This window comes from Euwallacea similis, chromosome 17 (genome assembly GCF_039881205.1).
Source record: "Euwallacea similis isolate ESF13 chromosome 17, ESF131.1, whole genome shotgun sequence".
NCBI classification, from domain to species: Eukaryota; Metazoa; Arthropoda; class Insecta; order Coleoptera; family Curculionidae; genus Euwallacea; species Euwallacea similis.
The window spans coordinates 1,262,178-1,334,266 of NC_089625.1; the positions used below are offsets into that span (position 1 = coordinate 1,262,178).

General features: G+C 33.9%; 2 protein-coding genes across 2 annotated transcripts; both read right to left on the bottom strand.

Moving 5' to 3' along the window:
• Positions 1–21,451: 21,451 nt before the first annotated feature.
• LOC136414313 (uncharacterized) lies at positions 21,452–22,732 on the bottom strand. The gene is made up of 2 exons (XM_066398233.1): positions 22,043–22,732; positions 21,452–21,986 (listed from the first exon to the last, which is right to left on the bottom strand). The coding sequence occupies exons 1-2, from the start codon at positions 22,631–22,633 to the stop codon at positions 21,909–21,911; spliced, it is 669 nt and encodes a 222-aa protein (XP_066254330.1). The 5' UTR covers positions 22,634–22,732; the 3' UTR covers positions 21,452–21,908.
• A 13,298-nt stretch (positions 22,733–36,030) lies between these two features.
• Positions 36,031–49,167, bottom strand: LOC136414281 (equilibrative nucleoside transporter 1-like). The gene is made up of 10 exons (XM_066398203.1): positions 48,979–49,167; positions 48,827–48,916; positions 48,299–48,444; positions 47,992–48,238; positions 47,883–47,933; positions 41,640–41,883; positions 39,069–39,259; positions 38,922–39,007; positions 38,662–38,861; positions 36,031–36,583 (listed from the first exon to the last, which is right to left on the bottom strand). The coding sequence occupies exons 1-10, from the start codon at positions 48,998–49,000 to the stop codon at positions 36,472–36,474; spliced, it is 1,389 nt and encodes a 462-aa protein (XP_066254300.1). The 5' UTR covers positions 49,001–49,167; the 3' UTR covers positions 36,031–36,471.
• Between the last annotated feature and the right edge of the window lie 22,922 nt (positions 49,168–72,089).

A 72,089-nucleotide genomic window follows, 5' to 3' on the forward strand; every position in this document is an offset into this window, starting at 1 on the left:
GAGTATTTCCAAAGACAGACTGACGTCATACTGGAACATATCCATCCAATGATTCAAGGTATTAATCATCTACACTGAACAGCTACGCGGATCTAAACGGAAGATTTTAGAAGATTGGAAAGCAGAGAAATTCAACATCCTCACCCGAGCTAGTGCCAAATAAAAGTAATGAGTTACTTTATGAGAAAATGATTATTCACTTAATGTTGTTGCGACATGGGCGAAGGCCGTTGTGATTTTCTTGAGCCTAAAGGTTCAAATTATACAGCATTATGCATGCCCTATGCATTTATACTACGAGACCCCCCTCCCGGGACGCCCAACGTGGTGAGTGTCTAAAGTTTACAATTTTCTCTAATCTGGTTATCTAAGCTGCAGGTCTCAGTGACAAAAATCTTGATGAGCAATGTTCAACCCTATGGTAAATGACATGCGTGCAGTAACCCTTTTTGTCACACGACTGCCTGTAAAGATTTTAACGCACGCTAGTATTTAATTGAACTTATAGAAGACAATAAAGTAAAAAAAATTGTACCCAACACATATGAAATTCTTTTTAGCACATTCAGTTGCTGACCAAACTTCGGCAATTAATTTTTTCCTGTATTTCTGTTTTAATTTTTAATTTGAAATCGCTCAAACGATAACACGCGTGAGGCGCCCGTAACGTTGGTTCTACAAACCACATTATAATGAAAGTAAAACTATATTTCGAACTTTCTATTTACAGTAGACCAAGTAGCTCCTCTTGTATCCAATGCAAATTTTGGATTTCAAATCAACTCGGCTGTTTTCAATTTGTTAGAATATTACGTATTACGCATGCCCGCCGCGCCTGTCGCTAGCGTATGCAACATCTCCTCTGAACTCAAAATGTCGAAAGAAAATTTATTTTGACGTTGAAATTTTATCAATAAACTTACCTTGTTTAATTGGCTTTTTGCCTCATTACATTCAATGATTTACCGCCGTATTGCGTGGTTATCTATTAAATTAATTTATGGATCAGCTTTGGAAATAGTCTTATTTTTAGTTATTAATTAATTATTTGCAATTCACCTTCTGGGTTAATTAATTAAGTTTCATCTCACATTTGTAATTACTGAAATTGGGTTTATTTACATTTTCGCAGTTAAGGCCACAATCGTACCAAATCGATTTGTCCTCAGCTGTTCGATTGTCGCCCCACGATGTTTAAGTTTCTTTTTCTTCTCATTTGTTTATATTGATCAGTTGAAACTACGTGAATAGAAAATTCATTTTCTGCGGGAAGATTGGAATTTTTAGTGTTTATGCCGAAGTAGGTACAATGAATATGGAGTAAGTAATACAATTACAAAAGGGAAATTTTACACAAATCTGCTTTGCAGCTATTCCATTGATTGCAATTGATTATTATAGATAAATAGAGATATAAAGTATAAAGAGCTACAAACTAATTGGAGAAATTTTCATTTTGTAATTTGATTATTTATTTCATTGTCATTGTACTTACTTTTGCATAAACCCTAAAAATTTCAAACTTTTGAGACGTTTGAGATTTGTTTGTCTTTTTCTTGGTCGAAACTCACGATTTCTTAAGTTTAATGCTGGCAGTTTGTTCACGTTAACAGTTGAGCAGTTCAATTGAAATTCATTGAATTTGGAAATTAACGTCATCTTTCTTGTTGTGAGATCCGGCGAGGTGGTTTATTAATTCGTGATAAAATTTGAATTTCAATTAATTTCAATCATCCTCAAAACTTCTCAAGTTTTATTAAGTTAAATATTTCGAGCAACCCTTCTAGCATTTAAACCGTATTTTCGGTTGAGTATGTTTGCGCCAACCATCTTCAGGTTACTTTGTTTTTTGGTATCTGGCTTGTAACTTATTCCTCCATTATGCAAAGTATGTTAATTTTTTCTAAGTTTTTTCATGGCTTCGGCTATTTAGATTACTTTTTCCTGCAGCCCACCTTCTTCATTGTGGAGTTGTCAGACTCCTCAACTGCCTAACTTTCGTCACTACGTTTTGTGAATTTCATGCCCTTATTAACGATAACACTATATGTCCTCTTTTATTTGCTCTTTTTAACAGAAATTTTCCTTTATTTGTTTTTGTTGCTTCATTTAGTGAAATTTGGTTGAGTGATAATGGCGTCTGAGGTCCACAGGATTGCCTGTAACTCAAGGGACCACTCGAGAGGGCTATTCACCGTCCTCGAGGACTATTTCTGCACCATTCCTGAGGGTTGCTCGTCATCCGTGGGGCCAGTAAACACTTTTGGGGACGTTAGGACATGGTTTCCCAGGTTTGATATAGAAAAGCTCTGAAGAAATAAGCAATGACTATGAGCCTTAGTTCTTCATCTCTGTTAACTTATTTAGTCAAATGGACAGCAGGTGAGATGCAAAGTATTATGGTCAATGCTTATTTCCTCGACACGAGAGGATTGTCCAGATTTTAGTTAATCTATCCATTGCATTGTGTACCAATGTAAAATAATACCTCCGATAATGGAACCCTCCTTATAGAAGATTGAAAAGGAAAATTTCCCAATCAGAATTCATTTTCTTTTCGGCTAGCTTGGACTTTGCTTCCTGCACTGACATGACCTAACCTTTTATTCTCTTGATTTCCTTCCACATTAATTCTTTGGCAATGTCGCACACTCCCTGGTACAAGCGACTAAGTGGGGCTATTTGATACCTCAATCTAATGGTTCACCTGTGTGGCAATCAAAAAGTTAAAGTTAAATTAAACCAACACTACATTACCAATATTAATGAAATTGTTTAGCTTTTTTTAATTGACTGATGGGAAGTTATTTTTTTTTTCCAAGTGGTATGTACACATTTTTAGGTATATACACTGTGCATGTTATTTTTTCGTTCTATGGTATTGTTTTAGTCGATTCCAATAATATAAAGTTTGATATTTTTCATCTCTATTAGAAATACATTTTTAATTAATTTTTCAGAAACTATTGAGATAAATGGATCACACCTTATTTCATAACTGTGGATCTCACACATACGATTTTGCACACAAGACGTTTTTCAAGTCCTTTTGACTCAATGTATTAACATGCATTAGTAGTGCCAAATTAATATTTATTCCATATTTTCATGGCTTTAACTTCAGCATAACAAAGCTTAACAGAAGGTTAACAATTTGGCTCCTAAAACCTTATGTTGCGCGTTACAAGAAAGGCATTATATAATAAAATGATTTTATGTTGTTGCTGAAGCATTATATTTCAATAGTGCATACGCTGATTTGGGACGAGAATTTACTAATATAAAGACCGGATAAACTATTCTAGTAACCAGAGAATGTCTTAATTTAGCATTAACGCTCTGTGGGATTGATATGTTTTCAGAGGGAAGGATGGGCATACTTTCATCCAACCTAGCGACATCTTCTACTTAAGTTAGTTAACACGTTCATTTGGAATATGGAAAAAATATTGAACAAAATACTAGATGAGGCCTAAATAAATATCTTGGAATGTTTAATTCTAAGTTATTCCACTTCCAAATTGTGCTTATCTTGTGGATACGAAGTAGAAGTTGCAATTTTTGAAAATTTTTTTAACGTCCTAAATCAGTTGCTTGCGACTTTAGTCACATCTTCCATAAATTTCGTGGCAATCTGGCATAACTATAGCAATAAACGTGATCAAAACGAAAAAATACAGAAGCTCTTAAAAACTAAGGGGCGGATATGAAAAACGTTTTGACGGCTTCATTTATTGCTCAAAAAAGCAGATAACGTTTGCGAAAATCGCATCCATCTATCTCTGCTAATCAAAATCCCTCAAAAAGGCAACGAAAATGGGACATCCTATACAAAAAACTGAATAATCTAAAACGGGCCCAGATCTTTCTCACACAAAACTAATAAGGAGAGCCATTTATTTTAGACTTGGGAGTAATATAACTGCAAAATATTCCTGTGCAAAATTCTCCCTGGCCTTCAGTCTTGTCCCATTTCTGAAGGAACCCAATATCCCAATCCCACTTATTATTATATTATTTTATATTTGATTGAAGTTCGGTAGAAAAGTCTAGGAACCTTTGATTGTAACCTTAAACCAACGCAAACCATAGGTCCAGTATTGTCTTATCAGATTTTAACAAACCTCGTTTTGTGGTAGAAAAGAAGTAAATAGAACCACATTCCCCATGACACTTCTGCAGTGTGAAGGCTAAAGACCTTTATATCAATTAAGAACCGACCTAAAAAACTGCAGACTTCATGACCAAACTGTATAATTTCGACTGTACATAAAAACGTGTAAAATTACAATTCCACCGTTTTTAAAACAAATAAAAGTAGTGCAGGCGGCCTGTTAAATGATACTCGGAATGAATCACGCGGTACCCTTCACATTCGCTGAAAGGTTAAAATGATTATTTGAACAAATGTTGCTTTGTGCGCTTTTTTGCAACTTTATAAAAGGATTTTAAGCGCAATACACATGGACGCCTTTTTGTACTTCGAGCAATCAACTGACAGCACGTTTTGTTGACTCGTAGGTCCACATAGATTCTCGCAATTAATTATTAACGGAAAATATCCCTAAATATTACGTAACTTGTTATAAAATGCATCCTTCTGAGCATCGTCGCTTGGGTTTGGAATGATTCAAAAATCATTTCACGCATCAGATAAATTATACAAAGTGTCCCGTTAGGTATTCGAAACAGCCATATGTAGGACACTATGAAAGGGGGAAGCTCGAATTCGAACCGAAAAACTATTTGAGGAATATGGCTAAGAAAGGCACTAAAGGAATATTTTTGTTATTGCAGCGTTGCAAGTTCTACTCGAAACCAGTGACATTATTGGATTTTTAAAGGACAATCCTTGTATCTGAAGAAAGAGCCCCCCTCATTAAGATAGTCAAAATACCCTTTGATCTAAATTGAAAACCTCAATAAACGGGCATATAAGTACATAAGTTATAATCCTCTAATGCCAATCAATTGTGCAAAATACCCTTACCCCTACTCTCTAGACCAAAAAAACTCCGAACCGCCATCTTCTCAATTATAATTTTTAACTTGAAAACTGTTTTTTTTGAAAAATCTGAAAAAATCACACATATATGGAAAACCGTCGCCCATTTGCCACATTTTTCTCGTTTTTTTTCTTGCTAATTCTAAAGTAAAAACAATTTTTAAAATTTCAAAATGAAATAACGTTTTTCAGAATGGGCTGCAGGTCCAGCTTTTTCTTCTAATGATGGGCATGTTTATGGCAAATTTAAGTGTATATAAAATGTGCCACTTCTTAGACTGCGCCACATTGAAAAATGCAAAAAACTCAATTTTTTGGCATTTTTTTCAACACTGAATTAAGCATTTCGGCTCTTTTGGGCATTCGATTTTATAATCCAATAGTATCTATTAAATAACAGTAATTGAAAACAAATTTAATCAAATTTTAAAATTAAGTCTGATACAGACTTATTACCTAGGTAATTTATGTAATATGTTTGCCTTTAAAATTAACTAATTTTTAAAACAAATGGTCTTGGAAAGTCGCAATTATCATTTTTTAGAGGGCTGTAAAACTGGAACAATTCGTGTTAGGACAAAATGACTTATACTGTGGGATCCTAGTTACCGCTGACTCAGCCAGGGGTGATATTTTGAAAACTAAAATTTTCTTTATAAATTTTAAATTTTAATAAAAAAATTAGAACCACCACTGACTAATTCTCAAAAATTATGCTATGAATGTACTAATAATTTTGCTCTAACTTTATCAGTTTCCATTCTATAGCCCTTTAAAACGTGAAAATTTCTATTCTTCAAAACTAGAAAATACAATAGCTTCCACAGAAAAATAATATCCCGAAACTTGCTCGGGTAATAAAATTACCCAAAAATTGTCTCAGATACAAAGGTCGTGTGTTATCATTTCAGAGATATAAGCGTTCGTTGAGGGGACACCTTGTATATGTCAAGATTAGAGACTAAACATGGTCTTGAGAGTCCCTTGATACTAAATATTCATAAGCGAGAAGGTGAATCATAAATAATTATATCTATTATGTGGTTAAGGATAGATAAATATGATGACTATAATACATAATTAGATGTCGTGAACATGCTTATAAATACGCTGCTTGATTATAGGTTGTGCATCTCCAAGTGCAAGCGCTATCTCATTAGTCATATGTATTCTAAATTATTTTAAATAGATAGGTATATACATCATTAGCTCGTCATTTTCTAAATTGGCGCAATAGGCACATGTTCAGGCCAGCGAGATAAGGTGTTTGTTATGAAGCACCAAAATCCTCCTTTGTCTGGAGAGAAAGAATTAATATCTAACCATTGTGAACGATCTTTAAAGATTCTTAAGTTGAGATTTCACTTTATGACTTTAGTAATTTTTCTCTTGGAATTCATTTCTAATATCAAAACTAACCGGAACTCGGAATTTTTGCGTTAGTTTACCATAAATACCATGTTTAACACAAAAACATTCTTTTTAGCTTCATTTCCAGGTAAAAGGAAAAAACAATTTGACATTATCGCACTAATGATATATCTAGTGCAATTGAACTATGACCGTTCGTTAAAATTGTCAATTTAAAATTTTCAATTAAAATGACAATTCGTTTAGGTTATGCTAGCAGGGTACTTTAAAATAGTTTTTATTACCTTGCACGAAAACGGTCAAATATATTTAATAACCAACATATTAGATATTTCATTTCGTAATTAATTACATAATGAAAGCAAGCGCATTTCTTGCATAATTCTGTTAACCGCTGAGCCTAGCAACAACAATGATCAAGATTTATAGGGCGCAACGATTCAAAATGTGCCACCCAATTTATGCCAATATCTTATGATTTATTTATCATACAACAAACATTCGAAAAAATTATGTATGAAAATCTTTATACAATACTACTTTATGTAATTGGTATCCGACCATTGGACCTTGCTTCGCGGTTCCCACTGGATCCCCCTTGTTACGTAAAACTATGCGTTTCCCAACTAGTTACATGAATAGCTATTATATTTTCTAATTTTGGTAAATTGGGATATAAAGTGCCAGTTTCTCTAATGAATACCGATAAGTAGACGGGTTTCATTTCATAATTAATTACACACACAATTAAAGTAGCTTCATTTCATATCTCAGTTAACCACGGCTGAATTCTTCTTTTTTATAAATTACCGAAAATGCCGATAAAAAGAACTCAAAATCGTTATAAAGTGGAAAATCATCACTTGAAATTTCTTAAAGGGTACAGGCTACGTCGGTGACGTCAGATTTTGGTAATAAACAGGGCCGTATTTAGAGAAAAAAACGACTTTCGAGCGAATTACGAACGACCTATCATAAAATCAAATCAAAACTATCATGCTGAAACTTATAAGAGCTGCAAAGAAAAACTAGTTTTAGGTTTCTTGGCATAACTCGGGGAAGAATTTAGAATAAAATTCGAAAATATAGATTTTTTCGAGCTAACTGGAAACCAAACATAATTTTGTAAATCTGTTTACGTCGTGAAACCACTTTCTTGAATACGCAACTTTTTTCACTGGTGACTAAGTCTGTATATATTACCGTTTACGAGATTCTCATGCGGAACATCCATATACTGGACGCACTGCATAAGTGTGTGGACATTTAAATGTTCAACTAGAAGATTAGAATCTCTCGTTTCTCATAACAGATTAGGTTATTTGTATAATTATGTTTAAATTGTTATTTACTATTTTCAATAGCCCTTGAGCATGGGAAAATAAACAAATCAAAAATATTGTCCACGTGATTATACTTTTTATTATATCTATATACGTCTACGTAGCCGTATTATTACTACTAATGATTAACTTGATATGCAGAAAATAGATTTTAATGATTCCTAAAGAAATACTTAAACAGCAATTGCACTGATCCAATAAAACGGATCAACCTATAAAGATTAGTAGCTTTAATATTTCATCCGCATATTATAGTAATGTGGCTGCTTGTATGCCTCACCTAGTGGGTAATGTTAGGATATAAAATTATATTACCGACAAAGATATCAAATAAAACACAAGTACGCCATGCTTTTGACTTAATGGGCGGAACAGTGGACTGCAGGAATTTTGTTGGTTTATGGGTTCAAAGAGCTGAAATACCTTGTTGTTTAACGAGATTTCTTTTATGTATCACTATGTAATTAGAGAGTTGGATACGTCATAAACGCTGTTTTTTTTTATGTTGAAATTTGTCCATTTTCAATTGCAATAAAAAATTTGGTAGGTATCAGTTTTTTCACAAGAAAAAGTTTTTTTCACTTCTGGAAGAGGTCCATTTCAAAGAAACAAGATTTAAGTTTAAAACATTGTTATATGCTTGTACACACCGTGTGTCCCACTTAAAATGAATACATTTTTATATTTTTCTTATTTTTAAAGGTAAAGAAATAATTTTTTGTACCCTTATAGAGCTCCATAAACTGCATATTATACGGTATTTAGCACACGCAAAATATCGGGACGTCACCTGCTTGATGAACAAAGCGATTTTTTTAAATATTTAGCTTCGCATTAAAGATTATTGTTTAGAATATTATTTTAAGCTTATATACAGGGTGTTTCCTAACTACGTGTAAAAAATTTAAAGGCGTAATCCTCGACTGATTTTGAGTCAAAAAAGTTTAATAAACATATGTCCGCAAATGCCTTGTTTCCAAGATACAGGGTGTTGACTGAAAGCCGTTGAAAAAGGTTTTAAAGGTTTCTAAAGGTTTGGTGGTTGGGAGCTTGGTGGTTTGGAAACCTTTCCATGTAAATGCGCCTCGCTGCCAAACACTTACCATCAGCAAGGCCGTAAACAAAAACCATATTGGCCATTTCTTGATTAGTGTAATTAAGCATTTGAAAAATTTTCAAAAGTGAGGTATAATCTGATTTTTGGGACACAGAACTAAATTCTTTCACTTTAGAGAGTAAAACACCAAAATAACACTGACTATCTTGTTTATAGTAGTGGAAGTAGCAAAAAAAAATAACAATAAACAAATTAGTAAATACCACCAAACCTTTAGAAACCTTTAAAACCTTTTTCAACGGCTTTCAGTCAACACCCTGTATCTTGGAAACAAGGCATTTGCGGACATATGTTTATTAAACTTTTTTGACTCAAAATCAGTCGAGGATTACGCCTTTAAATTTTTTACACGTAGTTAGGAAACACCCTGTATATATATATCGATTTTCATCTAAAAATTCGAATAAAATAAAAAAATAACAACTATTGTGTTTAAATAACAGAGTATCTGCTTGTTAAACTGTCAATTCAATTGTTTTTGTTTCCATTCATGGCCTTTTAGGAAAAATAATTATAATATTAGAATTAAAGGAAATCCCAGAGCCAGCTTAATAAATTCTACACAATATAATTAAGAAATTAAAAATTCGGATTTTTCGATGAACATCGATATAAGTTCTTTCAATATCTCTAACGCACAGCTAAATATTAAAAAAGTCGCTTTGTTCATCAATCGCAACAGCCGACGCCCCGATATTTCGCGTATGCTTAATGCCGTAAAATATGCAGCTTATGGAGCTCTATAAGTATACCAAAAATTATTTTTACTTCTAAAAATAAGAAAAATATAAGACTGTATCCATCTTAAGTGGAACACACTGTATATCCAATCCATTGATATCTTTTTCAGGCAGAAATTTTATTAATAGGGATCGTTACTCCTACAATATTACAATTTGCTAAAGCTCGTGAAAAGTACATTCTGATCGTATCGTCGTATAATTTCTAAAGGTAACTACTATTGACCTATTCGGGCGACTTGTTGCAAATTGCACCTAAGAGCAGATATCTACCTTTCTGTTGCAAAACTACTAATTCCAGGTTTCGGTACCAATGAATGGTCCCTCCCCATTTTTTTACTGATTAGTTTGGAAAATTAATCAAATATATGTTACTCGTCAAACCAGCTTCTAGGATAAACTAGTTCGTCCTAGGCCAAACTAGTATTATAGTAGTATTATATATCCTAAACACGATAGGATCAACTATTTTCCCTAGTCCAAATTAGTTTGTCCTAGAAACAATGCAGGTCCACTAGGAGAAACCAGTTTGTCCTAGTCTAAACTAGTTTGACCGAAAGTATAAAGCCGTGTCTCAACCGGATCAACTTCGATTATTGGTATTTTCGCGGATATTTGTCATTCGTACTTTGACATTAGTGCTTACTGTTTAGTTTGTAATACTTATGCTACAAGACATCAATGTAAATCACCATTTTTGGAACTACTCTGGGTGATGACTGGGTTTACCCACCCATAATCCTCGGCTAAGAGATGTTTTATATAGGGAATTTCCAGCAATATTCTCTGTCAACATTGGAAATGAGGAACCCAATACATTATGTAAAAGGCCCGACAAAATTCAGGTTAGTTCAGGTTACTTTTTGATCTGAAAATGGTTTTATCCTGTAGGCCTGAATAGTTTAGACTAGGACTGACCGGTTTATCCCAGTGGATCTGCATTGTTTTTAAGACAAACTAATTTCGACTAAAGAAAACTAGTAGATCCTATCGTGTTTAGGATATACTAGTTTGGCCTAGGATGAACTAGTTTATCCTAAAAACGATGTTGGCCGGTAACATATACAAAATTGCACTTCTCAACGAACATTCGTTTCGTACATATTGCGACCGGTCACTCGCAATACTTTATCTTACAATTACTAATACTATTTTAAAGGACACTACCTTGTAGCGATTAAAAAACGTTTTATTCTAGATCCACCATTTTAATAATTAATAAATAATAAATCAAGCCAACCAACAAGTGAATTAATTGAACCACTAATATCATTTTGTTTTGTGACTTAAATAAAGAAAATTATCAAAGATACTTAATCATTTCCCCAACATTTCCTGCAGTAAGGAATCAGATATGATTACAAATATTCAAGCGTTTCCTCCAAGAAGTAATCGAGAGAAACAGTGTAGATCAATGCCGGGAGGCGTGCTGGCCCTCGAAGTAGTTATTTCTGTTTTACTCATTCTCAGGCTTCTTAAGGTTATATTTGAGTCACTATAAGTTATAATTTTTTCCTACATAAATGCCATAATGCATGAAAATAATTCATTACTGCATATTAAATCAATGCAATTTGCTTAATTCATCCATTATTCAATATTATATAGGAGGGTTTATTGAAAGAATACAAAAGAAAAAGATATGCAAATATAATTATAGATTCAGATAATCAAAGTCAAACAAATCGTCCACAATTAGAGAAATTGGTGGAAAGTTGATCAAACTCGAGGCAAAAACCGAGGGTTGTAAATAATACACACTGCAGCTAATAACTTTAATGAGTATTTTAGTCGGCATTGTCCCAAAACTGGTGTTGAAACTACAAATATTTCATTAGGCATGTTCCCTGATCGATTGAAAGAGGCTTTAAAAAAGGCCTGTATTAAAAGAATGTGACATCAAAGCAATGGGGAGCTATTGACATGTAAGACTGTTGTCTACATTTTCCAAAATATTTGAAAATTTTATGTATTGTATAAGCGTATCTTCAGTTTTATGATGGAACATAATATGCTAAGTAAAAATTAACACACTGGATATACACTGGGTAAATCTACGAATGCGGCAACCTTTGAATTTACTATACTAAACATCAAAGATAACACTGGCCACGTCTCATTAGTGAAACAGGATACCTTATCCCCCTCCCCTGGGTATCTTTTATTGTTTTCAGTTGGATATAAAAAGACCGCTTATGGACCCGGAACGCCAGTCAGTCGTCAGCTATCGTCCTGTAAACATCTCGGGCTACTAGCCAAGACATCTTCAAAGTAAGTCACCGAAGAAGAAAAGGGTTTGCTATAATGGTAACGTCACTTCCTGCGATTTCGCCCCCATATTCGATTAGTGCCTATTGCCAAATTTGCCAAAAAGGCGTACGAAACTGTAAAAAATAAGCAATATGCACTTCTTGTCAGATTTTACATCATTTGCTCAACTCACTTGTTAAATTTGACCACTTTGAATGTTCGTTATTTGTACAGGGAACCAACATCTGCATTCGACATCTATCCCAGATTTTTAAGTCGGAATAGCATGCATGTAGGTACTTTCATTAAGGTATAACGAAGCTACATTCATTTTTGTTTGTAAAACAATAAATTTGTTATGATAGTAAGACGTTTAAATTAGGCACAAAATTGCCAAATTCATTTGGCACTTGAGTACGTTGGGCTCAATAACACCTAATTTCACCCACTCACAACGAAAATTTGGTGCTAATAGATAACAATTTCATCGGACACTACATCGGCTCTACACCTTATTATATCCGAAGAACCATCCATTTAAAACTGATACCTGGATGCCCAAATTAAGGGGTCCAGCGAGATTAAAACCGGCCATTAAACTGCCCACCAATCTCAGCGGTCTACGAAAGGAAAAGGCAGCTTTAGTCCATTATATCTAATTTTTAATAACATCTTGTCCATGGGGATCGTAAAAATATAAGTATATTTTATGGGATTTATGATCTCCGTGTGTATTAGAAAGTTGGATGACCTCATAATGTGGGTCTTACGACTGTACAGACCTGAAGTCGGTTTTAATTTAAAATTGATATGAATCAGTTTATTTCAATAGTAGGGGCAAGCTCAATTTCAACAATAATGAAGGAAATGTTGAAGCTAATGTTAGTTTGTAGTTGGCAATTTGTATCACTGACTTTTTAAGCCGGAAATAGTGTGCTGGTTTATTATGTACTCATGTTTACCAAGATACTGCCTAAGATCTAATTTAGATCGCAAGAGATAGTACTACCAGTTCATTTACTCTTTCTATATTAAGCCAATACTGAACGACTCTCATTATCTCTTGTCTACCTTGAGACAATATCCATTTGCCCAAAAATTTAGAGAGAAAGCAACTTTATCTCTCATGTTGCCCATAACTCTGGTAAATAACAATTATTACACCAATTATTGGACCTTTCAGCACTACGGCCTCTTGACGTAGTCTTAATCGATCTCCACGTCCACCGAATGGACTTAACTGATTTATGCATGAGATTAAGTTTGGATGAACAGCGATTACAAAAAGATCGAAAACCCGTCCGTGACATCTTGTGAATAAAACAAGGAATAGTGCTTATTAAATTTATTAACATGTTTTTTGGATCGCCATACATGGTACCGTTATAGGATAATTAGTACCGAAGTGCTTTAATGAAATACCTGCGACTGGTTTTTCGAAACGGTCGTTTAAAGGTTCCGATAAGAGAAGAAAGTAGCGGCGTGTAGTAAAAAGTTAGTTCATGCCAACTGCGGCTCTCGGATGTTTTTCGGTTTATTAAGAGCGATTAATTTGTAACGAAAATTGAATAAATACAAGATGCTTCATAAAGAGAGCCATTACTGGGATCTTGCCCACCCAACCAGGCCTATAATATTTGATGTTCATTGAGTGTACAGAGTGTCCCAGTAGTGCGAAATAAGTCGACATCTCGTTCTTCTTTAGCGCTAGAACAAGAAGCTAAATTTGAGAGTTGCAGTAAAATTCTAAAAAAATATACGGAGTGTCTCAAAAAAGTCTAACATTACTAAATTTTTTATTTTTTCCAATTTTTCTATAAACCTAGCATTGAACGTTTTGTTGTAATGCTAAAATAGATATCGTCCAATTTCATATTGTTACCGTTAATATTACTAATTTCATATATAATATCCTGTACTACACTGCTGAACGAAGAAAGTTAGGACTCTTCAGTTTTTGGAGCTCTACATAATGCAAACGATGCTTTCAATTGCCTGTGTCGCCATCTACTATTAAGCAGCGACGTCAATTTTTTTAAATGAAACACTCTATATCTAATCGTTTTAATTTCACCTTTGTCTTCTCCCAAGCATGATTATTTGCAAGATCATTCCGAAACAGTTCAATTGCAGTAGGGCGAAAAAAATTCAAACATTTTAGATTTTGGCATTCTGCAGATATAACGTTAAAAATATGTATTATGGGGGAATTTAATTTGCCATGTGCTGTCATATGCTGTCAAGATGTCATGATGTAAGGGCTGTCATGATGGAGGGACGTTACTTGTCAATTCCTTTAATGGAACATCCCCCAGCTTCTTGAAATGGGTGTTCGTGAAATTTAGGACAATGCTTATGGTCTAGGTAATGAGGACAGTTTTATTATATGAATGAACATTCACGCAGTGCGAGAAGCGAGAGAAACAGAAAGTAACTGTAAGGAGAAATTGTTGCGAAGCGCAATGTAATTACTATGTAAACAGGAAACGGCGAGACAGGTTGAAAAACAAGACATTTTCCAGGAAGAAACGGTAATTCCAAACCAAACTCCGGAAGTATCTGTATCTCTATGATAAAAATGAACATATTATAATATATTAATTCCATTTAAGAATGAGAAAAGAAGGGCTCAAGAATGCCTAAGTTGTGTTCCGATGGAACCATACTGGAACTATACATAACCAACTATGTCCTCACTAAAAGAGTTCGTTAGCCTACACGACCCATGGAAGAATGTTTTCGCTCTCCAGGCTAGCTACTACAATTAAGTTGACCGGAAAAAAGAAAACAACGAAGAACCAACGCCTCGATTAGAAAGATTGAGGATTAGAAGGGAAATATGTTAAAATGCTAAATCAGCTCGTAAAAAAACATACGTCCTCATAACTTAACAAATAGGAAGTGGAAATGAGTAAAAAGTTGAACAAGGAAAAGGGACCTGTTTGCAAATAGGCGGGTCCGGTAAATTACCGGACTATAAATTAACCGGTAAATTACAGATAATTTACACCGGTCCCATTAACCGGTAACCAGGTTAATGGGATGAAGAGAGAATTGTTCTGCATCTTGATATCTTCACGAGTAATTCTGTGTCTCAAATTGAAAAGATTTTATGTAGTTAAAGAGCCCAATTGTTATTTTCTGTGTCTATGAATGTTGCTGGTTTTGCGCATTTGATCGCTATACCAACTATATCCAAATCGATGCGCAGTACGAATTGTTCAAAACTATCCAATTGTGACCACAAAGAAGCGAGAATAGAGATCCTCCAGTGAGAAAAGCCACAAACGGGGTGAATATAATCTTTGGAGGACAACGGAAAAGAACAGTCGGGCTATGTAGAAAAGAGATACGAGATTTTGCAAGGATTTTTAATTTTTCATTGGGGGCCTAGAATAGTCAGCGTTCGGTTATACTGAATCTCAATGAAAGAATTATAAGGTTTCAATGTAAAACATAAATATATTAACTTGATGTAACCCTAGAAGAAAAAATCCAACAGACTTAAATCGGGACTTCGCGCTGGCCAGCTGATAGGTGCGTTTCGTCTGAGCCATCGTCCATAAAAATGTTGGTTTAGATGATCTTGCACAGTATAGGCAAAATATGCAGGTACACCGTTATGTTGGAACCACATTCTATCCCGTATACCCATAGGAATCTGTGCATTTGCCAATAGCTAAGGAAGTACGCCTTGCAGTAAATTTAGTTAGATATTATCAGTTAGCCGAGATGGAAGCAGGAACAGACCAATTAAAAAGTCGCCAACAATACCGACCCACATGTTAATGGCAAATTGGTTTTGATGAGCTCTGATCCATGCGGCGTGAGGATTGTGATCGTCCCATATGTGGCTATTACAACTATAGAAACACCCGTCCTTAGTGAAACAAACCTTATCGGTGAATAGAATTGTTGAACCTAAATCCTGTTGGTATACGTTGCAAAAACCATTGGCAAAAATGTACCCGTGGTTGGTAATGTTGCCGACCTAATGCTTGCACTTTTGAAAATTGGTAAGGGTGCAAGAATTGCTCGTAAATTACCCGTCACACTGTTTGGTGGGCCATTTTCATTTGATTCGCTAATGCACGCGTGCTGGTGGTAAGTTGTTCATCAATTCTATGCAAAACCGCTTCCTCAAAGGCCACTATTCGTGCAGTTCATGGATGTCCGGTTCCTCCAGCTAATTTAGAACTGCCTGTTTCTCGTAATCGACAATGGATTGCCGAAAATTTATTTCGAGACAGATTGATAAACTTGTATCAGGAAACAAAAAAGTGTTTATTTTGTTTGGTTTTATCCTATTCACTCAAGTTGAATATCAAAATCTTTTGAACAATAATAACTCTGATCCCAAAACGGTTCATTTTTAACTGGGAATTTGTATGTAAAAATTGTTCACCACAATCTCCCCTATACCCTCATTAACTTTAACACAACTTTTTTGGAATACCTTGTATATTAAAAATGGTGCTACCGTGACAAACTTCACTTTCATAACCCATAGAATGTGTTAATAATACATATTAAGATAAGAATTTCATAAAACAGCACATTTGCGCACGAATCCAAGCAAAACGAGGAGCGAAGGCGACGAGTTTGTAATGGATGAGTGCGCCAATGACCTTATAGACTATAAAACGTATATGATTTATTCTATGACGTTCACAATGTTCCTTTGTTAGTGATTCAAAAATGATATCAAAAAACCTTCGATTTCAATATTATTCCTTTTTTATCTATGAGTTGCGCACGCAGCGATAAGGGAAAAAGCTTATTTTCTACAGCATTAACATCTGTATCCATAGAAACGCAGCAACATAGCCAAGTATCAACAGCCTGGCGTCTATTTTTGGTAAGAGCTATATCGATATACAAGAATAGTCCCAGAAGCACCTGACTTAATACTTAAGGAAAAAAAATGTTGGAAATTTTATAAAATTCATTATTCATTATTTCTTAACATAGTCTCCTTTAAGATCGAAACACTTTTTCAAGCGATGTTCTATGGTTCTATACTCTGTTAATACGATAGTAAGAAGCTTGGAATATTTCAAAATAGGCATCAACTTCGGGCTCCACTTCCTCATTATAGGAAAATATTTTTTCACCGAGCCATTTTTTCAAATTTGAAAATAAAAGGTAATCTGAGAGAGCTAAATCTGGCGAATAGGGTGGATGAAAAAAAATTCAAAACCAAGTTGATTGATTTTGGCAATTGCAATGACGAAAGTGTGGACTGGTGCATTGTCTTGATGAACCAAGCCTTTTTTGCTAAATGCGGTCACTTTTTCCTAATTTCTTCGCTCAAACGCTGCAATAAATTTGTATAATATTCTCCGTTTATTGTTTTTCCTTTAGGTAGATAGTCAATAAAAATTATCCCACGTGTATCCCAAAAAACTGGCGTTGTCACCTTTGCTGCAAATGAAACGGTTTTCACTTTTTTTAGAGTGTATTCTCCTTTTTGAGTCTGTTGTTTTGACTGATCTTTCATCTTAGGTGTGAAATTATAGACCCCATGTTTCATCCATGATTATGAATCGACGTAAAAACTGGGCTTTATTGCTGTGAAACTTCTCCAAACACTTCCTTGAAACATCCTGAAGGCGCTGTTTTTGTTCAATTGTAAGTTCTCGTGGTACCTTGCGCATAGCTTTCTGATATCCAATTATCTGGTCAAAATACGATGTATTTTTTAAAATGCGTATCATGTCTACTAATTCACGCAATTTTAGCCTACAATCTTCCTGCATAGTTTTGGTGATTTTTACCACCATTTCTCGGTTGGACACCTCATTCGGTCACCTACTGCGGAGTTCATCTTGGCAACTTAAACTCTGCCACCCAATATTTTGCAGTTGTTAACGAAGGACCAGTTGCCCCTAGAGTAAAATTCAACTCCGCTTTAATGTTAGATAAACTAAAAACCTTTCAAATTAAAGTATTGAATCACGTATCGATGACCAATTTTTTCTATGTTTACAAAATCTCTAAAAGCGCTCACTAAAAGCAGCTCCAAAACAAACACGAATCAACGTAACTCCCTCAAACTTTAGATATAAGCTTTTTAAAGCTAGGTCTTTGTACTATAACCAAATTTTTAACAAAAAAATCGCCATCTATGTCAGGTCGGGTACTTCAGGAACTACCCTCGTATGTTTAGAGCAATAAGTCCTTTTAACCTTTTACAAATTTGCATTGTTGTAGTCGTAGGAAAAGTATCGTACACAACTCACACAAAATTACCATTTCATCATCGTTATACAGGGTGATTCAAAGATAAACGTAAACCTTTAAACGACGCATTTCTGGCATGGATAAAAGGGAAAACAGTTCCATAACAGTTTCTGCCAATATGATAATTAGTTACCGAAATTCATGGGGTTAAAACTCGAAAGTTCAATGTTTTTATTAGAGTTCCTCGAGTTTAGAGGATTTTTTGCTCAATCTGCGGTTAGGACGACCCTTGAGGATATACACGCCACGATGTCTCATTTAGAGCTGAAAATGTACAGTTTGGTAGTTGCTTGGAGGTATAAAATCCTCGGAAAATAAGCGGAAACATGGCGCAGAAACAATTATCGCCCGGTAGATAGATAGCTGCTGTTGTCTGCTACCCTGTAGATTGTTAGAGTAGTACTTGCTACAAGTTACAACTACATATCTGAGACTCTAGGACTTTTGAAAGAAACGTTGCAAATCATTTTCGAACTTTAGCATCCTGTATTTTCGAAGTTAACAATTTCCGGGTCCATGTGTATTGAGGAGCTTTCTGGTTATTTTCATGTTAGCAATACACCCCTTGGAGGGTTGCATTTACTTTTGAATCACCCTGTGTAATATATTATACTATCCTCTAATGAGATTCGACAACTATAATAAAATCTTGAAAATTAAAAATTTAAATTCGAGGCATCAAGTATTTTTCAGATGGTCGAAAGTTGACGTCAAACGAATGAAAAAGACATAAATTTTTTTTAGACGCGTAATAAGGGCCAGAAATAAGTCAAATAATTTATTCTGCATCTGAAGGCAGTTCGAACAGATGTATAAGCTACGTTGACCATAAAAATACTCCTACCTGTTTAATTAAATTCTTGGAATAATTTCTAATAAGGAAACTCATAACAATTTTATATCCTCATGGCTTCCTTTTAGAAAACGTTCTAATTAAGAGTATTTCTTAACAACTTAAATTGACCTGAGCAATTTGTTAACTTGCCTATACATAACACCACTGTATGCATACATAATATCTTAATTACTTTTTCCTATATCCAATATCCTCCCGATTGTTTCTCACGTTCCACATTAGCCAACAGAAATAATTGATTAACTATGTTATTTATATGCAAGCTGATATGAATGTTCGGTACGTATAGTGGCTGTTAATTGAAATTTGTTAAATAAACGAGTCACCAAAATGAGATTATTATTTGCATGTGATTATAGTATAAGACGTAAGTAAGATTTTCCTGTCTCGCTGGATTGAATTGGAAGTATCGAGAAGGGAAGAGGATGTAATATTGAAATTAACATTTTTCTGAAAGTAAACTAGAAATTAACTACCGGAACAACCTAATTGAAATATAAAAAGATCTGTGTCGAAATGCTGCCTATGCTTACGCACATCGTACCTTGTTGATTGTACTTATTCTTAACTGTCGATCTGCACCATTGATAATAAAATACACTATGAACACCTGAATCGATATCCACGGTTTTAGTCAGTGCTTCCGTATAAATCAGAGGTCTAGTAAATTAATAACTCCAATTACACTATTTCATTACGCCCTATTTGCTGTAACTACCGTATCTATTAATAAAGGCATGCAACGCCTTTGCTAATTGTATTTACACGTATAAAATCGAAAGAATTCGTGTAGGACCAGGTTTTTAAGATTCCGATTGCAAATGAAGGAAGGAGATTAATCATTCTAATATTCCTATGAAACAATTTTAATGGAATAAGTGAAAATTATTGCTGAGGCGGTAGAAGTTGTTCTGGGGATTGTTCGGGTTATTGTATGATTACAGAGGAATTTCAATATTTTTCCTGCGAATTTATTTTATTGCAAAACACGGAGAAAAACGATAAACACAAAAGAAGCGTATTTTACTACAATTTGTTCACGTCTGAAGTCACAATAAAAAAAACAAATTCGACAATGTCAAAATTTTACCTAAAGTCCCGTTTTTAACGAAACATCCTGTATATTATCTAATAGTTAGAAAAAGAATATTTTCATGATGTCAGAAATATACACTTTTATACACATACAGTGTTCCAGAATATGTAGATGTAACAAGAAGGTAAAAGGACCGGAAATTTTTGGATTTTTAAATAACGTTTGGGGGTTGAGTCCTGCCTGTTGTAAAACTATGGCATACAAAAAATGAGTTGAATCCGTATTATACAGGGTGTTTTATAAACAATTTTGTAAAAATAATTACCAATAAAATGTCTTTATTTTTCAAGATACGAAAAAATTCAATTAAAAAAAGTTGTTTCGAATGCAACCTTACAACTCCGTACCAAATTTCAAGAATATAAAAGTATTTTTCGAAAAAAAATTTTTTTTAATCAAACAACACCACGTAAACATTATAATAAGTAATAAATATCAAATTTAACGCATCAGATTTATAAACAAATTAATTAGCAATAGGTCTACCATTTTATAATAATTATTTATTCGATGTCACCACCACTCATATCTGCAGATCTTTCGATCCTCCGTCTAACTTCCTTCCAATAAATAATTCTTACAAACTGGTAAACCTTTTGCTAATTAGTTTGTTTATAAACATGATGTGTTAATTTGATATTTATCACTTGTTATAATGTTTACGCGGTGTTCGTTGCATGATTCAAAATAATTTTTTTCTTAAAAATACTTTTATATTCCTGAAATTTGTTACGGAGATGTAAGATTGCATTATAACCGACTTTTTTTAGTCGAATTTTTTTGTATTTTGAAAAATAAATACATTTTATTGGTGATTATTTTTACAAATTTGTTTATAAAACACCCTATATAACACAAAATCAACTAATTTTTTGTTTACCATAGTTGCACAACAAGCAAGACTCAACCCCCAAACGTCATTAAAAAATCCAAACATTTTTAGTCAATTTGTCCTTTCTTTACATCTGTGCTGGGACACACTGTACATATATTTAATGTTCAGCAATTTAAGTTTTACGTGAATTTGAAAATTACTAAGTTCAAATTAGATCCTAACTAATTGAATAGCAAACAATCTAAGGAGAGTTATACATGAGTAGAACTTCGTTTATATGTACAAACACTGACGAGACATTGATTGATGATTGATGAGACCAATTATGAACGATATACAATAACGCATTATTGTGTTTTTGGTGGGAGGTCTGATGTTCCACGCTCACAGTAGTGTGGTTTGATTTCACAAAATGAGTTCACTGTCGTAGTGAAGGTGAGGAGGCATGATAAGGTGAAGATAGGGTGAGATTTCATTGTTTGTCTCATACTCAGAGACACCTCTGCCATAGCAAATTTCACCACTATTTTTGACCTTATTAAGCTCGGGGCATTTTCAACCGCATGGGAATCCTAGAATTTGTAGCCGATTTGTTATACACTGCGTGACATAGAAAAGAGAACACCCCGTAAAAATGATTTGATTTAAATAATTTTTGGTATGCATGTTGTTTACGCCAAAACAAATACTTCATTAAAAAGTTGAACAAATTTAATTGTTAAAAACTAAAAAAAATTTAATAATTTGTCGGTCCTCCGCGGTGTCTTTTACATTCTTGTACACGTCTAGGCATGGATCTAATGAGGTGATTGATGTCCTCTTGGGGGATCTCATTCCAGGCTAACTGGACAGCATGACACAGCATCGCTAGGGTTTGCGGGGGATGGGGTAAATTATGCAACCTTCTACCTATAATATCCCATACATGTTCGATCGGTGAGAGGTCTGGAGATCAAGGTGGCCAAGGTAGCAAATTGACTGCATTTTGTTGGAAGAAGTCCATAGTCACTCTAGCCACATGTGGTCGTGCATTGTCTTGTTGGAAAACTGGATCAACAAGAGTTTCCAGATAAGGCACAAGATGAGGTTCCAGGACTTCTTGGATGTATCGCTGGGCTGTCATACTGCCTCTGACGAAAACTAAAGGTGACCTGCTACCATATGCAATGGCACCCCAAACCATTACCCCAACAGTCTGATGGACATGCCTCTGTATTGCAAACTGAGGATCCCATCTTTCACCCCGTCTCCTTCGTATTCTTGCCCGACCATCATGCATACCGAAACAGAATCTGGATTCGTCACTAAACACGATGTTATCCCATTCCAGAGTCCCATGTATCCGTTCTTGGCACCACTGTAGTCGATTTTGACGATGATTTAAGGTGAGGGGTAACACGAGATAGGGACGGTAGGAAATCAATCCAAAACTTCTTATGCGGCGATAAATGGTTCGTATCCCAATGGGCCTTCCATACTCAGCGAACCACTGATCCGCCAGCGTCCTCGACGAGACGAACCTATCTCTTAGGGCCATAATTCGGAGTCGGCGATCTTGGCGTTCTGTAGTTCTTCGAGGTCGTCCAGTACCTGTTCTTCTGCCTGTTTGCCCTTCTTCGAACCATCCCTGACAGCATCTCACTATAGTGTTTACACTACGGTTCAATCTAGTGGCGATTTCCCTAAATGACAGACCAGCCTCTCGTAGACCCACTATTCGACCCCTCTCAAACTCGCTCAATTGATGAAAATTTCGCTCTATTCTGGTTCTAGGCATATCTCTACGCAGTTTCTAAGCACACTACACTCCAATAAATGTTATTTTCCAGTTGTATTGTTGATATTTTATTGCAATTTTTATATTTAAAAAAAACCTAAAATTCCGAATAACTCGTAAATACGTAGATAAATATGAGTGAAATTTTGATCGTTTCTGCTATACATATAAACAAACATGCATACCAAAAATTATTTAAATTAAACCATTTTTACGGGGTGTTCTCTTTTCTATGTCACGCAGTATATATCGTGGAGCACTTTCATCAATTGAAAGTCCATTTTCCTCAAATGGAATAACCCCAACACTTGTGGAGGTGTATTGCAAAAATCAGAATAATGAAGTTAAAAAAAAATCCTTGAAAATCGTAGCAAATTTATTTTCATCTTTTAACCCATATCACTATTAATGCCGTCTTGTTTTCCATTATCGCCTCATTTTGTGTATCTACTTTCCAACCTGACTATTGTTTGGTTTTGAATTTAAACATGAAGCATACAAACTGTTTTTAGGAAAAAAGGACCATATGTTGCAGGTGGTTAGACCATTTAAAATGTAATTAAATGCAGCCGGAATTAGGGCCCTAACCTGACTTTTTTTCGAGATATAGGCATTTTAGTAAATTTCATCGAGAACCCGATATTTTTTAAAAATCTAAACCTGCTATTTCTCCACTTTCTACCGCTCAAAACGCAAATATGACTACATTTTTTAAATCCACATTAAATTTCCTATAAGACAGGATGTTTTAACAGTTTTTGTAAGTAAATGTACCTTTTCGAACCCAATGTAGCCACCTAAAAAATAGGAAAATCTAAAATTCTAAATTTCTTAGTATTGCTCAATGGTAGCTCACGCAATGACTTTCCCAGCTATTTCTTTGGGGATTTTATTAAAGTTGCCCTTTTAGTATAGTTTTAAACGGCATATCCATTTCAAGAATCAAAAATCTTTCAGTCGGAAATACCGCGCAAAATAGTTAAAAACAACAAACACAAAACACCAAAGTGGGTATACCGTTTAAAAGTTTGTTAAATAGGGCAACTTTGATGAAATCCCCAAAGGGGTAGCTGGGAAATTCAATGCGTGAACTACCACTAAGTAATACAAAGAAATATGGAGTTTCAGGTTTTCCTATTCTTTAGGCGGCTCTGTTGGGTTCGTAAAAACACATTTACCGACAGAAACTATCCTAACTTATAAAAATTTTAATGTGGATTTTAAAATTGAAGTAATATTTGTGTTTTGAGCGGTAGGAAGAGGAGAAATAGCAGATTTAGATAAAAAAGTCGGGTTCTCGGCGAAATTTACTAAATTGCTTAGATCTCGAAAAAAAGTCAGGCTAAGATTCTTATTTGGGCTGCATTTAACTCTATCCACCATCAACCCATGGCCCTTTCGCCCTGAAATACTCTGTATAGTATAGATGGCCAAATTCCATAAATTCCTTCCGTTATGAGGTGACCTACCATTGATATTTAGTCCACTCTCACCTGATCTTCATGGGGACTTTTGTTCCTACCAATTCGACTCCCAAGCATTTCTCCTTTCGCCGTTTAATTAATTTCATACCGACCGCGCTCTTTGCCGACATTTGGCCATAAGTGCCGCAATCAAAAGCACGCACATTAGTTGAAATCTTTTCCTCTTTCACTCGGATCTCACTTTTCACTCAAACTTACAACATGGTTGCTAATCCGAGTTCTCAACTGCTGAACATCGAAACTTAAACTCCATTTTAACAACTTCTCTACTTAAGATTTGTCGGATTTGTTCGATATGGCGAGGTGCTTTAACTTCTTTGTTCTTGAGTTCATTCTATAGGAGTATGCACAAGTATGTTAATCAACGTCAGATATATGGAATCCTCCAATTTGATTATCTCTCTGAGGTCGTCGCAACGTAGTGCATATCTTAAGTGCCTACCTTATTTGCATTTCCAACAGTACCTACCTGTTCGATTCACTTCCTCACAGACCTGGTTAGAGCATTCACGAATTTCCTCATCGATAATTGCTAAGAAATTTAAATAGAGTTGGAACGATTCCTGCAAGGTCCTTAATACTCACGTGCACCCACCTAACTCTAATTTTTTTTTATAAATACAGGAAAATTCTCAATTCGTTCATACTACCTACCAACAATAATGTTCCATAAATAACCTATAATAACTTAGTCATATGCTTCACGTAGGTGTTCCACACGATAAAAACCCTGTATGTCCCTCGTTTGCATCCAATAACGATAAGTTAGGAATAACGTTGCCTAACAATAAAGATAGTTGGGCCTTTCGAATGCAGTAATAATGTTTTGGTTCCTTATATGCGTATCAGTGGCGTAGATTACACTCCAAGGAAGGTATCGCAGATTCTAAAGTGGGTTTTGCAGTAAATAAGCACGTAATTGAAGAAATATATGGTGCTTGGTACCATTTACCCAAATGACATAGTTCTAAAATTTTAGCTTCCATTAGAATCAACTAATTTATCTGAACGGCTACCGGTTGTTTTGCTACTAGCAAATAACACAAAATCCATGTATGTAATATTGTAATCAGTTAGTTCAATCTTATGTAGCAATAATTGAAAGCGTTCAGATTAATCAACTATTAAATTTCTCTAAATGCTCTTCGACTAACTAACGATACATTGGTTATCCATTACTTATTTCCAGCTCTACATTTGCTAGCTTGAGCTCTTCTTCAGCCTCTTCCATGTTGCCGTTTATCCATAGGGATTATTTAAATTTCATATCTAGTCAGCTGTGGAGTTTGTTGAAGAAAAGAACGTATGTCGATAAAAGTAAGTGAAGCGATATAACCTCACTCAGCTCGTTTATAAAAAATTAATTTTAACGTCATTTTGCGGCATATGATCAAGCTACGACGTACCTTTTATCTCCTACTTCTCTTGTGTAAAATCCCACAGCTGGCTAGATAAGAAATTTAAACGATCTCAAGTATTATGCCACACAATCATGTTTATATTGTGGTTGGGGGGTGTCGGGTGTCCGGAGGTCAACAGGTAGGGGGTATCGAATCATTATATGGTAGTCAGGAAAGACTAAGCTTTTGAGGTTTTCGAAAAGTTTTTCTCGCTAAGCGGGTATTAGACCAACGACGAAGAATCATTTTTCTGATAATTTGGTGACATTTTTGTGGTCAGTCAATCATTTTCTGATAACCTCGTTTACTCAGGTGAACCAGAAAGTTTGATTCTTTCGTGTGGACCCCTATAGCAGCAGATATTATACGCCGATGTCACTATTCGGAATACCCTGTAAACGTCCGTGGGTACCGCTTTGTGATACTTTTCGTTACTGAATGTATCGTCTTCTATTTCGAGATTAAAAAGACAGTTTTTTCATACAGTTGTGACGTCAAAACAGTAACGAAATGATGCTTATTTCAGTTCAATTCTCTGTATTTTGTTTTTTGATCTTGACAATACGTGCTGTCCAAGTAAATATTATGCATTTCCACCTTTAAACTCACAAAAACGGACACTGCTGAAATATTTGAATATTAAAATGTTTTAATATTAATACTCCATCATGTATAAAAATATTTTTCTTCTTCTTACCTGGAAAAACCGTATCAGCAAAATAAACAATTTGTCAAGTTTCAATTGAAAGGCGCCTCGGGTGCCGACATTTGTTAAGTGCACCAACCAACCAACTTCCACAGCGTTAGAGCTAAGTTCATTGCTATTTAATCTATTAATAATTATTATTAATAATATAAATTTGTTACTCGTCAAGAGAAATGGTAAAAGATACACGTGTTATAACTCTTATGATTGACCACGACCAAGGAGGTCAATCCGTTAACCATAAATTCTTTGGGCGTAAAGAGGTCTGATCGTAGTAAATTGAATTCCTATTTCTCAAAACTTTAAGATATGTAGAGTGTCAAAGCTCAATTTCTATTTCCTTTTTTTTCTCGTAGCTCTTACAATTTGAAATAGCTATTATTATGTTCAAATTTGGGGAAACTTATTGGATTTTTTAAAAATTATTTAAAATTATTATTTATTATTTAAAATTTGATTAAATCCAGAAAGCGATTTTTTGGGCCTGCCAAAAGGGGCAGAGAAGTAAAATTTCTCGTTGCTTTATTCGAAATAATTTTGTAAGTCGTCGAAATCTACTGAGAGTCACTATTTTCGTGGACAATTCCGAGAGACACTGTGATATGTCCAAAAGGCGCACTATCATATTGTTATTAAACGGCAAACATTTGAGTTAAAACAGCGTAAATGTTTTTTAAGAAATAGAAAAAAAAACTTTCGTCTACACTTCAACACCCAGTATTTCGGAAATGACGCCATTCCGAACAAATGTTTATAAAGACTTTTTTTCTTATTTTGACTCGAGGAACATTCTCCTTAATTTGCGCCCTATATTTAGGAAACACCATGTATACAAAAGCGTACCAGGATACTTCGTCGTCCTGATTTATTTCACGTTCACCTAGAAATTCGCATAATACGTACGGGTTAAAGATTTGGAACTAACGACTAGTGATACTGTCTCATAAGCGTGATTGATGAAGATCAAAGTGAGGCATAAATAACACCACAATTTGTGTTGATTGTCAAATCCGAAAATGCGAAAACAATGTTTATTTTCCATTGTGATGTAAATAAGAGTTTGAGGAGTTAAACTATAGCATATACAGCTAATTTCCCCCTATCCAATTATCGAGTATTTATATTCAGTTTTAACATGGCACAGTTGCGTATGCCATTGTTCTTTAATATTTCACAGTGAGCGTGGACGTAATAAATATATCACCTGCATTGAATACAGGTTTTACATTGTATGCAAAATATAAATTGTCGATTTGTAACTACGTATCAAGATGTGAACAATTTTAGATGCAAAACAGAGCTGGTACCGCCGCAATTTGTAACCTTTCTTATTACGATTGGCCGCGCACCATTTTTGGAGCCTTTGAAAGGAAAATGCCGAACATAAAGTTTCTTCTTAATGGTTTCTAATTCATTTTCACAGTTCGATAGATGCGAAACAACGTGAAAGCTTCCTCAAAGTGATTGGTTATTGTTCCTCTAGCTTCACCAGATGCGAGAAACCGAGGCACGCCAAAACAAACTCATCCTGTATACAAAATAAATAATCACCTACTTAAACAAGTGCGGCCTGAAAATATTTATAGAGGCTGAGACTTAAAAACTCAAGTGGATGTAAAACAGGAGTGACTGATGGCATATATCAAGCCGAAAGGAAAGAATGGATGTTTTGTGTTTAAGCATGTCCCCGAAAACAATGGCTGCTTTGTACAGGAAATTGCATTTTAAAAGTTTTTCAAGTTCGTTTGCCGTAATGATGTTGTAACAATAATTAATTTTGTGGGGTATAATAGAACACAACTCGTTAACTGAGTATAACAACTCGTGCATTGAGGTAGTTGGAAATTGATTTTGAACCTTGGTATTGTTATTTCATAGTGAATTGGTAAGAACTTGAACATCGTTGAAGCAATGTTCAAATTTCTTAATGCCTACCTATACACATAGTGAATTGCAAGTTTGATTATGTTCAGGTATCTCTACCTAGATTTAAAACACTCGTAACATCGCATATCAACTCCATTTTATACACGTACTTATCACACAAATTTATTATGCGCAAGGAGACTGCCAAAGAACATGTCGAACCAGTGGCACATCAATATTCCTTATCTCCATTATTCTAGAGAAGAAATACTTTTAAAGTGTGAAGTCAAACCAGGATAACAGTTTTAAAGAAGTTCACCTAGGTATAGAATTTTCGTTATGCAACACAGGGTGTTTCATAATAGCATGAAATATTAAAGATTATAAATCTGCGCATGACTTTAAGCACAAAAGTTCAAGGAAAACCATGAGCGCCTCGCTACCTAGCTTCAGGGCGAAAGTTCCAAGAATTATCCTGTTCTTGCCTCCTGGAGTATTTTAGATATTTTCCTGAAATTTGAAGTACAGATCATTTATTATGGTCTACATTTTCAGCCGTGTCACCTACTTTCGAAAATTTAGGGAGCGACAGTTTTCAAGTATAAATTTCCCTTTTATTCCCCCTTCACAGAGCGTCCTCAATGTGTTGACCACTTTATGATGGAAATTGGAACACTCCCATAAAACTGCAGTTCTCGGAGATGTTAATGATAAGTCTAACTGTGAAAATGAAGACCGTAAAGAATTTTGATTTTTTTGCAAATGGCGAGGAAGATTAAGTAGCCTTACATTAACAGTACCTTAAGACTAATTTTAGAATGTTGAGTTGTGTGAAAAGTTGAATTTGAGAGGTAAGCAAAATAATTATAAAAAATTTTAGAAAATATAGCATGAGATTTGAAATAATCTTTAAAATGTGTCGTTACGATGCCAGATTTTTACCTTTCAGTATGAAGACATAAAAATTATACACGCAAAATGTGTAATTTCACGAGAAGCCGGAGCCGATGTTAACATGAGCTTGTTCGTTATAAGTTCAATATGTTCTCTGGGAGCTGCTTAGGTAAGAAATCGAAGTTTTGGGGGGTTCAAAATTGATGTCATGTTGAAAGGCAGATTATAATTAAGAAAGCAGATCGATAAATATTACTGACTGTATTTTGAACATGTGGAACCATAATATGAGTTGAGTCGTATATCAACAAATTTATACTTTGCATAAATATTTAACAAATTTACCACAAACCATTACCGCAATTAAAAATTCCGTCTAATCGAGCTTCCTCATCTGAATGATTCATAAACTCATAGAACATCAAAAATTAATTATACTGGTGGAACTCGTTTATTAATGAAGTTAATACTGCAATGTGTCTTCTGTAGCAAGTTTAAGACCACTTTGCCTTTTTGCTTTAACAACGCGTTAACTATTCAAGTGGTAATAAACTGTTAGAAAATTGCGTAATCGGCGTCAAGTAGTTTTACAAAAATTAGTGGTCGGTGTTTTTGTAAATGTATTAATACGCATTTGTATATTGATGACACCATAGCAAAATATGGAAAATCCATTGTTTTTAAATATTTTATTTGCAAAACTTTCATACATGCGGCGAGTTTCCCCCAAGAAAACTTTTATAGACAACCCTCTTTTAGAAGGCAATATAGACCTAACATACACTCCACCCACACATGCGATATAATCGCACACACATGTCTTATTGGCACATATTCCTTGGCCCTCGGAAAAATCCGAGACTCCCTTACAGAAGGACAGATTCTGCGCCATGGGCCCATCGAGCGGCCATGTGTGCGTGGGATTGTTACGTTGGACGGTGGAGGGCCCTGGTGGAGAATACTCCAAGTTTTGGTTTACGGGGGTTATTGGAAAATTTAATGCCTTTTGTTTGGCTATAGCAGTTTCAGTTTTTTTTTAACTTTCATGTGTGGCTGAAGAAATCTGTCACTTCGAATTTAATTCCTCAGTATTTTAAAGTTTATTGGCTACCCGTAAAGGCTTTTTCATTTAGCTTGTTCGATCTTTGAAATGAAATAAAAAAGGTGTGCATATGATAACATCGCATTTTCGGTATTAGGGTGTAATAACGTAACTTCGCTATAAGTAGTTCATTTTGATAGTCTAATTTTGGATAGCAACCTCGCATCCTTAATATGTAGTTTACTTCGAGTTTTGAACGTGCACTACCACTTAAGATTCATCGGTCTTAATGAAAAACATTTCCTCCTACGACTTTCTACGAAAATAAACGTAACCAACGGAGATACATAATAGTCCCGAAAATAGCTTGTAACAGAGGCGTGTGTTAGAAGTTCCTAACACACACGTGTATAGGGGAAAACAAGTAAATAACATAGCGCAGTGAATTACTTTGGCTAAAATAATTATTAAGTTATTGCATTGATCAGTTAGTATTCCTGTTAATAATTCAGCTACGTTCTACTTCTCTAAAAAATAGCATGTTAATTTCGATGGTAATATTTCATAAAATGCCCACAACATTTACCAACAATACCGTTTTCTATTGGAAAATTTAGAGCAGAACTATTGTGATACTACCTTATTGACATTCACGGACGGGAACAAAGCAGGGTTTACACATGCATACATGAATCATTGAACATAATTATTACAAATTTGAGGTTTGTACCCTCAAATTTATAATTATTTTTACTTTTATTCGACTTCGCTAGAAATAATCATATAAAATACATATCTCATAAGGTCCTTTAAGCATTCATATATTGTCAATTCGTCGTTTTGCACCTAATTTTGCGAATTTGGATTGGCGGGCTAATCTGTTGTTTTATAATGCATTCTTCTGGACACTATATTCGAGCTGCATAATTTAAACATTACGTGGCAACTTCGGTGATACAACTTTTTATAAGACTACCCTACAGAGTCCTATATCCTGTAGACCAATGTTTCCACAAAAGCATGAACCATCTAGTTATACTTTTAAGCTTTAGTTCGTCCAGTTGCAACGTGTTGTTTAACGAGAAAAAAAACAGAAGCAACATAATATTTGCACCTTGTATGTTGAGAAAAATTTGGAATGAAATGCAAATTCCCTCTAAAAAGTGTCTCAAAGAAGTCTTGTTTTCATCGGTCTACAACGTCAAATTTTTATATATTTATGAAAAACAAATATCGAGATATTGGGTGTTTCCCGAACATCTGGGGAAGTATTCGGAGTTTTGAGACATTTAAATTATATTCTGAGTGAGGATTAAAACGCGGACATTTACCCCTATTCGACTAAATTCCCAGTCTCAAGATTCCCATCTTAGACTGGAACTTGTGGCACTCTGATCCATCAAACTTAGATTTATTGCAGCTATTTGCATTCAATATGCTAAATGATAGAACTTGAGAATATCTACTCGTATATCCTGCATTGGACCCGTCAAGATCTGAATTATGGTGTTCGTAGCTTTGTAACTTTCATTTTGGCACCCTAATCATACGTATCGTCTCCCTTAGTCCTCTCGCTGAATCTGTGCCACCCTCGTCAGACTTTGTCAAAGAGTGCACTGAAACTCATTGCAATTCAGCATACTTAAACTTGAGGATATCAAAATCCTGCATAGGACACGTCAAGGTCTGAATTACGGTGATGATGGTTCTGCAACTTTTATTTTTTGGCACCTTTATCGATTTCCCCAATCCGAACCTGTTCCACCGGTTATGCATTAAACATTCTAGACACTTGAGCAGGATGCACGTCGCGTGAATAATTAACACGAATCCGATCCTAATTAGGCAATCAGGAATTGGTGGGCGCGCCATTTTTGCAATGCGTTGCACCAAGTTGTTACGTGATCGCGTGGCAAATAAATAAGCTCAGCTTAACCACAAATTAAGAGCTCTCTTCTTTTGCACTTCCGCAGACTCATTACAGAGCTATTCTAAGTAAACGTGCTTATACATTTTTGCAAGATATTGGACTACATCTAGTACATGAGTTATCTCGTTATTGTTAAGAAAGATGGTAATCGGTCTCTGTCATTCCGCCTTGATAAGGTCCAATTTAGTAATTCACATATGTGCCATCGCCGTAGTGGGTGCCGCCACATCCATTTGCTTAAGAGCTTGTAAATGAATTGTCCGACAGCGTGCCTGAGCACATTACGAGTATTTGGCACCCACCAGTCCAGCAACATGTTAATTAATGACGATTTTAAATTTATTGCTTCGAGGATGTTAAAGTGTCATAATTTTTACTTTTTCTTTTGATGTGTCATAGGCAGCATTCATCATCTTTAGGAAATAATGCTTAAAATCCGTCCGATGTGTTTTCTTTTTCCAAAATGGAGCAACTACGTCTCTGAAGATGGATTATGCCACAATGACTTGACGGACACAAAACGACAAGATCCGAAACGAGAAGATCCGGTTCGAGCTGATGCTCAAAAAAATTGTTACCTGCAATAAAACTGTTAGACAAATAAAACATGATAAGTAAATATTTATACTACAGTGATTTAGTGCTTTCTCCGCAGCAAACAACTACCTAAAAGTATATTAATGACATTAAGGAAGTTCTATCAATAGGTCTGTCCTTTCTTGTAGTTCAATTTCTCTTTAACCACACAAAACTCCAATAATAGAATGGTGACTTTTTACTTATCCAATTTGCTATTCTTACATACAGTGTGTCCATTAAACATATGGCAAAAATTCAGGAAGTTATTCCTTGGACTAGTCTAAGAATATTTTATCCTTTGGTGATTTTTGGTAAGTCTTTTTGTTCTAAAGATATGCGGTGAGAAAAATTTTCGATAATAGCAACATTTTATTACTAAATATTATATACAAATTATCTCTAATATAAATCTATAAGAACTGTTGAAAATGAGTACCTCCAGTGAAGGAGTCATTATGAGGTCCACCTTAACCAATCCATTTTTTGAAAAATTCGCTTCATCAGTAAAAAGAATCGTCGTCGAGGTGGACCTCCCTTATGGCCTGCTCAATCTCCGGATTTAAATCTTCTGGATTATTTCCTATAGGAGCATTTAAAGTGTAATACTCCTGTCGAAAATGGGGAAGATTTCAAAATTGGATTATTCCTGGATGTAAATCAATAATAAATGATCCTGGTCTTTTTGAAAGAGTTCGGCAATCGATAAAAAGAAGATTAAATTCTTGCATCTTAGCTGGCGGTAGTTATTTTCAACAGTTCTTGTAGATTAAGAAGCTTTGCATTTGATATTTAGTAATAAAATGTTGCTATTGTCGAAAATTTTTCTCGCTCTGTATCTTCAGAAAAAGAGATTTTTCAAAAATCATCAAAGGGCAAAATGTTCATAGAATAGTCTAGGAAATAATTCCTCGACTTTTTGCCGTATGTTTAATGAACGCCCTATATACATCACCACCTAGAACAGGCCGAAATCTGTAAAACTTCGTTAACATCCCAAAAACCCTTAACTTTTAGGCAGGAGTATCTGAGGAACCCCACACAACTCTGGCGGTAAGAGTTATAATAGAATATTTTGTCACCATCAGATTGCTACCATTTTTCTCCTCATTGGTGTACTACCAACCCCCATTGTTTTCATTGCAATCTGTAAGTCAATAAAGTGTTTCCCACCCTACACCAAGTATTCTTGTATTTCATCACGGTCACAAATAGAACGTGTCAAAGTTTACAGTTTCAAACTGTAAGTTGCAAGTTTTCTTCACTTCTTAGCGTTAAGGTACAGAATAGCTTCACTAGACGCTCCTGTTCAGTGTGGTCCCTTGTTCATCACAAAGTTAAAGTTTAAGTTAATTTACTCTTTTGTCAATTTCCTAGTTGCCGCTGTTGTGATAATTCCTAAAATGTGACCACACAAATTGTGAATGTTATTGGTAGCAGGTTTTAGCCAAATTAACACAACCATATTTATACTTTTCGGCCATTAAATGATGTGGTGATCGCCCCACTTAGTGCAGCACTAAACATCTTTAATAAACACTAGAGCCTCATTCATGATGTATTATTTTCTTTTGAGCCCACATGTCGAAACACCCGAATATTTCGTCAATGTTTATCGACTTTCCCTTCCTTGAGGCGTTTCGAAATTACACGTTGGACACCTTGACTCGAGAACAATGGTTCTCAGAGCTGGCACCCAAACCAGCACTTACATGTGAACGCTGCGGGATCCAAAATATCGCTTCACCTACTTTTACCGGTTCCTAATCACACGTTTAAAGTTACACGCATCCTGATAATGAAATGGTTAACCTACAGAATATATAGGTCAGCCGTTGCTTTTATAACGAGATTTTTAATTGTGCATATTATATGTTACAGTCAATATCTTAATCGACCAAAGACAGTCTCGAACGTGCAGAAAATAAGTCGTATCATGTTCAGGTAAAACCGCAAACTCCGTGTGGTATAATGGCATCTCCTTTAAAGTATACACTGAAACCACAAGATTATCTTCGCAAAATAGCATCACGTATTCAGCTTGCTGCATAAAGTAGCTTGTGCTTTCTCGGTCTGCCTAAGTTAACATGCTTGTTTACTTGGCTTTGAAATAACCGATGGTGGGCTTGATTTCGTGTAGGATTCTACAGTTTTAGCCCATAATTTTTATGTGGCATAAAGCAAATTTACGTTCACCGGTGAATTTTAATTTTAAAAGTCAACACATATGGCTCAAATAATGCAACCTTCCTGCTGAATTAAAATAATTTTCAGGAAGGAAAATAAATACTTCGAACTAACTGGTTCAAAATGTATGAGAAACAAAGGTGTTAAGATACTAAGGAAAATTAATTTCACATGCCGATGGGGTCGATAACGGTTAAGGCTAGTGTTTTCCCTGCGAGCGCATGCGTGCTACCTGGATTTTTTCATGTGCGCTAAAAAGTCTTAACGTAACTTTTGAAGCCGGGTATAGAATACATGTACTTCAGAAGAATTGCATAAAATCACATATAGACTAAAAGGAGACAATAATATCCAGGGTAATCCATTAAAAATTTAGGAGTGCCATACTTTGTGACGCATCTTGTATATTTTCTTGTTATTTTAGAAATTACGACAAAATTTACTAATTTATATATCCCTCCTTGACTCACCAGATTTCGAGCATACAGGATGTTTCCTAATATCCTGCTAATATTCCAGGCCGTAATTCTTCATTTCATGAAATTTTCTTAAGAAGTTCATGTGAACATATCTATATGTCCACAGATTATTGGCTATGGAATATCACACTATTCCCTTAAACATTTTTTTTTGTAATTATACTAAAGTTTTTTCTTTCACTTTCGATATGAGATAATCGGAAATAAAATAACATATTTTAAATGGAAATTGTCCTCTATTTTGTCCAGACATAGTGTTCCGGAATTAATGGAGAAAAAGTGATATACCACAAACATTTTTTGCAGCAATATTTGTTTTAATTAATTTGATCAAATATTCTAAATTAAAATGGTCTCTTATGCTTTTTTCCTTAGGCCATTGTTGATAAAAACAACAAATGTTAATTTTTTATTCATCAGAATTGACGAATAATTTCTTATCTTTGAAATCTAGTGATCAATATTAAATTATTATTATAGTATATTATAATAATAATAAATGATGTTTTTCGACAAATGAATTTCCTTACTGATAAAGTAAGTTAACGGTGTTTAAAGACTTCTGGAGGTGCTAAAAATTCTCGATTTAAGAAGAAAAATCTTAACATTTTGCAGGAAAAATGAAAGTCGCCTGCACACATATTTTGGCATTCATTTTTCTTCTTAAAATCACCACTATCAGGATATTTAAAGAGGTCCTGCTTCATGTAGTAATCAATGGTATGAATGAAATTAATCATTTGCCCTAGAAATTATTATAGGAATATTAACACTTCTAGCCAACAGCTTTGAGGTAAAAAGTAGAAAATTACAGTTATAAAAAAGTTTATCTATTAGATCGTTGCATACACCTACTTCCAATACATCATCACAATTTGCAATTTCAAACACGTTACCTTTCGATAACCATACATAGAATTGAACTTTTCAATTTATGGTAAATATATCTACAATAATTATTCCATTACAATAATTACTATTAATTATACAGCTCGCGAACGCGAAAAGTCAACATTTCATTTTGATTGCTCTTTGGTATTCGAATGGGACGTTCTGTACCATAAATACTAATTTCTTGATTGTATTATTGAGAGCAATTAATAAAGTTAGTTGCCAGTAGTTAGTAATTAGTTTAGTTTATGAGTCACCTAGAAAGTTCTTACTCAAGAAACTTTATCGATTGGTTATTATTGGGTATAGCACAAGTGTAAATGAGCCCACTTGCTGTGGTATTAAAAATAATTAATACTTGAGAGGAGTTACCCACAGAGCACTTAGAGCAAATGGACGGCCAGCAGGCCTAAAGGTGAGAATATCAACATCCATAGACCACCAATGAAGAATGTCACCATCACGGCAAATTCAATCCGGTTCGCCGGCACCAACCTAAAAATCAAAAGCTTTGTATAGTAGACTCGTGATAGTGTGAATCGAAAAAAAACGATTTTACTCACGTTGACGATTTATTCACATTATCGAAAGTTGTATGTAAAAGTCAATAATTATTTATAAATAAAAATAAACGTAAAAAACTTGTTAAACTAAATAATAGTAAGAATTAAAACATTAACAAAAAAAGTTACTTTTTATCAAAAAAAATCCGATATTTTTTTTTGTTTTTGAGGATTTCGTATTTTTTGGATGATGGCGTTGTCTCAATTTTTTTATAACAACTAGATCGGTAAAGTCAACATCGCTTTCCTCTGCCCACTGAATGACTATATTTAAAGCGTTTATAGCACTATGCAATGAATTTTTATCGCACAGCGCAGGATTTTATTCCGCCTCTTCATTACTTGGACATTTTTCAATATCGTCATTTCTAAATTAATTGACACATTCATTCCACTCCAATATATCAGATTCTTCAAATGCTCGCTTTAAATGAGACATAAATTAAGATCAGTATTAAAACCAGGAGGAGCTACCTGTGGTGCCACTGTGCGTGAAAGTTCGAACGATTTGAATACAGAATTCTCGTTCTCTTATTTGCTTTTCAAAATTGCGAGTGATACATTTTTGTCTTCATCATCAGATAAGTTTGAAATAACTCCATCTAAAATATTTTTCCAACACTTTTTAAGAGTTTCTGGATTAACGTGATTTCAAGCGGCCATTAAGTTGAGAACTACGTCTTTAATGGTCAATTTCTTTAAGGCGTTGGAAACGTTCATGTGTTTTTCTATTACAGTAGATAGAAGACTATTCCTGTAGTATAATTTCGTTAATCGAATAACGTTTTGGTCCATTGGTTGTATGAGAGACGTAACATTAAGGAGAAGATACAATGCTTGAATGAACCCATCGCCGCTTTTTAATTCATCTTCATGTGGATGAGGTGGCGCGTTATCCAGTAAAAGTAGAGCTTTTATAGGGAGACCTTTATCGTTTAAAATCAGTTTAACCTCCAAGTATATATGTGAGTAATTTTACGTAATTTAAAATGAAATGGAAATGGTATCTAAAATGGAAAAAATTAAACTATACCTGAGGTACAAACGAATAGTGAAACCAATGTTTGAAGACGGTAGTAGTCATCCACGCAGATTTGGAATGCTAATCGTCAACAGGACAATTGAAATTTTTAAATGATTTAGGTTTGGCAGCATTAGTGCATGCCAAAAATGTTATTCGCTGCTTTTCGGTTCTTCTTCTAGCAGCACTTTTTTCTGCCCTCGAGGCAAATGTTTTGTCCGGTAACAACCTCCAATAGAGCTCTGTTTCATCGGTATTGTAAAGCTGCTCTAATGTAGTGTCAAGCTCTTCTATTTTGCTTTTTTATTAATTTTTAAATGGATCTACAAGTTCTGATTGAGAAGGCAATTTTTCCCTCGAAATTTTTAAAAAACGAATTCCAAAGCGCTCTTTAAAGCAATGTGACCGTCCATCACTGGCCGTAAATAGTTTATTATTCTCCCAGATTTGAAAATGAATTAGCTTTGATTTCTGCTTAATCATTTCATTACTCATAAAAAAAATTTCTTTCGCTGACTAAGAAACCACTTATGCAATTTTTTTCCATTCTTGGGAAACCCGGAGTTTTTAATATTCTCCTTTTACCTGGTCTGACATGGGCATCTCTCAGTGCCATAGAAATCATATTTTTCTTCTGTTTAATCTTAGAAATTGTATGTATTTTTTGTCAAATATGCAACCGCTTGCCCGTAATTTAATTCTTGAATCATAAGCGATTTCTCGGACAAAACTTTCTTTTACACAGAAAATCCATATTTCTCCTTCGGGTATTTCCCCGACGTTGTATCAAGGATAAACTCAATGCCAAAATATTGATTTTCTAAGGTAAGGACAGCTGTTTCCGTAACCAAAAGTGCAATTGTTCATGTTGTACAGAGGTCTCTAAAAATGTTTATGTTTTTCACGTTACGCGGATTTTCCGTTACGTATAGTTCACATCATCGCGGGTCAACTGTATTTGAGAAAACAATAAGATTGGAAAAATTTACCTTAAAGTGGTCATTGCCATCATATTGGCAACGAATCCCCTTGCAAACGCAAAAGAAGCCATTACAAGGGCATATTGCCAGTCATGTACCAACAGCACTGGAAAGTGGCTTCTGGGCCTGGCGTTGGATAAGACTATTAAAATAGTGAATACAATTTGGTAACATCCAATTATTACGAATTGTAGAGGTATTGGGCATGCCTGAAACAACGTAAAATCATGGTATTAAGCAGCATTTTGGACCAAGTCATGAATGTCTACCCATTCCAATTTATTGTAAAGCACTCGTCCAAATAAGTTCGTGAATGAGGGGATTAAGAATGTACACACAGTGACAAAGTATTTATCTGCAATAAGTAAGTAAACTTATTTCCCATTAAAAAGAATAAATGTTATTTTTTGTCATACTTCCCCAGACAGTCCCATGGTCTCCGTATTCTTCAGAAACCACCAAGTTGTAAATTGAACCAAGGGGCATTGCACAAGCTGCCACCCCTGCTAAGAAAAGCATTGGCCATATGTATTTGACGATCTCTAAAACTTCCTTGAAACTTCGAATCTTCTCCTTTGTTTCTTCTTTGCAACCTGTGGTATAGAATCTAAAATAATAGATTTTCTGTATTTTTTTTGTTTTGAGTGAGTGAAATTTAGATGGCCAAAGCTTTCATATTGCAAGCTACAACGTAAACTATGCGACAACGCTGGCTGGTAGCGTTGATAATCGCATAAATACAGCCTTAATGTTTATTTGTCTATTAAAGTGAGGAAGGCGAGATCAGGCAGTTTAAAGCTAATTCGGGATCTATTGTACTCAAAAGGTTTCACAGCTTGATACTTGTGTCAACGATTTTGTCACCAATGGATGGGCCAAAGTTCAAGTCCAAAGACTAAATTCAACATCATGTTGAACACTTACAGTATACCGTCTGTCCCATGTTGCCATCTATCCCAGAAGGTCAACGGAACTTGGCTACATGGGGCCGTCACATACCAAAGCAGCCCAAAAGCACTCTCATTGCTACCCGCATCGTTACCATTATCATTATTATCCCCATTATCATTACTATTATTACGTGTAACATACTGATTTCAAAAATCGCTTTCCTTTGGACAATGTTTGAATCGTGATCGGTAAATATATTAGATTTATTTTGCCTAGACGGGCTGAACAAGAATAAGATGGAACCTTTTCCCTGTGAGTATAAGAAGTTTCACGTTCCAGACAGATATCGCGTTTCGATCCGAAATCATAATTCGAAAGTAAGTGGTACAAAGTCTACAGGATTCCAAGTCTCACTACCGACAAAAAATGGCAACAACTTCATGATCTGGCGGAAGCTTCCATTAAAAATAGGCGACTATAACAGTATTAACTCTAATGGACTGCAAAATGAACATTCATCAAAAATGCTAGAACTGAGACCTAAAATAGGTTCTGTAGTGGATTTACTGTCTTATTAGACGATCTAGTGCACGCTACACTCCTAAGATGGAATAGGTGGAGCTTCTTCCATTTCTGCTAATTCTTAGAACGCTTTGTGACAGGAGAAGAAAATCACCCACTAGCAAAGTAAATGTAAATGTCTAGAATATTGTGTTCCATCTTTATTAACTTATTTATTCTTCACTTGACTTAAAAAGTGACCTTTTAATGATGCAAAATAGACGGTAAAGTTTCTTTATTCAATTGGTTGATCCAGTTAGGGAAAAATTAACAATGACGGGAAACGTCAGGATGTGATGCTTTTAATCCCTAGGCACTAAAATTCTTATTGCACAGCCTAAACATTAAAAGTGACACTTTATATACTGTTTTGTGTCATTAAAAGGTTACTTTTTGGCCCTTTCGAGAAAAAAAATTACCTATTTTTAACCAGTTAAACTCGTGCATAGAACAGAATACTGAATACGTATGTATCTTTTCAATGCTGAAGAATAACCTGAATCAACAAATTGAGTCGTCGACATTAAACACTCAACGATCAGAGACTCATCAAATATCTCAATAATATCGATTAGTACCTCAACAGTAACGATATCATGGTGGAATTTTTGCACGAATAAATTTTCTATTCGAAACTGTGCTTTTTGATAATTGTTGGTCCCCCAAGAGCTAATTCCGACACGCATTTTACAACTATGCACAGCACTTTGTATAATCCCTGATTGGAAAATAGAAGATAAGGCGCACAGTTGGTGCCAAAATTATAACTTGGCAATGGTAAAGGGAATTAGTAGATGTACCATTCACCAGGAAGGAGGGGACCAGACATTTTCTCAGAATTCTCACCATTTCTAAAATCACTCAACCATGACGCCATTCACAGCGAAAGAAATTTATGGCTATTCCCAGAATCCATTTGTGAGTGAGTGGCATCATAACTGGAGCCTTTTTCTTTTCCCTTACATGCTACATGAGTCAGTAGATATTAGATTGTCTAATAAAACCAGTTTTATTTATTGGTTATATACTGGTTTTATTAGGTAGTTTTAATAAACTGGTTGCCCCACTAATTGGACACACCCTACAATTTCCTTGCTAGATTTAGTATATGGGGTGTTTCAGAATTGCAATTTGTAATAATAATAATAATTTGTAATAATCCAATTTGTATAATAAAATGGAAAGTTTGAGGTGAATAAAATTTAGAATTTTCCAGTGACGCTTTGGTTATTTCGGTGCTTTTTGAAATTATCTGATAAATTTTTTAAACTCAATATAGGGCTGTCCCTGGCATCAGGTGTCTTTGTTGGGACTACTACTCTAACTCTAACTCTCAACGTCCCCGTTGTAGATATTTGAATTAATCTCACAAAAACAACATTTTAAAAATTTCGTAGTCATTGCAATTCAAGAATTATTTCCATTGTTTAAACGTAATCAGGTTTTGCAACAACGAAATTCTCAATTACACGAGATGGCGATCTTTTTTTGCTATCTGAATCTGATTTACATCAATGTGATAAGGGATCACTTACTTAAAGAATTTCATTCGAAACACAACGGCTGTGAGGATGACATTCAATAATAACAGGACGGCACCACTGGTGAAATAAATTATTGCTGACCCGATTGTGGATGGTGATAAAAATATGGATATCAGTCGAACGCATGCAGTAAAAATGGACGCCACTCCTTCACCATTTAGGAACCATTTGATGTATATGGGAGGGAGTCTGGTCACCACGTTGAACTCGGCTGCGCCGAGGAGTTGTATAGTGCCTGCAAACAAAATTATCTTGTTATTGTACCATTTAATGAAAACTTGAAAACTTGGGGATGGGGTAGAGTGAGCTCTAACAAAAGGAGGCACATAGAAGGTAGATCATGCAACGAAATGTATGAATTTCTATTAGGTGGGCCATTTAGCAATTTGTCAATCAAAGCAATGTTTTTCATTGCTTTCTCTCTCTTGGAGGAGGGAAATTCTTATGATAACACTCTAAGTCTAAAAGCTTTACAGCGTTTTCATAAATTGTATGCGTTTCTAAGGTGTATGCCTCCTAGACACAATATAAAAGAACTGCACAAGGTATGATAAAAAAATTACGTGAATAATTTTAAAGAGTTTTTTAGGCTTCAAAGTCGTCGAATAAGGTCCCACTAAAGTTTTGTATGTGACATTTTAAAACCTCTCTTAATATAATAAGACTAATTTTGGCGAATCGATATGTTAGTAACTTTACGAGAAATTCTACAGAAGAGGTTTCCATACATGGTTTCTCGGTTTTCATGGAAATTCTCTTCCAGGTTAAGTTTCCAGTATTTATAGCTATCTATGGACTCGGAGATCTTAAACGATTTTTAATTGAAATTTCCAGTTTTAAACCATGCAGGGCTAATCAATATAATAACTTTTTTAAAGTAATTTGAACTCATAATAAATACTTTAAACTGTTTATTTACTCAGGAAATAATTAATTATTGTTATGCAAAACAATTTAATTACCCGATATTTACAAGTGGTCCTTGTGGAAGCCAGATATAAATATTGTTATCTTTAAACAATGAAATTATACGCGAAGCTTTTTCTTCCACGTGAAGCTCTAGTTTTTCGATAGGTATGTAATTTAATGCATTGTTTCAAGTTTAACGAAAATAATTAAATTTTTTATGTTTATCATCATCTCAACATTGAAGTAAACAATTTAATGTGAAGAGACTTTCCTATTACCACTTTTATCGACATTCGATTTCCTCGAAAGACCAGATCTGCCCTTCATTTTCCCATTAACCGCATCAACTTGTAGAGTTGATTATTTTGCATAGCGTCTCAAAAGCAATTTTCTGACTTTATACTTTTGACGACATAAAAGTATTTTTTAAGTACTTAATAATTTGCCTAAAGTAACTATTTGTTTGCGAGCATGGTTCTGTCAACGTTGTTGATTCTCTCGATCCCGACCATAATCTACAATTGCGTTCGATGATGGTTACAATATTGCATTGTTACTGATTCGAAAATAATTTTGATACAAAGGTTTAGGATGCTTGAGAAATGAACTTAAGAGATCCGTATTATTGTGCTCATTTCTCAAACATTGCGCGTGTAACGAATAGGAAATGAGCCCATTTTCCACGGCTTAATACCTGCACCCAGAGCAAAGAAATCAAACAAACATTAACATCTCGGTAGCCATTTTCGCTTTTTTAAATTTTAAGTTTTGAAGTAATAATAAGGTATTACATAACGAGCAGGAAATAATTCATTTGTATATGCCTTACTCGTACTACATTCACCTGCGGCTAGTGCGCAAACGTCATATTCGTGAGTAATGGTCATTTTGTGCCAGTGCCACTCAATACTTTTTCTAAGACTACAAGAATAGAAACTTGTGAAAAATAAAAGGGATTTACGGCATTTATAAATAAAAAAATTAATTATTAATTTAGAAATTTCCCTGATGAGTTAGTTCAGGTTAATTCTAAAATTTTGAAATATAGCTGGGATATGATTACCGAAAAAGGCATTACTTCCGCTTCACTCTACTCTGCAACACTGTTAAGTTTTAAAAGAAGATTAAGATAATGTTCTACTTAAAAAGCTCATTGAAAAGGTAGTACACTCAAGAGCAGAACTATAGCACCACTTGCATTTCGCCTCTGTCTGAAAATTTTCAAGCCATTGCTAATTTTTCAGGACTACAATCAATTAATAAAAGTAAATTTAGACAATTGGCGATTGTTTGAAGACATAATGTACTTTTTAGTAAACAAAAGGGATTTTTATTGGGTGCGTCGTTATAACACAGCGTTTTGACTAAACACCAAAATGCAGTAGGAAAACGAGATTACATCGCGTCCATAGAGGATGTCATGTTCTCTTTAAAAAGAAGCATGTTTGGTGTCTCTATTATTTTAAGAATGTCAGGTAGTTGCTTAACTCAAATTGAAAGAGAAAAATATTAATGCTTTTTGAAAAAGAGGTTGGGCCTGGACAAATTTCTGTGGGAATGTAATATGAAGTGAATCTGCAACGGAAATAAAGACATTTATAAACCCGACAAGTATGGAAAAAGCAGGAATGGAGGGCCAGAGAGAAAAAAAATGAACCCAGGAACAAAATATGCCTTGATCCTTGCTCAATGTAGCCAGGAACAGAACAAAAATTTTCAAGGTATTAAAACATTGTCAGAATCCCCCAATTTAAAAGGGGAAAGTTGAAAACAGTACCAAAGCGTAGGGTTCTCCACGGCTGCAATTTACTAAAGCAATGACGAACAGAAAGGGGTAACAGGAATTCCAATCATTTTTCAATTACAGCAATAGAATATGCACTTTTACAGATAATTATTTCAATTTAAAAGTTCAATTTGGAAGACCAGAACGATTTATTTCGTACTGGATAAACTTTAGAAGAGGAATTCATTTATTCTTAAAATGAAAATTGCTTGATGGTGAACCTGGTGATGGTTTCATAAGCATTCCTCGGTGATCCTTCCTTTAGAGTTTCCTTTCGAACGACCGAAGAATGTGGATCTTCGGGCAACTAATCGGTTGATTTATATTCGAAATGACCTTAGAAATAATTGGATTTTTCAACCAAAAATCAGAGAATCAAGGGCTTGATACCAGCACAAGAATATTAAGCTGTTATAAGAAAGAAGATGCCCTCGGAAACAAACATAACAAAATTCATTGCAGTCAGATGGGAAAAAAATTAAGACAGAAAATAAGCACTACGAAACAAGTACATGCTAAAGGAAAGCGATTGTCAATAACTGGATTGTAATTGAACGTAAAGTTATTCCAAACTTAATTAACCATTTCACGTCTCCTATTTATGAGTTAATTAAAATTAATTAAGTTGTTACCTTTTATTAAATCTAATTACAACATAAACTAAGTTAAAAAAATCATAAACAAACTAATCAGATCAAATTGTCGCTTTAGTTTTACTCTGAATAAAAAAAATTGTTTTTCGTTCATTACAGCACAAGGTGATGAATTCAGAGATTTCACATATTTAGAGAAATTGTAGTGTTTAGTGACTAGTAGTGCCATAAATATGCTTTTGGGTGTATAACTTGATACCCAATTTCCTAGAAAAACCAACACAATCACTATGCAAATCAGATTGAAATGAGACCAAAATTACGTAAACCTACTCTTAAGTTGAAAATAAGTTAATTTTTAATTAAGCCTGGACGTCACAGATGATAACAGATTTATAATGAAAAAGTAATATAATTACCTTGAAAAATTCAAATAAACATCATAATCATATTCATGACCAAATTTAAATAGTACTTACTGTAAAATGTAGTCAAAAAGATATAATTTCAAGGGATTCGTCGGAAAACTACACCTTTCATTTAACTTTCTTACAAACGTAGCTCTGGAGCTTAGGGTTTTGCCCCCGGACAGTCCAGTTTAATGCCATTATTCGCCCCCTTGAAAAATCTAAAAATTTAAAACTACTTTTGAAGCAAAAGCACTATACATATGCGTACATATATGTGGTTGTTTATACATATTATTTTTTTAGGTCTGACACAATTATCATCACTTCAATATTTTGCATAATAGACTGAGCATACCCATACAGGAGAATCGACTTTATCTAATACAGTCCGAAATTTCTAATATATGTAGTTCTGCATTTTTCCTGCAGCTTATACCTGATAAATGTAGTTAGAGATCCTATGAGTCGATTTCGTAATTTTCTTGCAAATATGCAAATATTAACATAAACAAACATACCAAAACATTTGACATAGATAAGAAACAATAAATCACTCGTTGAGCGCCCACGTTAAAACTGTCTTCTGTCTCTGTCTTTTACCTGCAGTGGGCGCACGCCAGCCGTAACAATATGAATCGACCTTAATTCTTGTTCATATGCTTTTTAATTGCTTATTAGTTCCAAGGACAAGAACATTCAAATGGACCAGGAGGTCTCATTTCTATTCTTCATCAGGTATAAAATTGAATTTGATCACTTGTTTTCCAATCGGCGAAAAAAAACTTAGACTATCCTGATAATTAACTGTTATGTATTGGTTTAGCTTAATGCGGGATATATCAACATATCGGTTACTCCTACAAAGTGGTAAACCTCCCCCCTTCCTCTAATTTTTGAGAATGTTTGAGTGAAAATTTTGAAATTTACATGATATTCACAATGAAAAAAAGAAAAATACGGCGCTATTTTGATATTTGAAAAAAATATCTTTTGCTGTTATTTGCAATCCAATTATCATCTTGTGATACATAGTTATAAAAGAAATTTTATGCTTTTTCCGAATATGCAAAAATGTATGGAATTTTATATTTACAAAATTAAAGTGAGTGTAGTTCCCGTTAAAGCTGAAAGTCGCAAATAACTGTCACATATCTCAAAAAATAATAAACCTTATACATATTATGTGATGAAAAAATTCTTTAACTCAAAAATTTTGCAAAAATTTTGGAACAAACTATTATGAAGCAACACTCGGTATGCGAAATTTAGTTATTGCAGTGTTCTACATTACATGAGCTCACTGATCCCATATTGATCACATTTTTTTCTAAATTACATTTTCAATGGTAGGTAATATAGATGGTGTCCCAGAATATATGGGAATTTTTCGAATTCATAAAAAATAAATGAAAATTATATAACGAGTTGCTATGCTTTTTTTTCTTACAGGCCCCTTTTACGGAGATATTTGCATCTAAAGGGCACAGCTCGTTATCAATTTTTTTATGTCCTACGTAATTGGATTTAAGTTAACAATTTTTTAATTTCATGGATTTAGGATCCCCTAAAATGGAACTTTTCAAATAATTTTATGGTTTTTAAATTGAGCACACCGCAAATGGAGAAGATTTTTTCTAAAGATAATTAGTTCTATCAACAGAACATAACAAAAATGACAAGAATATCAGTATAAATATTGCATTTTCAAAAATTCCTGCTATTAGTGAAACACTCGTATTTATGGCAGGTAGGTATTTTAAATACTACATAAAATCATAATAGAAAAAAATATGTTTTTCTCGCATTGACAAAATAAATGAACAAGACTTTATGTGAGGCTGTAAAGTAACATTTTCATTGCTTAGACATTAAAAATATTTTTAGTAGCTCCCAATTTTACATCTAAGTGGTAATAAAAACCTTTTGTTTCTGGATGCAACAAAGGATTTTAACGCAGGAAGTGGGAGTAATTTTAAAAAAGCAAAAGTTTTTGAAAAAAAAACAAAAACAATTTTGAAGAAAAAAAGTATGCGAATTTGTAATATAGCATGAATGTTACGTACATGAAGTTTGTCGCCCTAGACCCTGCAGCTTAAAAGCTCTTAACTTTTTATTTTTGACGAAATGTAATGAATTCGAAGGAGATAACAGATTTTTGGAGAACAAAAACAGTTAATTGCTGTATCATGATAGCAATAAACTTGACTGCGGTAATTGCTGAAATATTATGCAGTGAAATATATTTTGTTAACTGTTTCTTGAAGAGCAATATATCTACAAACACCTGCTAATAAGCGATTTTTGAAGATACAAGAGAATTTTACACTTCCTAATATGGCACTTTTGCCTCAAAACACACCATGCTTACCATATATTCTAACCCACACTAAAAATTACCCGATAAAATTAGAGTTAACGCCGAAATGTTAAATGATAGGACCGGAATTATTAATGGCACACAATGAATCACTGAAAATCTAGTGATAATTGCAAGTAGCATTAGTATAGGTATGATCGTGATCAATGAGGTACTTACATACAACTAACATCATAGATATCACCGTAATCACAAAGAACGTTCCTTGCCCTGAAAACATTAAAAATCATATTAGTATCAAATTTTCTTTACGAATTTTCTAACTCACACTCATCTGTGTTAACTTCAGCAAAAATCACCAATGATCCGAAGATCGCAGTGTGCAATAGCAGTACCCCCAAAACTCTAGTTTGTGCAGAAATTTTATGTGAGACGAATGTGGACAATAAGTTAACTATTATGGGTGGAATTGAGTTATAAATGCCCGTCAAAGAGATAAAGTTCTTTTGGAGGTATGTCCTTTCATTAGCGTCTGTGGTGTTTAATGTGGTATTTCTGAATTTATACATCCAATACTGGAAAAAAATTAATTAATTGGACTTTTCCATTACGGAAAATCTATACAAATCCAGTACCTCGTTTGCTGTAGTGAAAAAAGACATTGGAAGGAAGTGGACCAGTCCCATGAGTGAAACCACAAATAATATAAAGTAGAACCTATCTTGAGGTTCCTCTTCACATTTTTCTTTAAGTTCGCCCTTTTTGTTTGTGTTGTTGTGTCCTACCAAAAAATAATAAAAGCAAATTTAATTTTGCGAAAACTCCCTGCACTTCCTCGTTTTTTATAACAGATGTATCAAAAAACTCTTGGTCAAAAGAGCTTGACCAGTGGAAGGATTTGCAGACGCGACTTAGTTTAATTTATACACTGAAGGCAAAAAATATCAAACTAGTCCCACCAGAGCAACGTGGAGCTATTTCCATTCTTATGTTACTCTTAAGTTGACAAATGATAAAGAGATCTTCACACCACCCTAGTGCGGCCAGTGAAAAACACTAAACGCCGAAGTCGAATTTAAGGCCAAACTTAAATATGACATGAATGCAGTGAACAAAAATTGTCTCAAATCACTCTTGACTAGGAATTTTTATGCATCTCTTACCTTCATTGACTTCAAGGTTGTCCAGTCCGTACTGCGCCTCCTTGAGAGACAGTCTTGCGGCTGCCTCTTCAAAGGCCACAGGCAATTCTCCTGTAACGTATCACAGATTATAACTTCGTTATATGATTAAAATTCACTTTTTAAAATCTTACCGTTAAGGCAATCGGTAGCCATAATATTCAGAACTAAACACAAGCAATAATGCCCATAATTCACCTCTACTTAAATTTTATATATTCCTCGATCTAATCATGAAGGACATCATTAGTATCAAAAATTATTTGAAAATTGATTAGTTCAATGAGTTAATTGGCCACACTTCAAAACAACAATAGGTAGCTAGCAAATTTGGCTGAGAATGAATTACTAAAAATTTCTACCATTGTAATGAACCAAATGATACATCATTTCTGATGATACTTAAATCATTGAATTTCTATAGAATTTTTAAACTTAAATTTTTGAGTAGTCAAATCCAGGCTACTGTTTCTCATGATTTTCATAAAGTGTTAATATTTGTTTAAAGTTGTAAGGACACTTGTTACCAAACAACGGCGTTTGGTTATAGATGAATGTTGGATGACCTTGACCCCAAAACATGACAATTTACACGTTTTTTTAGTTAATTATCGGACATAATTTTCGTCCTGTTCTGGGTGAAAGATGTTGCGGTGACTTACTCGAAAGAGAAATGTTTAGGTTTTGTCCAAATATCTTTTTACTTCTGAAACTCTGCAGGTCGCAAATATCGATTAATAGCGACGAAACTTGGAATCTCTGAAAGCATTCAGTTTTGTTGTTAACTAAAATCATGCACTAAACTACATCACGTAAGCTACAAATTTCAATTGTTTTGAGAAAATAATGATTGTTTTAATTTTACTGAATTACTTTTTGCTATAAATATGTTTTTGTTGTGGTGTAAAAAATGTTTTATAGTTAACTTAAAGTATTTCACTGGACGTTATTAACAATATTCTATTTTTATTACAAAAAATAATTCAGTAAAATTAAAAACAAAATTAAATTTTTAGCTTAAATGAAGCATTTGAATAGTTGTTGGCGACCGAATGAAGTAAAACTGATTGATTTCATGGCACCCTACGTTCAAGTTTGACGTAATTTTTTTTTTAATAGTTCCATATTTCGCCATTTTAAAGGTTAGGAAAGGACCGATTTGAAAAAGAACCACAACTTACTATGCATCCCATTCAAGAAAGTTTATATTATATAGGGTGATTCCAATGTTGAAATTATCCTTTCGCCAGTGAATAGGGCTTCAAAAAATAAGATTTTTTTTCTTTTAGCGCTTCTTCGAAATATTAACATCAACGGAGATACAGGGTGTCAAAATTTTATATCAAAAATTAAAATTTATTAATAATTACCAAACCACTTCCGATAGTTAATCGAAATTTTGTAGGTGTCAATAGTTACGTGGGAAGGAAATTCTTCAATAAATAAAATTATTTTTGGGTTTGCGCGCGTATAGAAAAGTTGTTTAATATTAAAAAAACGATGTCAGTTTCTTAAAAATAAAAATTATTATTGAATTCCTTGTTCAATTCTAAAAAGAAAAGCTCTTTTATTATTTTTTGGTACGACGCACCGTTTTCGAGTAAAAAATTAAAAAAATTATGTATTAGAGGAAAGTCAATTTCTCTACTTCAACCGGTGACCGATCAATGGATGCGTCGCGCTCAACTATACGCAGCACAAAATGGAGCTCATTTTGAATGCGTTATTTAAGTTAAATTAAATTTTGATTTTGATTTTCATATTTTTTTTAAATAAATTCAGTTGTTATTTAGAAATTTAGCCAAAATTCAAAAATTGTTTAAACTTGTTTTGTGGTAAAAATCATCGAAGTGATAGTTCCAATGCAATATTACTATCACTAACATCTACAAAATTTTATTTAATTATCTCAAGTGGTTTGGTAATTATTAATAAATTTTAATGTTTTAAATAAAACCTTGACATCCTGTATCTTTGCTGATGTTGATATTTCGAAAAAGCGTCAAAGGAAAAAAATCTTATTTTTTGAAGCCCTATTTGCTGGTGAAAACATAATTTCAACTTTAAAATCACCCTATATATGAAAAGAAACAGCTATCAAATAAATTCTGAGAAGCCTGTGCTTATTCAAGGTAACATTCCTCAGAGCAAATTTGCATTTTGTTAAATATCTATTAATCCATGAACTTTCTCAAAAAAAACACGAGTGGTAATGAATTGATCCCCTATACCTTCGATTATTTTCTCCATTTGAGCGGTTTCGTAACTCTGCTTGTTTTTGAAATTCCTTCACTAAATGTCTACAAATCTTACTTAGTTTCAGCCATCTCACATATTAAAACCCATGTTCTAAAATTTTGATCTAAGTTTATTTGATTGAAGTTCTATATTAAAGTTTACATTTTATTCAATTGTTGTACCTCTTTCTACTGTGACTTCATACTTCCTCCTTCGGTCATTCGTTTTCATTCTTCATATCCCTCACTGACTACTCAATACAAGTTCTTGTCAAGGAAGACCATTCCCATTCCAACAGTTTCGGTATAGAGTAACTACATTTTTCAAACATGTAGGAACTTCTTTTTCGGTCTTTATTCGTTTTCGATCTAAGAATGTGCTTCCACTGAATAACTCTGTCTCTTAAATACATACATGGATTGAAAATACTAAGCAGAATCAGAATGTCAAATAATGTAGGGTAACGCTAGTTGCCTTTACGTGTTTTGATTAAGTAAAAATCTCCGTTATTAACTGATGAGATAAAAATAGAGCGAAATGCAACCAATCACCAGGCTAATCCGAACTAGACTCTGTTTACTTTGCCAGTTCGTACTTCGAGTAACTCTGTATGCCACCTCCGGCCTAACGCCTATATCAAAGAGAAAGTTGACATGCCGATGGACATGCTGTGATATTACATTACAGAACATTTTAGATATGGTTACTTTTAATTATAAGATCCAATGACCAAAAAAGAACTGGATGTTTTAAACAATTGTCACTCTCCTCTGAAATCAGTTCAGGTTTATGACAGGAAGACCGCCATATATTAGTGTCCCTCTGACGTCATATGTACGCCGGCGTATAAAGGAATATTGACAATACTTCATAAGACAAAATACGTAAAATGTCATGGTGATGTCCAAGTTTTACTGTTCCCACATTAGAGTCGTATTTGACAAAAAGGGGGTTTACAACTGCAAGAAAGAATATTAAACTTCTTCTAGATGACTGGTAAGATTGCCCCTTCTTATTTGCTGAGAATTAACCCAATTGTTGACATATGAAGTTCTTCTATTTTAAAAATTCCCTCGTTGTCGACCTCTAAGAAATAATTAAACAATTACTCAACACTTTTGTTGTTGGTGATGATCGTACATACAGTATCATGAACGTTGAGAAAGCCAATAGAAACACAGAACTTTCTGATATTAGACATTTTTGACATTCAGTTAACTTACCATACAGCACCTATGGTACTCGGTATCAAATGCCAGTATTACGCAAATAGCAGAGCAAGAAGAAGCAAATTAACTCAAATTAAAGTTGTCTCTTATACTGTTGATGGCTAGAAGGTCACCACTCTATTTGAGATTGCAATTCCACAGTTATATCAGGTTAGTTCAGGTTAATAGTGCGGAAAGCAAAAGCACAGTTTTAGACCAGTTTTTAATCACTTTGGATTTACGCATTCAGCTAATTGGAAAATTAGAAATTTTAAATAAATATTTCTTAAATGCTGCGCCAACCTTGAGTGGGAAAAGAATGTATTTACGACTTCATGTTCATCTAAAAGTAAATTAGGAGTCAGCTGATAGTTATGAAAATTAACCAGAAATTTTACATAGAATTCCTGTTGCTTAAAGTGGGTTGACTGGAAATGTTCTTTGGAGGTGGCGACTGATGAAGGACTAGATAAAACGATGTCGAAGGTGTTGTATTTACAAATCAGCATAAGTTTTCATTCAAGCTCCATTAATAATTGTCAGTTTTTATGTATACAGGGTGTTACTTAATGATAGGCCGTAATTCCAAGGGCGCATTTCTGAAGTAAATTCAAATAGAAAAGTTCATATAAACAGGTGTCCTAGAAAGTCTGATTTTCAAGATACAGGGTGTGAAAGGTAGCAAAAAATTGTTTTTTTATTAATAATTCAAAGATCCTTTAGTCGATTTTGTTGAAATGTTTTCTAGCAACGAGCAAAGTTAACTTGATGTTATTTTAATAGTTTTTTGATATATTCAATAAAGTGGTTTTTATTTTTTTTTCTCGAAAACGAAGTAAGATACGAAGTAATAATAAGAGACAAAAAAGTTACATTTTAGTTGCTTGTTCCGAAAAAAATACAAAACTTTTTAAAAGTCAGTGGCGTACATTTTTTTGTCAATATTATTCGTAAGACTGCCCCCCGGAACGCCTCTGGAACTCACAATTATCATCTAGTTAGTGCTAACTTAGCGTCTTATTACAACAGAGCCAAATTTCAACAAAATCGTCAAAAGAATCTTTGAGGTATTAATAAAAAACCTTTTTTTTTACCTTTGACATCCTGTATCTTGAAAACCAAACTTTCTAAAACACATGTTTACATGAACTTTTCTACATATTTGAATTTAGTTCAGGAATACGCCCTTGGTACTACGGCCTATCATTAAGTAACACTATGTATTTTAAAATGCAATCGTGATAAAACTGTAAGAGGATTAGTTTCTTCAAGTTTATTATTTTATTAGTTTGTAATTTTTTTCCCATATTTCAGAAAAAAATTCATATATACAGTCGCCAAATTTAAATACATATTAACATTAGCTCATAATTCACACTCCGTAAATATTTTCTCAATTCTGAGATAAACTCACAAATAAAACCCCTAAAGGTAAAAATATCAGACCCCATAGAGTACCAGTGAAGTACACGATGAGCGTTGCAAATTCTGTCCTATTTTTGTGGTACCATTCTAACGACAAAAAATTAATTAATTTAAGATTACTACATTTTTTAGCAAAACTTACTTTACAGTTTTAATAATGACTCTGTTGGAAAGGAACCCTTTGAAAAACGCCCATAATGATATGCTTATGGCATATTTCCAATCATGAGTCATCCAGGCAGCTAAATGATTCTTCGATTGGGCGTTCGAAAAAGCAATGAGAACCGTGAAGATTATTTGGTACGATATCACGAGAATGAATTGCAACCATAGGAGGCAATCCTAAAAGAGCTAATTGCAGTTCATTGAATTATATACCGATACATACATGTGAAGGACAACTCTTTGGAGCTCTAAACTTTGAGCTCACTCAATCAGTTTTATTATATGCTGTTATTCTAAATGCGTTAATAACTAATGGTATGAGGAACGTGCAGTAACAAAGTACTTATCTAAATATATTATCGTTTTTAAAATTTGATGGATCTAAATCGTAAACAAGGCAAAAATTGTTCTCACTTCCTCAAATAGTTCCATTGTCTCCTTGATATTCAGATACAACCAAGTTATAAATAGCGCTGGTGGGTATGGCCATCATAAGTCCATTCAACAAAATCATGGGCCTTATTAACTTCAGTGTAGTGATTAAGTCGTGTATACCACGAATTGATTCTTTTCTTTCTTCTTTCACGCCTTGGGTATAATGTCTAAAACGACGGGAATATTACATTTGTATGATGATTATCTATATATCAATCACGTTTGTCATTATCACTACCAGTCTTTATCAGTAACAATAGGCCTTTATAGGTTCTCTTTGGAGACCTTTAAACAAGCAGTCGTTTAGGCAATCTCAATGTCCCTATATAGTTCATGTGAGTGTTCGGTTTCCTCGAGAGATATTTGATTCAGCGGCATTAAAATCACAAACAAAGGAGTTTTTGATCTCATTCAGTATCAAATCCAATAAGGAAGTGTAGCCCTGTACTGCTGAGAAAGAGGAAATCAATTTACTAGTTTGGAATCTCCGATAATCTTACATCCACTTAATCTTACAAGAAGTTAATTCAGAGTTGAGTTATGACAAGTCATATTTACACAACAAGTCATGGAAAAATCATTGACGTTGACCTCATTACAATACACAGTAGCTATTTGATACCAAATTAAGAGAGATCATCAGCAAAATGCTATAGGTATATGTATCTATACTCAGGAAATCGACAAGTAAACAGGCAATCTAGCGACTAACCCTGAATCATCAAATCTCCTGCAATTGAAATGAAAAAAAAAAACAATTATGGTACCATATGATAATGTACTACCATGGTATACCACAATAAAATTAGATGAATTATCAGCGCACTTCTTTCAGTCACTCCATATTTATTTTTTTTAAATTGGAAAATATATTTTGGGTATTGCTACCTATAGAATTTAAAAAATCTGTAAAAAAAGACAATTAAGTAGAAAACAAAAAGCTACGATTGAAAATTTCGATTTTTATAATTGAAAATTTCATAGAGAGGGGTGAGTCACGTTGTATATTTTTGCAAATTTTTATAAAAATAATTTTATCTTTTTATAAGAAAGAACATAAAATCGTAAGCTTATTCATTTTCACGTAAAATATCATATCAGTCTCCGTTGCATTTAAACTTTTTTAAAATAAACTGTTTTGCTTAATAGAATTTGTCCCAACATGACTGTACATACATAGACCAGGTTGAAACAAAAGAAGAGACACGTTAAAGACAATTAATGAAAAATCATGAAAAGTTCTTTACGGGGACTACACAGAAATTGGCAATCTCAGAATCATCGGTCAGTATTAGAGCTAATCAAATTTTTAACAAGAAAAATGAATAAATAATGTAACAAACAAACTAACATACCTCGATGGAACAAAATTTATTCCAAAAGAATCAAAAGAATGGTGTGTTATAAAACGCATTTAACATAATTTTTCTTAATGTAAGAAATGTTTTCAGCAATGGGACTTTTTAATAAATTTAATCTTTTTCCTTTTTTATATACTTTCTTTGCTAGTTTTAAAGATTCCGTTTTTAGTTATTAATTGTTTCTTCACTTTATTACGAATAGTTCCGAAGCGAACATGTCTTGAAGAGGCTCAAAACTGTCTCATGGAAGCTCATTTGTATATGAAACAAAATCATGTAATTTTTAAATATGTTCATTAAAAAACTGTTTTACACCATTGGCATAAATTTAAGACTAAGATACATTATTACACAGCAGGAATTAAAATACGGCCATAGAACCGTAAAATCTTATAAAGAAAAAAAATTCTTTTGAAATACTAAAAAGCCTAACACGAAGATATGACTTTCTATGGAGAAGAAACAAAACCAATGGGATCAGCTTCGCTCAATTATCTCTCTCAAAGGGGCCCACCATTGCCTAACTATAATGTTATTTGTTAGATGGGCTTCTTGCTGATTTCAGAGGAGAAGGTTCATGACCCTATCCTTATTCGTTTAATTTCTAAGATGACAAGACCCTATGTCTTTTAAATGATCAAGAAGCAATCGAATACAAGAATGATATAGAGGAAATTACATTACATAAATCGAAATTTTATATCATAGCCCTTTTGTTTTATATCCAATTATAACATTTTTCACAGCGTTTCTCTATTCAACGGGTAACAATACACGAAATATAATATAAAAATATATTTAAAAAATATATATAAAGAAATATATATACATTTTGTAAATTATGCAACTAAAGAATGAAAATATCTATTTTTGAGATTTGTTAATTTTCGAAAAATAATTTTATTGAATACCGGCATGGTTCTGGATATATTTCGAAAAAATGAAAATTTTCCAATTAATTCTTATTCATAGAGTAGCTTAAAAGTATTTACAATGTTATTCAAATAATATTTATTATTATAGTATGGCAATCACTACTTGAAAATGCTTTTACAGTGTTTATACTAAACGTGAAATTGAACACCTGTTTAATAATATTTGACATTGAGGCAGTGGCCCAGCCCATTAACCATAAGGCAGACAAAGAAAAACTTATTTAGAAAACGGTATGTAAGGAGCAGCTTATCAAATGGCATTATTTCCATTGTAGTAAATTTCTGGGCGGAAGCCAAAACGTGTTATTGTAAATTAGCAAATCATATCAAATCCAAAGTGTCGTTTGTTTGAAAATATCATGTTTTAGTTTCAGTACATAGATAAATTTAAATCGAAATGGCATCAATATTTCTCAGATAGGAACAAACGTTTGGAGATCATTCATGTTGTTAAGCAAGAAAAACATTTTATTGTGGCCAGATCTGGACATGATGCGTTTTGTCGGGAACACCTTAGACGATAGTTCTGATTGGGCATAAATGACAACTTATAAATCCTTTAAAAAATGTGTAGTAAAATTTTAACAGCAGTCACAAAATAAGTATTAGGTCTCAAACAATATTTTGAGCATTTGACTATGGAGAATTTTAGAATGGTCTTACAATCAATCACAAGAATTTTTCTCCCAACCCTTCTGTTCACTATACTTCACGTTCAACAGAAAAGAATATATGGTAATATCCGAAACTTCTATTCTACATAGAAAATCTACTATAAGTGCTTCCCACTAATGTAAAATTGGCTTGATATCTTTTGGAAACGGCTAAGTTGAGGGATCAAATTCTTTTTGAGGCGCTTTCCATTTTTCTCACTGGAATTTCCTTCGAATATAATGAAATTTGTTGTTTAAAGTTCTGAACTGACAACATTCTCAAGAATGCAAATATGGAATAAAAATGGGACAATTCCATAAAAAAAAAACATAAATGAGGTCGACTTCTAGCATTTCCGCAAGTGTGAACATTTTAAAAATATTTTATTTAAACTTGGAGTAGCCGAGTCGAGCTGGCACCCACTGAACACATAAACATATTTAACATGTTAGTATAACGTAATTTATAAAGAAGTTTTCTAAATATGTATCTACAATATAACTTTTTTACGACATCAAATAAACGCTTAAACGGCCGATAAATCATGTTACTCTACAATGTTTCTTGTAACAACGTTTTATTGACATGGTTTGAAACCACTATTATAGAACATTGTATGGGCAATGTTTGAAACACATGGTAAATGTTTACGTATGTACATATGTTAGTTCTTGTTTCTACAATTGAAAATAAAATTCAAAATTACATTTCAAATTTCCGTTGTCATTGCTTTCGTTTCACAATTCGTGAATTGGTGTATCGGTCAAAATCCATTATCATTCTGTCCTTTTCAAACTCTGTAGCACCTAGATACACCCTTTATGTGGTATTTAAAACAATGAAGGGAATATTCTAATAATCATTATGGTAATAAAGAGCCCAAATCAAAATGAAATGAAATCAACCTAAAATTAAAACACCACAAACTAAAATAAACAAATAAATTTCATAAAATCAACTACCATAATATGAAAAAAATCCCTATACTCAAAATGTTACTGTTGGATTTCTGATACAAGTGTTCACGTCCAAAATTCAATAGTCTTTATGTTCTCAAATTTATTGTCTGTAAGAGTCAAGTTTGTTCAATTTATGACTCCTTTTCTTAAAACAGAAGAAAGAAGAAAGTATGGGTTTTTGGGTCTTTTGTTTCTTGAAGTTAGTATTTTCACCCATGTAAAGACTAGATGACCAGGACAATAAATCAAGAGAATGGTTGCAGTGTTTGACCCTTTTAATACTGATGGGTGGTAAAAGTGTGAGTCTTTAGGAGTTAGTTCGTTACAGATCTTTTGACCGTTAACACGTGCCTTCTGACTGTAATAAAGAAATTAGAGTTCTAACAGAAACGATCTGTCTTAGATTCTTTTATTTCTATACCCCATAATCTCACAGTTACTTCAAAGGAGACATGGGCATGAGAATATGTTCATATACAAGTTTAATAAATGTTTAATCCAATTTTCCCGTAACTGAATGCTATGGAAAAAAGTATACCAAAACTGACAAACAAATCGCAAAATAATGCCAAGGAACAATATTAATGAACAAGAAGGCTACACGCCAGATGTCGAAATCTGCCAAATCTTGGAAACAAAGAGTGAAACTGGCCCAAAGAGGATCGTACGGACACGTAGCAGTTCCAAATAAAGAGTAAATTAGAAAATATTATAAAATTGTGGAATTTATCAACGTTATAAATTTGTAGTTATAAAGTGATGTGCTAAATTTTAACATTGCAAAGCGAGAATATTTAAGACATAAAAAAGAAACATTTGAAATGTTAACGATAAAATGTATTTGGTTTTACGTTAGTTTGTCTAACGCTTCGAATTTTAAGAAAACAGAACCAATGCAAAAGGGTACATTCCTTTTTCTTATATCTGTTTGAAATAAAAAAATGTTTATTTTACTGTTCCACTACTTTTGGTTTGGCCAGTAACGAACCTTGATCAATGAACACTACCTTTTCTATCCTTTATCAATGGCAACAAGAAACTACTTGCAAACGCGCTGCAAGTGCTCGAATTTACCCGAACCTGCTGTTAATTGAATAATAGTAGTTCGTTCATATTAACATTTTAACACTAAGCTGATGAAATCAGTCTTAAATGACAAAGCAGTCGTAATGGAGGTCATAATCAACAACACAGCTCCAGTAACAAAATAAATCATGGTTGAACCAATGGCAGTTGGCGAACTGGCAACTGAAATCAACCTGATCACTCCATTAAAAATTCCTGCAGTACCTTCTCCATATAGGAATCCTTTTATGTACATGGATGGCAGTTTTGTTATGATGTTGTATTCACCGCTACCGCCGATATTAATCGTACCTGAAAGTTGCTTAGATTTATAGCTCCGGGTACCTGATTTTTAAACATGTTTTGTCGTTGCTTATAATTTATTATTGTCAAATAAGTGGTAAATTCATAGAGAACATAAATTATTGCGTTCAAAGCGTGTGTCGTGCGTAACTATGTCTGTGTAACTGTTAAGTAGAACCGGTAAAGGCAAACAGGTACTTTTTATGGGCTGCATAGTTACTGAAGAGGTAAAAACAACAAACCTTTTCAAAATATATCTTTCGCCACTATAAAGAGCAATGGTGATCTGAAAGTTATTTATGTAATAAGTGCGTAATGTAAGGTTTTATAAGGCGAATCAGTTTATGGCCGAGCGAGCATGCGAGCAAGTTCATAAATGGATGAGTCGAATAAAACCTCATTACGTACGTGTTACATAACCGTGTTATGTCCGATTTTATATTAATTTGCTAATATTATTTATGCGTGTTTTTCACTGTATTACCTGCATTATTCTACAAAAATATAGCTTTATTTTACTAGGACCATATCAATTTACGGCCGTAAAATAGCGTCACAAAGAGTTCTTTATAATTATTTAGGACGTAAAGCGTCTTGTGTTAATTAGATCAGAATCCACTCGACATAAACCATCCTACTCGAATTAGTATTATATCACTGCGCTCAAGTGGCAATATTATCTAAACAGTGATTGCTGTCTCGAGCGAAAAATTCTTAACAAATTATCTTATTAAATTATGTCAAATTTTAGAATGATCGAAATCAATCCATAAGGATTCTTCTAGACTTACAGTTAACGATGATTACTAAAGCCATGGTTGCAGCAAAGAATACTTGCTGCCTTGAAATCAAAATTTTCGATGATCATTTACTTTGACTTTAAAATATTTACTCACAATTATCAGTATCGATCTTCACGAAAATCACGAAAGTAGCAAAAATTAAAGAATCCAGCATTAAGGTGCTTATAATTCGAAATTTTGCCGATATTTTATGAGTCACAAAAGTGGACTCGAAAATAATCAAAAGAGAGGGAATCGCATTGTATGCAATGGTCAGACATGAAATTTTTTTGAAGGTAGGTCCTCTGGTCCGCTTCTGTAATGTTCAGGAAGACGTTTCTGAATTTGTACATCTAATACTAAAATTTTCGTTTTGTTTTATGTTTTTGCTTCTAACTTTTTTAGGATACTTACATACTTCGTTTGGCGTAGTAAAGCATGTTGGAGATACAAAATGGACTAACTAACTAAGGATAAGCTAGCAGTTATCTTCAGGCGCATCGGGTTAACCTCATCTTTCCCCGTTAGCTTGCCATCTCCAGATTCAGTTTTCTCAAAATTTTCCTTATATCTTTGTTTAACATCTAAAGCAATACTTACAGTCGACCTCTTTCTTATTGCACCTTTGAAGGCTTTCTTATAAAGAGGATAAAGTGCATCTGTAAGAATTCTTCTCCTTATATTTATCTTCTTTTTACCATATCCAGACACTCACTAGATGCTGTTTTAGACATATTTCAACATTAACAATATTAAATAACAGGTGAGGTAATTAAATTAAAAAATTAAGCAATTAAATCTCAAAATGAATAAACAAGATTAAGACTTAACACGTAACTCGGCGATTTCTGAATCTGAATATGGATGACTTTTCATTTTAACTTATGGCAATGCGTAAATTATTTTGATGAGTACCCATTGATAAGCCGATAATTATTAAATTAAAATGATAAGTAGTTGCGTCTGCATTTATCCTTTAACATAATGTTATGAAAATAGTGCGTTCATGATTAACTTAATAAACAATTTAACGTCTAAAAACATTATTTTCACGGTGATAGACCGATTTATAATTATTCTAATACAATAAAGCTGTACTTCAGAAAAGTCCTGCTTTAATGCGGACCTAGGTATGTATGTGTTTATTATAGTGCTGGCAATGACTGGATATTTATTGGCTGATATAAATTTCATATAATACGTAATCAAGATATTTCGTAGGTATTTTAACCTAGACCTAAAATTCAAATTATTATAAAAATTATTAGAAAAAAGCGCTTGTATGTAATGCATACGTAATGGGGTTTTATTCGATTCATCCATTAATGGACTTGCTTGCAAGATCGCTCGGTCATAAACTGATTCATCTCATAAAACCTTTAATTAAACTTTAAATAAAACGCCTTTCTAGAATATTGAAACGTTCCCATGGACTGTCCTCCTTTTTGTGGTTTTAAAAATTCACAGTCCTAGCTGTAACTGATGTTCATACCCCATCGCTTTGCTTATACATTTCCTTTCAGTTTTTTCATAATTTCCTTATCACAGTCAAATTTTCATAGTATATGTAATTTGTCATGATTTTATTCGAATTAACGCTTAAAAAATCACCCTGTATAACGCACCCCATTCAAGTGATTGTTATGGACAGGTTAAGAGTTTGTTCACAAATTCCATTTTGAGCTTATTTGTTGATGGTGCCTAAAATTTAGATATGTAAAGATGTTGGCATTCTTTGAGCACTTTAATGTACTTACTTGTGCACTCAATATATGTACCTTTTCTCCACTTCACAAATACTTTACTTTTATCTAATTGTCAGATAATTGCTCAAAAACTTCACAGTCTACGCTCTCATACCACCTACGGCGTCACTAATGTTATCACATCAATAGAAGAAATATAAAATGCAGTCTTAAATCAAGAAATGTTCCAAACGGTTCTTGATTTATCAATTATTTTCATCAAATGAATGAATGAGAAAGAGGCGGGATGAACAACAGTGCGTTTATCACCTCTATGCTACAGAGATAAGTTCCTAAGTGCAATTACAGTAATCTCGTCGAGTTGATGAAACTGAGGAGTTCATTAGGTTTTAATTGCTTGATTTTTGTTCGGTAATAGGTCTTCGTTGTTAAATTTGTTAACCCAAGTATTGCATTAGGAAATCTATGAATTCCACCGTAACGTATCAAGATGTTTCGACATCTTCAAGATATCCCTTACATTCGGAGTTTCCGGCAATGCCCATCTTCTTTTGATTTGCTAGAGAAGATAATCACTCGATAGTAGGCCAGCCACTATCCTCTACTTCTCTCTTTCTCTCTCTCGTCTTCTTTTTGAGTCGAAATAGAACCCTCGTATGCCCGATTCATGTTCCGGCTCTGTGATCCTTAGCTTACAGGTAAGAGTATCATGGGAGTTCTCAGGTGATATAGGATCATCTGCTCAATCTCCGATCTCAGTTATAGAAATGCCACAATTTTCTACGCTCAGCCTTAACTCGAATCATTGTTCCAAGGCCCAGTTTTTCTTTCCAAGCTTCTCGTTGGTGGAAACAACCGTACATCGCGGAGACCCTAAAGGGTACAGATTTTATATTTCCATATCGCTCACCCCTCCACGCTCAACCCACATCCGCTTCATCCCGTCGGTTCAACCTGGGACCATCTGTGCACCAGCTGCATCCATCGTGACTTGTGATTAGCTAGACATTAGTACCAAATTTCGTACGGTCGGATATTTCCAGTTCTGGGACTTTAGATTGTTGATAGGCAGAAGGTGACTCTCTAGCAAAGTACCCAGATACCTTTCGGTAAGCCAGTTCTATATGATAGTGATCAAATGTGCACATCTGCATTCATATTACCTCTAAAGTAATCGCCAAGTGGAATAGCGTGAGAAGCACCTCCAGGGCTTTGGTGCGAACCGTTCTTACAAGCGTGCGTATCTGATTCCTGTCCTCGTGTTGTTCTGTTAACTCTTTCCATACTTGGCTAAAATGTAATGGCCCTATATGTCAGAATGGGCTTCACTTTCGAGTCCAGGAAGAAACCTTCATATTTCATCATCTGGTGATACATATGTATATATAGACATTCACTCCAAATTTGAATTAAATATGTCAAAAATTGAACGAAGTAATTTAAAACTGGACCACCTTGTATATCATGAGGACGCCTGCAATCTGTGCGTAAGAGCCCCTGGTTTTAGTATTCTAAGCGGTCCTGAGTCTTTGTGCCTTCTATTCTGGTTGTTAGGTGTGATCTCTGATGCACTGGATCTTTTAGTATCCATGGTGCTGTGTTTTGTAAAGTTCTCTCGAAGCATCCAGATGATAAACCTGAAGATTCTAAAATTTGTTTGCGCATAAACACAAACCATATTTTTCATTTCAAAATTAGAGTATTCATTGTATCGAGGCATTCGTGAAAGTATAATACAATTCACTTACCATACTAATGAATCAAGCTATTCGTTAGTATATATTAATTATCAATATTACCAACGTTAGTAAAAGTATAAAAAATGGTGCTCGGGTGACTTTTTTATGTTTTCATGGCCTACATCTTGTTGTAAACTGTCAATGAATTGATGGTGTTCATGAATCTTGGACAGTGCGCCCAAAAATTTTTTACTGAAAATATCTCGAAAACGGTTAGAGATACGAGCATTTTTGCAAAATACCTTTTTAATGTAGAAGTATGATGTATCGATACTGATAAAAAAGTTAGGTCGATTTTTTGTATATCGGTAAAGCACGAGTGACGCCAGGTGTCAACCAGTTTGGAATAGAGCTTTTAAACGAATTTATCGTTCCCCAGAACCCTCCTATGAACAATTACCAGTCAGTACGTTTACACATCACGTAGAATGAAAAAGAGCAACTTTTTTATAAAGCATATTTGACTGAATCGTTCTATTCTTCTCCTCGCTAGCACGTTATACTCGTTTACACCAATAGTTCTGGGACACCCTGTATAACTTCCAAAATACATATATGTATGTGTATAAAATATGCATATGTGATTTTTTAACTCACCGATGAAGTGAGGCAAATGAAAGGTGAGGTTATTTTTAGAAAAAACTTCATATAGACACGATTCCGATACCAATTATTTAAGGATACAGGACTTCAAAGTTTTCTTCATATTGCTTATTTATTACTAAAATTACACAAATAAGACGGTTAAAAGTAAAAATATCATAACAGTTTCTTAAAATGTCTTCCTTCTGTAAGAGTACATGCTTCACAACAACGAAGTAATAAGTTTTTATTCGAATCAACATATCTAGACGATTTCTTATATCAGCAGCAGCCATCGACATTCTATCTAACAACTACTCTCTTTTGTTAATTGTCTCTTAGTATCCAATTTGTTTCATATGACCCCATAAATAGAAATCCAGGGGACTTAAGTCGTGAAATCACGGTGGCCATGAAACTGGATCGACATTACCAATTATTGAAGATCTCTAAATTCTTAAATAATTGGAATCGGACATATGTCTATATGAAGTTTTTTCTTAAAATGACCTCACCTTTCATCTGCCTCCCTTTGTCGGTGCGCTAAAAAATCACATTGTACATATAATAATGTAATATTTATAACATCTTCAGTAGGTTTGGAAGTGTTGGCTGGAATATTTGCAAAATATAATATTAATCCAGCATGCCATTAACTATCTTCAAGCCAAGTCAAGTATTTCATAAAAATGTCCAAATACGAATTTGACTGGATGACTGACTCTTGAAGTTCCTGCATTAGTACATTTACAGTTTAGTTCAGATTCGTTATAGCCTACCTAAGAACGATCATTCACGATCGCGGTAATTCTTTCCCATGCTTTGTTTCAACCGTGCCTCCGACACTTCTAAGCAGCTAAATTGAATGTTAATCAGCAAGTAAAACATTTGTCATCCCCAACTTCCGCTTCGAATAAACAAGCCAAACTAGTTCATAGAACCGTGATGAAATTGACCTACTACTTTACTACTCTTACTATCAGTTTTAGTTGATCCTCGCTAACGAGCTGTTTGTGAATGGAACCGAACTCAGTTACGTAAACTTAAGCTGGTTGAAAACCTGAAAACGACTTATTAGTACAAAAAGCGTTCCGTTTGATTATATCGACATTCTTCGCCATAATTGGCATAGTGAGAATATTGTTTTTTGTTCAAAGTTTGAGAAATATCCTGCAGAGCATGTCATTATCGTGGACAGCGTAGTAAATTTGATATGTATCTCTAAGGCACATCATTCCTGAGCTCGTTGAAGCAATAATTTAGCTCTAAACTGAAAAGCGCCAAGATCTGATAACCCACTTTAGGACAAAACCGCCTAAAACCCCCGTAGGTCGTTTATCTACTGGTTTAGCCTCCACTTTTGCCTATTCAGGCATTTTAATGAGTCAATTACCAATCTCTAACGAACCACACTGGTTTCAGTTACTTCCCAGGGTTCAAAATGAGCAGTATAAATTCGTGCGTTTCTACGTTTCCCAGACTTTTTATCTCTACAATTTTAGACGCAACACCGACCATATCGTATTTCAACGTGTTGATTACAAGCCCCAACTGTCCAAGACTGATAATCATCTTCGAACAGCGGTTCTGTAACTGTACGACGAGACGTGAGCTTTGAATGTTGTATTTTATGCCCATGTAGCGATTTTCCCAGATTTAGCCGTCTCAATGACGTGAAAGTTCACTTCAAATGTCGGTTCGTTAATCTAAGTGATACACCAACGACTAAACCCTCTGAGAGACATAAACACAGTACTGCTTTGGAGCACAGAAACATGGAACAATCAGATGAGAAGTCAAAACTCATAATGGAATATCGTGTAACATAACCGACACCCTGCAATCCAACCATAACAAGAAACAAATCGTTATTTGCTGAAATAATGCATTGTTTAGCAACATTGCTGCGTATGTAAGTGATTACTTCCTCTTCAGAATCATTAATCTAAACCATGAAAATTAGTATCCAATCCCTAAGGGGAAGCCTGTTGCTCTGAATGGAATTTCAATCTGATTTAGTATGGGATTATAAATGGGAATGAATAAATGTCTATTAATCTCGAAAGATATTTGCATTTGCTCAGATGACAGCTGACCGAAAAGCAGTTTCAACTGCACGCAGTTAAGGCATTGAAAAGCATTGACGACTTATGAGACGCCCATTGTCTTACGAAGTTTTTGAAATCAGCAAGTCCAGACGAGTATAAAACAGGTTATTTTTGTTCCCCACTTGCTCCTTCTTGTTCGTAATTGAAGTAGAACATCGATCAAATGAGTCAACTTGTGGGATTTTTTCAACCACTGAAGGGGTGAACAGGGGAAAAAAATTAAACGTGACATTTTTTACTTATTGCAGAAAATGCTGATTTGCCTAATTAACCAAACGGATCGCCTTATACATTTGTATCCGAATCCATATCAAATCACTTTCGGCATAAAAACGGTATTTTGATCATATAGTGACCATTTAGAAGGGCGATATTTCTTGTAGAGCATACTTGCTACGAAGGGGACGTATTTTTGTAGCAAGCTGGACACTGCTGTGCAATGTTATTACGAATAACTTAAAGCCGGCTTCATTATGCACACTTATCGGTAATTGCTAATTTTCGGTTATACAGGGTGTTCCAAATCCGATATGCCATCATTGTTATCTCTCAAACAGTAAGAGTTACAAGGTCGGTTAAATTAGAAAAAATGTGCCAAATTTGATTCTCTTGTTAGAACTGAAAACAATATTGCCAAATGATTTTTAGTTTCTGAGTTATTATGAAAAAACTAAAACTTGGTCAAATTTAATTTTCTAAATAAATCGAAAACTAAAGTTTTTTCAGAAAATGTTTGATACAAAAACTTCATAATTTATGTCTACAAACCAGTAAATTTCAAAATTTTAAATTTTGCTTAGTTTTTATGGTAATGACAACAACTTGAGTTTTTTAAATACGGATCTGTACATTTTTTGGCTATTTTTAAAAGTCTTGATTAACCCCTTTACAATGATGTATCACACAATATATTTTTTTATGTTTTAACACAAGAAAAGAATTCTACATTTTACTCTTAATAAGTTATGCCGGTCCGGGAGTTCTAAGTAAAAAATGCAATTATTACGTTGTTCAAAAATGTTATGCAGATAAATAAATTATCAATAAAGCCATAGAATATTAATAATAAATTGATAAAAAAATATCGTGTGATACATCATTGTAAAGGGGTTACTATGGACTTTTAAAAATTGTTAAAAAATGTACTGGCCCGTATTTAAGAAACTCAAGTTGTTGTCATTATCTCAAATAATACTTCGGAAAGTAAAGATCATTTAGCAATATTGTTTTCAGTTCTAACAATAATATTAAATTTGATACATTTTTTCTAATTTAACCGATCCTGTAACTCTTACCGTTTAAGAGATATATAGCCATGATAGCACATCGGATTTGGAACACTCTGTAGGTTGTCCTTACGTCATTTGCAACTTACTGACATAGGAGAAGAAAAAATAAATTATTGCTCTTTTTTTGTTATCAATTACTGTCTCGGAACCAGTTGTTTCTTACGTATTATTATTCTGTTACTATTTTTACTGTCGTAAAGCATACCATGTTAGAATAATAATTTCTATGAAGTCATAGTTGCCGAAGCAATTTAGTATGATACAGTAATTTTAATTTAAAAATTGCAAATAATTTTGAAACAATAAAAAATGGGCACCCACAACGCAAACAAATAGAATTCGATTCTATACATATACGCTTCTGGTAATACAGTAGAAAATATCGGTCAAACCTTTTGAAAACCAAATAAAAAAAACATCTCCGTTATTTATTATCGGCCAGGATTTATGAGTTTTAAATTCACCAGTACACCTCCAATTTATTGCAAAAAATATTGACATATTTCAAAAACTATGAGAGATAATTGTTAACGAATGGAGGTTCTGAACTGACAACTTAATATAGGTTTCAAATATAAAATTAAAATGGAGTACTTCCATAAAAGCACCCTTAGTGGGTGCCAAAGATGGCATCGACATCCGGTATATTCGCAAGTAACATGAATTTCAAAATATTATGTTTAGACTTCGGATTTCCTTTTCCGACAGCTTACTGTAAATTATATTTAAATTTGCAGTAGCCAATTATGGTAGGCATCTAGACACGATTTCAGGAAATTCATTTTTTTAAGAATGGGCTACGTAAATCACCCTGTAGATATTTACACTGTAACCCATTTAAGATAGAAACACTCGTGTAACTTTTGCATTTATAACACGATTTCAAAGAATCAAGGCTCAAAAGATAAAGAATAAAAAGCTCTATTTATGCTGTAACAATTGTTTTCTAACTCACCCAACGAAGGCCTACTATAACTTGTTTTCTATGTCAAAAATCAGTAAAAAGGATTAGGGTGTTTTTTCTTTGCAAAAAATTAGCACGCTACTAAATTCAATATACTTTAAAATGGGTACATACCAAATTTCATTAAAAAAATAACTAATTAGTATTAATCATTTCAGAAAAGTTTATTTTATAGTTGCAAACAATATTATTTTATCAAGATAGCCACAAAAGAAATAAAAAAGAAAACAAATAAACCAATAAACCAAATATTCCTCTAGTACACCTTTTAATTCAGCACATTTTTTGCATCTTTTTAAAATGTTCCTTTGGACATTTCTCAATTGTTGAAGAGTTATTTCCCCACAAGCTTTCCATATGCAGCTTCGAAGATCTGCAATGTCATGAGAATGCGATTTATAAACGTTATTTTTGATCGTGCTCCACGGAAAAAAATCTAAAGACGTAAGATCGGGAGATCTAGGAGGCCATTCAATTAATGGACTATTGCGGTCTATCCATTTATTTTCGAAATGCAAATTTAAATATTGTCTCACACAAATGGAATTATGAACAGAACTGTCATCTAATTGAAAATAGAGGTCTCTTAAATAAGCGAATGGCAAATCGTCCCAAGCGTTTATCACTTCTTGTTGAAAAAATTCTAGAAAAATTGGAAAATAATAATAATAACACTACCAGTCTGATGAAAGGGCTTATTGATTTTAAAAATAGTACTAGTACTTATAATCTGTCTTTTTGGATATCTATTATTAAATTCTCTAGCTGCTTCTCTCGCTGAACGAACGGTATCTGCTACTGGACGGTCAATTTTAACTTTATGCCCTAATTTTAATTGATGTTGCATAGCTGCTCTAGGTGAGACACTTAAATGCAATTCAGATTTTTATAAAATACACAAACATCAATTACATTACTTCAAACAAATAGATTGAAATAATTTAACGTTTATCATTCAATTTAATTCGTTTTAATTTGTTTTATCGTTATCTTGATAAAATAACATTGTTTGCAACTATAAAATAAACCTTTTTGGAATGGTCAGTAATCGTTATTTTTTTATGAAATTTAGTACGTACCCATTTTAAAGAATGATCAATTTAGTGGCGTGTTTATTTTTTTCGAAGAAAAACACCCTAATCATTTTTTCTGATTTTTGACATAGAAATTAAGTTATAGTAGACCTTGGTTAGGTGAGTTAGAAAACAATTGTTACAGCATAAATAGAGCTATTTATTCTCTATCTGTTGAGCTTTACATTCTTTGAAATCGAGTCATAAATGGAAAAGTTACAGGGATATTTTCATTTTAAATAGGCTGTACTGAATCTCGAATCACAAAATATAGCTCTTTCAGAATGTTCAATAAAATAAGAAGGTTTTTCTTTTTAAAAAATATTGCCTCTACAAAAATATTATATTTTTAACGTAGCTTCGTCAAACGAAATATATTCATAACAAAAATGCGACTTTTATTTGGCAGTAGAAATATTAATATGCGATATATTTTTAATGAAATGTAGTTCATGTCCAGTGGTGTACTAACGTTCCATATAACTGTTAATGAACTTCTGATCTTACATCTCCTCAGCGACTTTACATCCAGGTTTAGGAGGTGATATTCGATGGCAATAAAAATAATTAGTCCATATCCTCTCTTCTTTGCATGATATTGACTGAGATTTAGATATGCATTCAGTCCTAAAATGCTGATTAGTGTTATCAGTTTAACATCTTCATCTGAAATTGCGATTACTTTTCTTCGATTGATGATCAAAACACCTACAATTATTCATTGTTAATGTAAAAGAAAATTGGAAAGTGAATCCAGAGATATTTTCTATTAAAAAAAGGAGGTCCAGATCACTGTTTACCAAATCCATCCAATGGAGGTACGGTTCCATCACTTTTAAAATTTTTGGACATCTAGAATAAGTTGTGAGACAACATACTTACTTGTCGCTTAGGGAAGATCCTTAACAAGCATGGATACGTTCCGACATTCGAACTTTTGGATTTACTGAGTACTTATTATAACCATCCATTTCACATTCTGGGAAAACCTGTGGTATCAAGTACAGGTACCTGTCTTTCCATTGAATTATTTTGTGAATAATTTCTTTCTTCTGATTATTAATCATTACTTAAATGGTAACATTAATCTCTTCAATGGATATGTGATATTATGTCTATTAAGTCTTCTTGGGCATTGATACTTGATAAATGGGTACCTTAGAAACATTCCATTTCTGAGTTGGTCGATCAGATCAGCCGAGGTGAATTTCACCAAGGCGGGCCTTTAGCTGCGCCTGTAGGTATCAAACCAAGATTATTTTAGAAAATGGGGTCATGGGTATAATGAGTTGGCGTTACTATCGAAAATGATGGTTCTAGTAAAATATAAGGACACTTCTGTTAGGAGGTCCTACTCTGCGATTGTGGTGACAAAAGAGGTAAAGAAAAAGGAGTGTATTTATCAAAGACTCCGTTACTGTTTGTAAATATTTTCAACCTCTGGACAAAACAAATTAAGTAGTGTGTTGGTGACATTTTTGATTAGGATTTGGTTACTAATGAGAAGTTTTAATATTGCATTATATCGAAGCTTGAGTGATTCACATAACGGTTCTTGAAAAATGTCGTACCTAATTATACCTACTTGTTTACTGCTATCGCGTTGACCCTTTCTCGGTATAAAGAGAACGAACGAGAAAACATTCTGGCTGATCCTTTCCATCGCCTAGCAGAAGATTAATTTCCTAAATAAAAATCTCGAATGCCTTCCAGCAATGCAAATGGTAGCACCGGGATATAAAATCAGCATCAATCAGTAAAGACAATCCATCACGAGCTTTCATTAACTTTGAAAAGATCTATTTTTGCTCTGGGGCACCATTAAATCATGTGATTGGATTTGTAACAAGTGACTGATGGACAATGAACGAAAACAGATTGAGTCGATTGTTAACACGAATCAGGCTTAGGTTCGCTAAGAAATTACATATACAGATAGGGTTTTTTCGATGTTTCCTTAGAGGAGAATTGAAGAAACTAAATGCCTGCGTGTTCGGTCAGAACTGAGTATTTTTATTGCTGAAAACCATCATGAGAGAAAACGTAGACTATTGAAAGAATTAGTCGTAAAAATTCTCGAAGCATTTTTTTTAGCAGGAACTCGACGGCCACCTCGTAGAAACCGCATTTTTATTTAATTATGGGCAGCACCGACAATGGTCATAATTTATTTCGTTTTTACTGTAAAGATGCTACTTTTTTCTGGAATGTAGTAACCATATTAAGATTACGGCTAAATTCTCGGTAGAATGAA

What these genes read in the sequence shown, in the direction of transcription:
- LOC136414313 (XM_066398233.1), bottom strand. Translation starts at nt 22,633, where the DNA reads ATGCCTAGAACCAGAATAGAGCGAAATTTTCATCAATTGAGCGAGTTT. An exon ending in ATGTCCATCAGACTGTTGGG is followed by an intron (nt 21,987 to 22,042) that starts GTAATGGTTTGG and finishes AGTTTTCGTCAG; the next exon opens with AGGCAGTATGACAGCCCAGC.
- LOC136414281 (XM_066398203.1), bottom strand. Translation starts at nt 49,000, where the DNA reads ATGGCTACCGATTGCCTTAACG. An exon ending in TTTACAATAAATTGGAATGG is followed by an intron (nt 38,862 to 38,921) that starts GTAGACATTCAT and finishes ACGTTGTTTCAG; the next exon opens with GCATGCCCAATACCTCTACA. An exon ending in ATGGCAATGACCACTTTAAG is followed by an intron (nt 36,584 to 38,661) that starts GTAAATTTTTCC and finishes TTTGATTTTTAG; the next exon opens with GTTGGTGCCGGCGAACCGGA.